The 72,089-nt window shown below is 40.1% G+C and overlaps 1 protein-coding gene and 1 pseudogene across 3 annotated transcripts; both read right to left on the bottom strand.

Annotated features, from left to right (window-relative positions):
- Nucleotides 1-20,977: 20,977 nt before the first annotated feature.
- Nucleotides 20,978-41,404, bottom strand: LOC110584547 (annotated as a pseudogene).
- An 11,936-nt stretch (nucleotides 41,405-53,340) lies between these two features.
- Nucleotides 53,341-69,778, bottom strand: ZNF286A (zinc finger protein 286A). Of its 3 annotated transcripts, none has more exons than XM_044921647.1 (5): nucleotides 69,720-69,726; nucleotides 68,018-68,106; nucleotides 64,205-64,319; nucleotides 62,907-62,999; nucleotides 53,341-54,598 (listed from the first exon to the last, which is right to left on the bottom strand). In XM_044921647.1, the coding sequence occupies exons 1-5, from the start codon at nucleotides 69,724-69,726 to the stop codon at nucleotides 53,367-53,369; spliced, it is 1,536 nt and encodes a 511-aa protein (XP_044777582.1). In that variant the 3' UTR covers nucleotides 53,341-53,366. The 3 variants fall into 3 exon arrangements, with proteins under 3 accessions (XP_044777582.1, XP_021550305.1, XP_044777583.1); XM_021694630.1 differs by lacking the exon at nucleotides 69,720-69,726 and adding an exon at nucleotides 69,071-69,152; XM_044921648.1 differs by lacking the exon at nucleotides 64,205-64,319 and having other exon boundaries at nucleotides 69,720-69,778.
- Nucleotides 69,779-72,089: the final 2,311 nt, after the last annotated feature.

Genomic DNA, 72,089 nt, shown 5'->3' with positions numbered 1-72,089 from the left:
TTTTTTTTCTTTATTTTATTATCTTATGGTTTTTCCCCCCCTTTTTTATTGTTATGTTAATCCCCATACATTACATCATTAGTTTTAGATGTAGTGTTCCATGATTCATTGTTTTCATATAACACCCAGTGCTCCATGCAGAACATGCCCTCCTCAATACCCATCACCAGGCTAACCCATCCTCCCACCCCCTCCCCTCTAGAACCCTCAGTTTGTTTTTCAGAGTCCATCGTCTCTCATAGTTCGTCTACCCCTCCGATTTCCCCCCCTTCATTCTTCCCCTCCTGCTATCTTCTTCTTCTTCTTTTTTTTTCCTTAACATATATTGCATTATTTGTTTCAGAGGTACAGATCTGAGATTCAACAGTCTTGCAAAATTCACAGCACTTACCAGCGCACATACCCTCCCCAGTGTCTATCACCCAGTCACCCCATCCCTCCCACCCCAACCCCCACTCCAGCAACCCTCAGTTTGTTTCCTGAGATTAAGAAGTCCTCATATCAGTGAGGTCATATGATACATGTCTTTCTCTGTTTGACTTATTTCGCTCAGCATAATACCCTCCAGTTCCATCCATGTCGTTGCAAATGGCAAGATCTCATTCCTTTTGATGGCTGCATAATATTCCATTGTATATATATACCACATCTTCTTTAGCCATTCATCTGTTGATGGACATCTTGGCTCTTTCCACAGTTTGGTTATTGTGGACATTGCTGCTATAAACATCGGGGTGCACGTACCCTTTTGGATCCCTACTTTTGTATCTTTGGGGTAAATACCCAGTAGTGCAATTGCTGGATCATATGGTAAGCTTGGTCACTTCTTAATGGGTAGAAAAGAGGAGATCACTGACAGTGGGCACAAGGGGAATGGTCCCTCTTAATTAAGAGGGTGTGTGGGTCTGTCTGTGTGTATATATATTTTTCCCAAAATTTCCAATTTAAAATATTCCATTCTTGGGCGCCTGGGTGGCTCAGTCATTAAGCATCTGCCTTCGGCTCAGGTCATGATCCCAGGGTCCTGGGATCGAGTCCCACATCGGGCTCCCTGCTCAGCGGGGAGCCTGCTTCTCCCTCTGCCTCTCTCTCTCTGTCTCTTATGAATAAATAAAATCTTTAAAAAAAAAAAATTCCATTCTTCTACCCCATAAATAACTGAAATTTCCTGGGGACAATACAAATTTAACATCAAAAGTAAATTTCCTAGGCTGCCTATCTATCAAAAACAGCAAAAAGTATTTTTTGAAAGATCATGTGTCTTGATATTTGCTTCAATATGTATAATGAATCTTTTTATAGATTACAAGCTTGACTATGATGAACCCAATTTTCATGGATGAAACAATTTGATTCAGTTACCAGAAGGGGTGTGGGTAAGGTAGGGAAGTCATGGGCTTCAGGAAAAATAGACATGCTCTGAAACCAAGAGGCAGGTCAGGACCAGAGGAAACCCCAACTTACCAGAGGTCCAACTGAAAAAACCACAGCAGCCATAATCTCTTCCTCTGGGTTCCTCTCTATGGCAAGAGTGGAGTCTTGCAATGGCATATCTGAGAGTAAGAGAAAGAAATAAGCTGTGAACACCCATCCTGCCTTGGAAATCTCAGACTTATCTAGTTGGAATCCTGACATTACAAGTAAGCATGACTTCCCTAAAGAACACAAGATTAACTCCCAAGATCAGTGAGGAAAAAAGATCCTTCCTCCTGGAGATCTTGACATTTTAATACCATTAAACGTAGTCATGGCTAGCAGGCCAGACATTGTACAAGGTGCTTTTAATTTGAACTTCACATCAATCCAATGGGAATTATATTCCCCTTCCACTGATCAGGAAAAGGAAGCTTAGAGAAATTACACTATTTACCCAAGGCCATGCACGACCCCAAGTCGGTCTAATTCCAATGCCCACAACTTTTCCATTAAATCAACTTGCTATATGATGTGAAAGGAAATAATTCAATCGTTTTTTGCCACAAGCACCCACTCATCTAAAAATGAAACATTCTAAGAATCTCTTCCTCCTGCCTTTCACGTGACGATCAATTTGCTAACATTTTCAGAGATTTCAGCTTCATGTAAAGAGAACACCACAACTTCCAAACTTAAAAGAAGTCCTGACATGCCTCTCTCAATCTCATATTCAAATAGATCTTTATCTACTCATTCCGTATCAGGCAAACCCAAATAAAAAGGAAGCAGGGGGAAAAAAAAAAAGAGCCTGATGTTTGTAAACATTCTCTTAATAAGTGCATAGTTGCAGAATGATGCTGCAAGACATAAAAGAGCAATGGCGCAGTAAGAATTAAGCTTTCCAGATTTTGTGAAATTCTTTTAAATGACAGTTTCCTAGGAAGTTTGATGCTCTCACCATGCAGTAGGGCTTTTGGGGCCCAAAAGAATCTACACAGGATTATGCTGAATCTGTCCCTGCCTTACGTAGACAATTTGTCTCCATTAAGAATTCACAACCAAGAGCTTTGTATTCAAAAGTGTAGTCTGAAGAACAACAGCATAAACATTACTGGAGAGCTTGTGAAAAATGCAAAATTTGAGGCCTAACTCCAGAACCTATTGAATCAGAATCAGCTTTTTATTTTTATTTTATTTATTTATCTATTTATTTATTTATTTTTAAAAAGATTTTATTTATTTATTTGACAGAGAGAGCAAGAGAGCACAAGCAGGGGAACAGTAGAGGGAGAGGGAGAAGCAGGCTCCCTGCCAAGCAGGGAGCCCAATGCGGGGCTCAATCCCAGGACCCTGAGATCATGACCTGAGCCGAAGGCAGACACTTAACCATCTGAGCCACCCAGGCACCCCAGAATCAGCTTTTTAATAAGATCCCTAGCTGATTCATATGCACACATTAAAGTGTAAGACAATATGGGTCTAAAAAGATCATGCCAACAAATGGACAACCTAGAAGAAATGAGTAAATTCCTAATATATACAACCTACCAAGACTGAATCATGAAGAAAGAGAAAAATCTGACACACTGATTACTAGTAAGGAGATTGACTCAATAATAAAAAGTCTCTCAAAAAACAAAGTCCAGGACTAGGTAGTTTCATTGGTGAATTCCATCAAACATTTAAGAAGAATCAATACAAAACCTTCTCAAACTCTTCCAAAAAACATAGAGGAAGGAACACTTCCAAACTCATTTTACGAGGCCAGCATTATTGCGGTATCAAAACCAGGCAAAGACACCATAAGAAAAGAAAATTAGAAGTCAATAACCCTCTTAAACATAGATGCAAAATTCCTCAATAAAATATTAGTATACTGAATTCAACAATACATCAAAAGGATCATACACAATGATCAAGTAAAATTTATTCCAGGGATGCAAGAATGATTCAACATCTGCAAGTCAATCAATGTGATACATCACATTAACAAAATGAAGAATAAAAATCATATGATCATCTCAATAGATGCAGAAAAAGCACCTGGCAAAATCATCATCCATTTACGATAAAAACTCTCAACAGGGCGCCTGGGTGGCTCAGTTGGTTAGGCGACTGCCTTCGGCTCAGGTCATGATCCTGGAGTCCCGGGATCGAGTCCCGCATCGGGCTTCCTGCTCAGCAGGGAGTCTGCTTCTCCTTCTGACCCTCCCCCCCTCATGCTCTTTCTCTATCTCATTCTCTCTCTCAAATAAATAAATAAAATCTTTAAAAAAAACAAAAAACAAAAAACAAAAAACTCTCCACAAAGGCCATATATGACAAGACCAGTTAACATACTCAATGTGAAATGATAAAAACTTTTTTTCTAAAATCAGGAACAGAACAAGACAAGGATGCCCTTTCTCATCATTTATAGTCAGCATAATACTGGAAGTCCTAGCCAGAGCAATTAGGCAAGAAAAAGAAATAAAAGGCATCCAAATTGGAAAACAACTGTTACTATTTGCAGATGACATACTATTATATGTAGAAACCCCTAAAGACTCTGCCAAAAAACTGTTAGGATAAACAAATTCAGTAAAGTTGCAGGATACAAAATCAACTTATAAAAATCAGTTGTGTTTCTATATACTAATAATGAACTGTAAGAAAGAGAAATTAAGAAAATAATCCCATCAGGGCACCTGGGTGGCTCAGTTGGTTAAGCGACTGCCTTCGGCTCAGGTCATGATCCGGAGTCCTGGGATCGAGTCCCACATTCGGCTCCCTGCTCGGCAGGGGGTCTGCTTCTCCCTCTGCCCTCTTCCCTCTCGTGCTCTCTGTCTCTTATTCTCTCTCTCTCAAATAAATAAATAAAATCTTTAAAAAAAAAAAAAAGAAAACCTCATTAAAAAAAAAAAAAAAGAAAAGAAAAGAATCCCATTTACAATTGCATCAGAAAGAATAAAATACCTAGGGATAAATTTAACCAAGGAGGTGAAAGACCTGTACATTCAAACCAGAAGACATTAAATGGAAAGATATTCTGTGCTCATGGATTGGAAGAACCATATTGTTAAAATGTCCATACTACCCAAAGCAATTTACAGATTTAATAAAATCCCTATAAAGTACCAACAACATTTTTCACAAAACTAGAACAAATCATACTAAAATATCCTCAAAGTTTCCTCAAAAAATTAAAAATAGTACTACATTTTCCAGCAATTCCACTTCTGGGCATTTATCCGATGGAAACAAAAACACTAACTCAGAAAGATATCCACACCCATATGTTCACTGTAACATTAATTACAATAGCCAAGAAATGGAAGTGTTTGTTGACAGATGAATAGATAATGTGACACACACACAGGAATATTATTCAGACATAAAAAAGAAGGAAATCCTGCCATTTGTGAAAACATGGATGGAACAAGAGGGCATTTTGCTAGGTGAAACAAGTCAGACAGATATAGACAAGTATCATCTCACTGTTATGTGGAATCTAAAAAAATAAACCAAACAACCCCCACCCCTGCAGCCCCAAACTTGAACTCATAGATACAGAGAACAGATTGCCAGAGATGGGGTGAGCAGTGCACGAGATGGGCAAAGGTGGTCAAAAGCTATAAACTTTGTTATAAAATAAATAAGTCCTAGAGATGTAATGTACAGAATGGTGACTATAGTTAATAATACTGTATTATATTTTTAAGTTGATAAGCATAAATCCTAGAAGTTCTCATCACAAGAAAAAAATTTGTAACTATGTGTGGTGCTGGATATTAACCAGATTTGTGATGATCACTTTGCAGTATATATAGAATCATTATGATGTATGCCTGAAACTAATATAATGTTATATGTCAATTATATTTCAATTAAAAAATGAAGTAGTATCTCTGTGGATGAAAAAAAGAAAGAAAGCTCTTACTATAACACACATACACACCCTAAAATAAATCATCATGCCAGGGGGTGGGGAGGGCACCCGGGTGGCTCAGTTGGTTAAGTGTCCAACTCTTGATTTTGGCTCAGGTCATGATCTCAGGGTGATGGGACTGAACCCCACGTGGGGCTTTGTGCTCAGTGGGGAGTCTGCTTGAGGTTCTCTCTCTTCCTCTCCTTCTGTCCTTCTCCCCGACTCTCATGTGATCTCTCTCTAAAATAAAATAAATAAAATCTTAAAAAAAAAAGGAAATTGAATACATGACACTCTAACCATGATGTAGATTTACAAATGTTAAGTCTGGAGTGAGGGGGGAAAACCCAGTCACCAGGGAATTAAAATAGACCCTCCTGAGTACCTATTAAGTCAAAGAGAGAGCTTTAATTGCCAGTGAATTAGAAAATAAAAACTCATGGGTCGCCAAAACTTTTTAAAAAAGATAAAATTTATATCCCTAAATGCATGCAACTAACATTTTTTAAAAGAATAAAAATATTAAACATTCAACTAAATAAGAAAAATAACAAGCAAACCATAAAGAGAAATAATAAAGAAACTAGTAAATAACAAAGCAGTTGACATAGGCAGGACCTGATTCTCTAAATAATGAAATATATATGCCACTGGCCAAAGAAGAAAATATACCAATAAACTAAAAATAGAAACAAGAAAGGGGCTATAACAGGGTGGTTGGGTGATGGACACTGGAGAGAGTATGTGCTATGGTGAGTGAGGTGAATTGTGTAAGACTGATAAAATCACAGACCTGTACCCCTGAAACAAATAATACATTATATGTTAATAAAAATAATTAATCAGGGCGCCTGGGTGGCTCAGTTGGTTAAGCAACTGCCTTCGGCTCAGGTCATGATCCTGGAGTCCCGGGATCGAGTCCCACATCGGGCTCCCTGCTCGGCGGGGAGTCTGCTTCTCCCTCTGACCCTCCTCCCTCTCATGCTCTCTGTCTCTCATTCTCTCTCTCGCAAATAAATAAAATCTTTAAAAAAAAAAAATTAAAAAAAAAAAATTAATTAAAAAAGGAAAGGGGGGGCACCTGGGTGGCTCAGTGGGTTAAGCGGCTGCCTTCGGCTCAGGTCATCATCCCAGGGTCCTGGGATCGAGCCCCGCACTGGGCTCCCAGCTCTGCGGTAAGCCTGCTTCTCCCTCTCCCACTCCCCCTGCTTGTGTTCCCTCTCTCACTGTCTCTCTCTCTGTCAAATAAATAAATAAAATCTTAGAGAAAAAAAAAAAAGAAAGGGGCTATAACATATAAATCATCTTAAAACTGTATGCCAATAAAAATAAAGTTTCCCGAAGAACAATTTTTGTTTAAAAATTTTCTAAGACTGACTCAAGCAGCAGGAAACTTACGTAGGCCAATGTAGCAGAGACTGCTAATTGCCTTCCAACATCCAGTCTCCCCTTCTGTATTGACAAAGGCTTGAAATCTCAGCTGGACATAAGGTCATCCAGCTAGAGACATTTCCCAGCCACCATGTAGGCAGGTGTGCCCATGTGACTAAATTACAGCAAATGGGATTTGAATAATAGAGCTGATGTCACATCTTTAAAAGGGAGCTGCTTGGCCTCCAGTTCTTCGTTTCCCCTTCCAAAGGCCTGGAATGCAACGGGATGAGAGTGAGTCAGCTGCTACCATAGGAAAGATAATGCCCCAAGGTGGTGGTGAAGCAAAAAGATGACTGGAACCTGGGTTTCCAGATGACCTAATGGATGAGAGCTGCCTACCCTTATCACTGCCTGCCACCTAACAACTCAGACTTTTATATGAGAAAGAAATAGGCTTACTTGTTCAAACCACATAGACTTGGTTAAAGCTGAAAAATTAATTTCCTAATTAGTAGAATGAATGGTCATGAAAGAAAAATGTAAAGTTCTCGGGTAAGCCTGGGAGAGTAGGGTTTAGTTAAATCAAGAAAACATGTGCTTGTCAGGGCACCTGGGTGGCTCAGTAGGTTAAGCATCTAACTCTTGGTTTCAGCTCAGGTCATGATCTCAGGGTCATGAGATTGAGCCCCGGAGTAGGGCTCTGCACTCGGGGCGGAGTCTACTTCAGATTCTCTCTCCCTCCCCTTCTTCCTCTGCTCCCCGCCTTCCCCGCTCATGCTCTCTCTCTCAAATAAGTAAAATCTTTTTAAAAAAAGAAAAAGAAAATGTGATTCTCTTAAGACTGTAGTGTAGAGGTTGCTTTTGGGCAACCAACTTGAACAATGGAATCTGGAGTGAGGTAGAAGGGCCCACAGTGACCACCAGGCTGAATACAAACACACCCATTAGGCGACCCACCTCAAAACATCCATAAGCCCTGGCTGACCAATGGGTTACTTACACCTGGATACAGGCACCAAAAAGGGAAAATTCCATATGTTCCCATACCTCCTCACCTTCCCCCTTAACTCCAGCCCCCCACCACTGCCTCCTTGCAGACAGTCTCTCCCTTGCCGTCCCGCCTGCCATTCCTTTGTAGTGTGTTTAGTAAACTCCTTTGTTCTGCCTTGGGTGAATTTTACCACCCTCGCCACCAAACTCTACCTGATCAGGTCACCCCACATTTGGTGCCCCCCCATCTGATCAGAATACCCCTACATGCAGTTTGTTCCATGACCCTGGGGCTTCGCTATGCCCAATGAAAAGATTTTGGTGAAAGAGAAATAAGAAGTTGAGGGAGGAAAAACACAGTGGAGTGTGAAGATAAGACTTGGATAAAGAATGAATAATCTGGGGACGCCTGGGTGGCTCAGTTGATTAAGTGGCTGCCTTTGGCCCGGGTTATGATCCCAGAGTCCTGGGATCGAGTCCCACATCAGGCTCCTTGCTCAGCAGGGAGCCTGCTTCTCCCTCTCTCTCCTTCTGCTTGTGCTCTGTCAAATAAATAAAATCTTTAAAAACAATAAAAGAATGAATAATTTGAGAGGATTCTTATACTGAAGTCTCAAAAGTTACTAATAAAAGTGCTTTTCCCCTACACCAGTATTTCTCTACCTTGTTTTAGGTCATGGATTCCTCTGCAAATCTAATGAAAATGACTCTTCCCCCAGAAAACTCCTAAGTATAATTAGAAAACTCCCACATCTGGGATGCCTGGGTGGCTCAGTCGGTTAAGCGTCTGCCTTCCACTCAGGTCATGATCTCAAGGTCCTGGGATCAAGTCCTGCATTGGGCTCCTTGCCCAGTGGGGAGCCTGCTTCTCCCTGTGCCTGCCGCTCCCCCTTCTTGTACTCTCTCTGACAAATAAAATCTTTAAAAAAATAGAAAAATAAAAACTCCCACATCTTAAAACAAGATGCAAAAAGCTCACTAGGCATGATTTTCATTTATTTTATTTTATTATTTTTTTAGAGAGGGAAAGAGGGCATATGAGTGACAGGAGTAGTGGGGATGGAGGGCGGAGGGGGAGAGGGAGAGGGAGAGAATTTTTTTTTAAAGATTTTATTTATTTATTTGATAGAGAGAGAGTGCAAGCAGGGGCAACAGCAGAGGGAGAGGGAGAAGCAGGCTCCCCGCTGAGCAGGGAGCCCGACGTGGGGCTCGATCCCAGGACCCTGGGATCATGACCTGAGCCGAAGGCAGACACTTAACCAACTGAGCCACCCAGGCACCCTGAGGGAGAGAATCTTAAGCAGGCTCCATGCCCAATGCAGAGCCCAAGGCGGGGCTTCATCTCATGACCCTGAGATCATGACTTGAGCGGAAATCAAAGGTCAGCCGCTTAACCAACTGAGCCACGGAGGCACCCCCTAGGCATGCGTTTTAGAAAGGAAATTCTTTGGCTCCTTCCAAGATCTAAATCAGAATCTCTAAGCGTGAAACACAAAAGTCTACATTGTCAACAAGTACCTCAAGTTCACACCTTAGAAATATTGTTCTAAAGCTAACTCCTAAACCCCAAATTAAAGACTCTTCTTTTCACATGGGAAAATCCAATTGAAATACATTTTACCAAGATCATTCTAGAGCCTGAGTTTCTGCTTCAAGCCTGGTGCTTCTTGAATCACTCTTCATTTCAGTTTAGAAACAACACTTGTGGCAAGTTCAAACACAACTTAAGACAAAAACTGAAACTGTTCTGGGGGGCCTGGGTGGCTTAGTTGGTTAAGCGTCTGACTCTTAATTTTGGCTCAGGTTATGATCTCAGGGTCGTGAGATCAAGTCCCGCCTCGGGCTCTGCACTGGGCGTGGAGCCTGCTTAAAATTCTCTCTCTCCGTCTCATCCCACCGCCCCACCTCTTAAAAAAAAAAAAGGAAGAAGAAAAAGAAACTATTCTAACAAATAGTAACAAGACTGCATGTGGATGCCAGTAGGAGTTACAGATCTATTTCAGAATCTGACCTTGTCCACAGAATAATGCACATACATATGATGTTGCATATTATTTCAGGGAGTTTGAAGATTGACTTCAACTCCCCCCCAAAGCATATACTCACCCTCAATTCAAGAAATCCAGTTTTACAAGGTTTGAAAGAAAAAAAAAATGGGCTAAAAGAATAAATAAAACCATTTTTTTCCAAATACAAAAGTGGACCTACAAAGAGTGACTTAAGACATTTTCAATTCCAAAGAACTACAGTAATGGTTTTCTGCATCTTTAAAAACTTATTAAGAATGACATGAGGGGCACCTGGGTGACTTAGTGGGTTGAGTATCTGCCTTCTGCTCAGGTCATGATTCTGGGATCCTGGGAAAGAGCCTAGGTCGCGCTCCCTGCTCAGCGGGGAATCTGCTTCTCCCTGTCCCTGTACCTTTCAGCCCTGCTTGTGTTTTCTCTCTAGCCCTGTTCTCTCTCAAATAAACAAAATCTTTAAAAAAAAAAAAAAAAAGGAATGACCTGAGTTATCATTTCTTTTTGTAAAGATTAATAAACTCCTCCCTGGCAATATGCCATATAGATAATGCTAGCCAAATATGTTTAATACCAAACTGTGCCATAAACATTTTAAAATTTTATAATCAGAATAACCAACACTATTTAAAATTCAAGATATTCAGCTTGATCTCAGTTACGTAAAAATAATGCATAGAGACAAAGACAGCAAGTGAATAAGCCAAAACTCCCCTGTGACCTCTGAGCGCCGGACCTGTGATGTTTTACACTTCCTTCTACTTTTCTACACTTTCCAAGTAGACAATAAGAAGGACCTCTACATACACAGGAGTTTGGTGTAGGGATAAAATGCCACAGTGGCTGTCCACACCCCCAGGTTCTAACTTTGGTTTGGCTACTGTGGAAATACGTCCACAGGCAAAATCACTTGATCAGTTTCTCCTTTCACCTCTGACATTACACAGAAGATTATCTAGGCCAATACTTCTCCAAAGTCATAACTTCCTAGATTTTTTTTTCTGGATATTGTGACTTCACCCAAGCCCTGTCTTCCCAAGCACTGCGGAAGTACCAAGGACTTGAGGACTTTCTCTTGCTGTGGATCCTAAGCCAGCTTTGTTATTTTATTTTATTTTTTTTAAAGGTTTTATTTATTTATTTGATAGAGACACAGAGAGAGAGGGAACACAAGCAGGGGGACTGGGAGAGGGAGAAGCAAGCTTCCTGCCGAGCAGGGAGCCCGATGCGGGGCTCGATCCCAGGACGCTGGGATCATGACCTGAGCCGAAGGCAGACGCTTAACGACTGAGCCACCCAGGCGCCCCCAGCTTTGTTATTTTAAAATAATGAAGGGGACCATGTTCTTCTTGAGAACTTCAGCGCCACGGACGAGTCCAGCATGTCCCAACCAAAGCAATGATGCCATTACCACGTCAGGGAGAGACAAGTGATTTAAAGTGATTAACTGGAGGGGCGCCTGGGTGGCTCAGTCGTTAGGCGTCTGCCTTCGGCTCGGGTCATGATCCCAGGGTCCTGGGATCGAGTCCCGCATCGGGCTCCCTGCTCCACGGGAAGCCTGCTTCTCCCTCTCCCACTCCCCCTGCTTGTGGTCTCTCTCTGTCAAAATAAATAAATCTTAAAAAAAAAAAAAAAAATTAAAAAAAAAAAATTTATAAAGTGATTAACTGGAAAAACTGCCTCGGGTACCGAAAGACAGGAGTTCATCCACCTGTCAGGTCACCAGGTGTGAAACCGTTCCATCCGCGCCGGTTCAGAAGCCGGGAGGGAGCCTCTCCTTCCTCCAGTCTCGACCCCTTTCCCTAAGAGCGCATCGGGGGTCCCCCTCCTCCCTCCGTCAAAGGCGCGGGACTGGGAAGAGGCGGCCCGCCCCAGTCGAACCCTACTAGCCGGGGCCCCGCGCCCGGCGCTCCCCGACCCCAGCGCCGCGCCCGCCGCCGACGGCACCGACGGCCCCCCAGCCAGGCCAGGGGGGGACCGAGCCAACAGCCAGGGAGGAGGCCCAGCCGCAGTCCCCTCTCGGGTGGGCGTGTCCGCTCAGGGACCCGGGCTCTGGAGGGACCGGCCACGCCCCGGACGCCGCCAGGAGCCAAGCGCCGAGAGAGGGGCGGCGGGGAACCGCGGCCTGGCGCCGGGGGCAACGAGTACCTGGCTGCCGAACTGAGGACAACTGAGGGCACTCGCAGAGCAGGGCGGGAACACTTCCAGCAATGGCGCCGGCTTGGCGGGGCCGGCCTCCAGGCAAGCCAGTGCGCCTGCGCAGCCGGGGCTCCCGAACTACAGTGCCCAGAATCCTCAGCGCGGAGCTTTTTTTTTTCTTTTTTCTTTTTCTTCTTCCCCTCTTTTGTCTGCATTTAAGAGGGAATTGGCTGTGTTTATCGACAATTTGGGTGACCTAAAGAATCCAGTTAAATTCAACAAACTTGTATTGAGAGGCCACAACTATATGTCAAGCATTAGCATGAGCGACGCAAAAAAGAATGACACCACCCCTTGACACTGAACATTTCAGTGGGACTAAAGAAATTAAGTCAATGCCAGAAGATACAGGGCTTCTGTAAATTAGCTAAAACCTCAGATGCCGGTAGAGTTGGTAAGTGCGTGTGAACACTTTTGCCTGTCTTTCAAGTTCTTGACTGAAAAATCGATAATGCCTTCATTATAATTTCTGGGCTTTTGAACTAGAGCTTCCTTCTCAGCTCATCCAAACAAAAAATAATAATATTTATGTTAATTTATATTGATATGTATTTTTATATCTTATTTATATTGATATTTATTATCTTATTATATATTATAAAGCATGTTTTCCTTTGCCTCAGTTTCATGGTTTAAATACCCAGAGGCCATATTTTCCATAGTGAAACAGACTCCGTAAGAGCTCTAAGCAGCTTCCTTCAAAGAAACCCTTTCCTCCCTAACCCACTCCTATTCTGTGTGCCTTGGATTGTCTGCTGCTGTGACTGTGTATGAGGCCCACACAGGGTGAGACCCCTGCATATGGGGATCTGCAGGGAAATACAAAGCTCAGTGAAACTGAACACTGTAAAACTGGTCTCTTGGGATCTCAAAGAGCCAGTGGATACCTCTGGAGAAAGTATGGAATAACCCAGTGACTCTTGAACTATGAGAGGAAAAAATATAAGTGGGAAATCAAACTACTAGAGATAATAAATATACCTGAAATGAAAATGAAAAAAAACCCCACTAGATTAGATGAAGAGCAGATTAGACACCGCAAAAGGGAAGAATCATGAATTCAAAGACACAGAAACTGTCCAAAATGAGACACAGGGAGAAAAAAGAGGGTGAATGAACAGAGCACCAGTGAGTTCTAGAACAACATGAAGTAGCCTAACTATGTGTAATTAGAATCCTAGAAGGAGGGGCGCCTGGGGTGGCTCAGTCGTTAAGTGTCTGCCTTCGGCTCAGGTCGTGGTCCCTGGGTCCTGGGATCGAGCCCCACATCGGGCTCCCTGCTCAGCAGGAAGCCTGCTTCTCCCTCTCCCACTCCTCCGATTGTGTTTTCTCTCTCGCTGTGTCTCTCTCTGTCAAATAAATAAAATCTTTAAAAAAAAAAAATCTTTAAAAAAAAAAAAGAATCCTAGGAGGAGGGGAGAGAGTGAGGGAGTAGAAAAACATTTGGAGAAATAACGACTAAATACTTTCAACATTTGATGAAAATTATAAACCCACAGATCCAAGAAGCTCAGTGAAAATCAAAGAAAACACATGAAGAAAATCACACCAAGGCACATCATGATCAAACTGCTACAAACCAGTAATAAAGGAAAAGCTTAAAAACAGCTAGAGGAACAAAGATATGTGTTTATTGGGTTCAAAGATAATTACTTTTCATCAAGAAAAAAAAGGCAAGCAGAGAACAATGGAGCACTTTTAAAGTACTGAGAGGAAAAAAAAAAAACCTGTCAGCCCATAAATTTATACCCATCAAAATATTGTCATAATGAAGGTGAACTGATAGTAGGATGAGATGGACTAGGAACACTTCTCTCTGTATCTCCCACTAGTTATAGCTAAAAACCCTTGATATTATATATATAAAACATATAAGAAAACTCTGAAAGTTGGACAGAAGGCAGGCCAGCTAGGGATCTTGCAACCTGGGGAAAGACACAGTGGTTTAAGTTTTCTACATTTTTGTTTTGCCTCATATACCCTGATCTGGGTGCTGGAGAAGCTGGTGACCCATTATTCCAATGGGCACAGATACAAAAATAGAAATAAAAATAAAAATAAAAGCTCCAAGGAAAGCCTGTCTCTTTCCAGCAATGGACCAAGAAAAGGGCAGCCTAGAATGACAGAAAATCTTTAGGAAAATAACCACTCTGCTTTAGCCGAACACCACAGAAAAAAACTGTGGTCCCACCTCATCCCCAGCAGCAAAGACTGAGATGGGGGGTGCCCTTCTGTCCTTGCCAGGCAGTCTGGGCAGCTGTGACTTTCCTTCCCACCCACCTACTAGTAGTATTGAGCGTCCCCATGTACAATGTCAGTGACAACTATATGGAAGTAGTAAGAGAATGCCTCTCCCCTCCTAGACAAGGTGTTGTTAATGGTGATGTTCTAGTGGGGAGCCTGAAATTCTACCCCTGCCCAGTAGGAACAAGAAATTCCCCTCCCCAGAGCTGTCAATAGAAGCTGAGTCACTTGGACTTGAATTCCCACCAAACAATAATAGTACAGTGGTGAACTTCCTTCTCCCAGCAGAGTGGTGTCAGGGGAGGCCTGCTAAAACACAAGATTCAAATAAAAATCCAGGGGGTGCCTGGGTGGCTCAGTTGTTAGGCGTCTGCCTTCGGCTCAGGTCATGATCCCAGGGTCCTGGGATCGAGCCCCGCATCAGGCTCCCTGTTCCTTGGGGAGCTTGCGTCTCCTTCTCCCACTCCCCCTGCTTGTGTTCCCTCTCTCGCTGTGTCTCTCTCTGTCAAATAAATAAAATCTTAAAAAAAAAAATCCAGAGATACAGGTACTCAAAAGTGTCTCCAAATTTGACCAAAGACATAAATCTTCAGATTCAAGACGCTAAGAAAATGCCAACCAGGATAAACACAAAGATGTATAGTCTAAGACAGATCATAATCAAACTCCTGAGAACTGAAGATGAAGAATAATCCTGGAAGCAGCAAGAGAAAAAGGACACCATACCCGTAACAGAAAAACAATTCAAATGACAGTGGACTTCTCATCAGAAACCGTGGGGGCCAGAAGGAGCTGAAACAACATTTTTCAAGTGCTGAAAGAAAGTAACTGTAAGCCCAGAATCTGAGTTTATTTTTTTTTTAAGATTTTATTTATTTATTTGAGAGAGAGAGAATGAGAGAGAGCATGGAAGGGGGGAGGGTCAGAGGGAGAAGCAGACTCCCTGCTGAGCAGGGAGCTCGATGCGGGACTCAATCCCGGGACTCCAGGATCATGACCAGAGCCCAAGGCAGTCGCTTAACCAACTGAGCCACCCAGGCGTCCCAAGAATCTGAGTTTAATCAGTGACAACGCAGCAAAAATTCTTCCCATCATGTTTCCACCCTTGTACTGCAATTTAAAGGTACATTGGAACAAGAAAATACATTGTTTCATATAACATGTGCTAAAATTCTTCCTGAAGATGAACCAAAAACTATTTGATGGTAACACTCAATAATTTAAAGCAGAGAAATTGGAAGACAAGCTAAAAGTGAAAGAATGAGAAGCAGCATGGGTTAAAACAGATGCTCTAGAAAAACAAAATCCCCAGTATGTAGTATATAGTCAAACAAGTGCCTTCAGATTGCATTGGCGACAGATGGTCTTTATTTGAAGATGTGCAGATGCTAAGATAGTGCGTGAAGAGGTTTGCCAGGCACGGAAGGGTCAGAAGGGTTTCCTCTCTTGCACCCTGGCAGTCAGAGCTGGCTCAGAATAATGCATAGCCAAGAAAACCTTGGATGCTTACTGCAGAGATGCTGAGCTGGTTTTCCAGATGGGCATTAGCTTTTCATGGTGGAATGTGTCAGGGCATGGGGATGCATTTTTTTCTGGATTCTATAGAAAATACATACTTTTTTTGTACCATACAAATCAGTTACACTTAAAAATCAAAGTTTTCTCTATCCCAGTTTCATAGGAATAACAAATTTCTGCATTACCTCAAGATTTGGTGTTCAAACAGTAGTGAATTACCAGATTTCATTTTCATAAATATTTCACCACATATGTGATGAAATCACATCACAGCATATTCTTAGGTAAGGATATTTCACATAATCAGAGCTATAGAAAAGCAACTTGGTCATCGTCTTCATGTTCCCCCAAAATGAAATATTTGACAACTTAAAATACATGGTTCTATGATAGCTATAATATCAGTATTTTTCAAAGGTAACACTTTAAAAAGTACTACATATTTAAGTATTTACAACCCTGCAAATTCTTTCCACATGATTGTTACCAGCATTAAAAAATCATAGAAATTTTTCTTTGCTTTTGTGTTCTAAAGAACTCATTGGAAAAAGTAACGTTGCAATCCTCAGCCACTGTTCTTTTCTAGAGATTTCCTTACTTTTGTTAATGACGTACATGTATGTATACCATGTCCAACTTCTTTTATGCATATCAAAAGCCTTATTCCCAACTCTTTTGTATAACACCAGGATTTCAGGAGTAAGAGAGTAGGAGAAATTTATTTTAAAAAGATCTTTCTGTACTTTGCCTGAAATTGTAATTAAAAATTGTTTTTGTATTTTTATTTGCAGAATTTTTTTCTTACTCAGCCTCACTTGCTGTTGAACTTAAATGAACAGGACTCTTGAACATAATAAAAATAGTCTCTAAGAATTCCATATTTTCCTAGAAGGTTAGAATGAGATCATTTTAAGTTACATTAGTTCTTGGCCTAATGCAAACTGCAGCTGCCTTTAGGCATAATGTAACAACAACAACAACAAATCTCCTGAGCTGGGCATTACTATGATGTTCAGTTATTGACTTAATAAGGATCTAAGAGCTTAGAGGAGGCAATACTGAGGATGATTTTAAATGTATCATATGACCTCAATGATATGAGGAATTCTTAATCTCAGGAAACAAACTGAAGGTTGCTGGAGTGGTGGGGGGTGGGAGGGATGGGTGGCTGGGTGATAGACATTGGGGAGGGTAGGTGCTATGGTGAGCGCTGTGAATTGTGCAAGACTGTTGAATCACAGATCTGTACCTCTGAAACAAGTAATACAATATATGTTAAAAAAAAAAGAAGAAGAAGAAGATAGCAGGAGGGGAAGAATGAAGGGGGGGAAATCGGAGGGGGAGACGAACCATGAGAGACGATGGACTCTGAAAAACAAACTGAGGGTTCTAGAAGGGAGGGAGTGGGAGGATGGGTTAGCCTGGTGATGGGTATTAAAGAGGGCACGTACTGAATGGCGCACTGGGTGTTATATGCAAACAATGAATCATGGAACACTACATCAAAAACTAATGATGTAATGTATGGTGATTAACATAACAATAAAAAATTTAAAAAATAAATCTTTTTTTTTAAAAAGTACACCCATCATAAACATTCATAAATGAAATACAAGTTTTCAGGGGCGCCTGGGTGGCTCAGTCGTTAAGCGTCTGCCTTCGGCTTGGGTCATGATCCTAGGGTCCTGGGATCAAGCCCCGCATCAGGCTCCCTGCTCAGTGGGAAGCCTGCTTCTCCTTCTCCCACTCCCCGTTTGTGTTCCTTCTCTCGCTGTGTCTCTCTCTGTCAAATAAATAAAATCTTTAAAAAAAAAAAAAGAAATACAAGTTTTCATCTTCAAATGTTGTCTATATATTTAATAAATTTATTTTTGTGTATTGAGCTTTTGTTTTAGATGGAAGAGCATGAAAAAAATCTTTAAATTTAGTGCTTTGTCTAGTCTTTATCTTCCTCAGGGTGGACATTATTTTGACTTATTTATTTTTGCCTGAAAGCTATTTGAGATGTCACTGTTATTTATTTTTTATTTTTTCAAAGATCTTATTTATTTGAGAAAGAGAGAGCATGAGTGGAGGGAAGGGCAGAGGGAGAGGGAGAAATAGACCCTCTGCTGAGTGCAGAGCCTGATGCAGGCCAATCCCAGGACCCTGACATCATGACCTGAGTGAGCCAGAGTCAGATGCTTAACCAACTGAGCTACCCAGGTGCCTGCCCCTATTCTTTTTTTTTTTTTTAAGATTTTTTTATTTTTAAGTAATCTCTACATCCAATATGGAGCTCAAACTCACAACCTCGAGATCCAGAGTCACGTGTTCTACCAACTGAGCCAGCCAGGTACCTTAAGATGCCACTGTTTCTTTTTCTTTAAGATTTATTCATTTTAGAGAGGGAGTGAATGGGGGTAGGGGCAGAGGGGGATGGAGAGACACAAGCAAATTCCGTGTAGAGTGTGGAGCCCGATGGGGGAATTGATCTCATGACCCTGAGGTCATGACCTGAGCCCAAATCAAGAATCAGATGCTCAACTGACTGGCCCACTCAGGCACCTCTGTCACTGTTATTCTAAACAAGGGGTTCTAATTTCTTACTTCTGGCACAATATTATATAATTTAGTGTTAAATGTCTTGATGCATGAAAGATAAAATATGTCTTTTATAATTTTTTTTTTTTTTTTGAGAGAGCATGTGTGAAAGCACAGAGTGGGGGTGGGGGGTAGAGAGAATCTTAAGCGGGCTCCAAATGGAGCCTGACCCTGGTGGGGCTGGATCTCTCAAGACCTTGAGATCATGACCTGAGCCAAAACCAGAAGTTAGATACTTAACCGACTGAGCCAATCAGGTGCCCCACACTTCTTACTTATTAGAAAGATTTCTTTTCTTTCTTTTTTAAAAAAGATTTTGGGGCACCTGGGTGGCTCAGACAGTTAAGTGTCTGCCTTTGGCTCAGGTCATGATCCCAGGGTCCTGGGATCGAGCACCACATCGGGCTCCTTTCTCCCTCTCCCTCTGCCTGCTGCTTCCCCTGCTTGTACACTCTCTGTCAAAAATAAATAAAATCTTAAAAAAAATTTTTTTTTAAATAAAAGATTTTATTTATTTGAGAGAGTGGGAGAACACAAGAGGGGTGAGGGGCAAGGGAAGAAGCAGGCTCTCTGAAGAGCAGGGAGCCAGATGTGGGATTTGATCCCAGGACTCCAGGATGATGACCTGAGCTAAAGGCAGACACTTAACCGACTGAGCCACCCAGGCACCCCTTACTTATTCAAAAGATTTCTGAAGATAATAGATTCTGGAAAAAAAAAAAAACACCACAAAATCTTCTGAAGAGTAACTAGAGCAGAATGTTAAAATGAAAATATTGGTGAAAACCCCAAGATGACAGACCTCAAAAAAATGCCCGATGAGATATATATTTTAAAAGTAGGTGGCTGAGAATAAATTAGATGGCTTCTAAATTTTTTCTCTCCGTTAAGGGCATAATCTAGAGAATATGAAAGGCTTTTGAAGATCTCTTGGCAGTATTTGATATGCATTCTCTGCAGCTGGTCTGACCACTGAAGAAATCCGAAGGGTAAGAAATGAGGTATCTAACTGCTGATACGTATGAGAGAAGTGGTTGCGTGAGTGCCTTGCACTTGCAGAGTTCTTTAAGACAAAGTGTGCATACCATGAACATGGACCAAATGAGGGCCATGTGAGAGATGACAATAGGGTCATCTGGAATCCTATCTCTGAGATGAGAGGTAGAGTAGATGGGCTTTTAGCAGAAGCAGCTGAAGTTACTACCAGCTTCCTAAGAACTGACGAAGGTATAAGCAATTAGTGCTCAGATGCATTAGCACAGACTAGAATTCCAGAAAGATGGAAGATTGCTTAAGAACCCATGGAAGTGTTGAGGCACCTTTATACCTCTGCAAAGTCCAAAAAGCGCAAGACCAGCCTACAACAGTACCAGCCAAGGGCTTTTCTTACCCCACTTCCCTCTCCTAGCTCCAACCCTGGAGGAGTTCTAGCAGTTTTTATTAAGATAAGAGGAAGGAGTCAATCATGCCCTCCTCCTGCACATACCGGTATGCAACCCTGTATGAAACACAGAGCAGAAGAAGGGGAGTTTAACTTTAAAATCAAGTTCACATTGGACGGGCGCCTGGGTGTCGTAGTTGGTTAAGTGTCTGACTCTTGGTTTTGGCTCAGGTCGTGATCTCAGGGTTCTGAGCTCAGGGTCATGAGATTGAGCCGCAGCCTGCTTAGGACTCTCTCTCCCTTTACCCCTCCCCCGTGCATGCTCTCTAAAATAAATCTTTAAAAAATCAAGTTCACATTGGTTCTTAGATTATTATATGGAACCAGGCATTTTAATTTCTAAGTCGTGACTACATTTTTATAAATACAATCACAAGATTTCTTTTTCCCCAAATGTTATGAGGCTTCTTTTTCCCAAATTGTGGACAGGATTCAAGATGACTCCATTGCCATTCCTCTCACATGTGACCCTCATTTTGTTCATATTCATGTGATGCCAACTTTGCCTGAATTTTCAGCCAAAGGAAGAGCCAGTCCTCTATGAAATTTAAAGTGAAAGTGACACATAAAAATAAAGCTGCTCGTTCCTTCTTCTCACGATTTATGTTTAACACCCTGGTTACACTTCACACAAAAAAGGGGAAATATATTTATGATGAAATGTTAAGTGAAAACGTCCGTGTAATGAGATTTTTTTTAAGTTCATTTATTCTTTTTTAGTAACCATTACAGCCAATGTGGGGCTCAAACTCATGACCCTGAGATCAAGAATCACATGCTCTTCTGACTGAGCGAGCCAGGTGTCCCCCATCTGTGTAATAAGATTAAAACTATGAGATATGTATATAAAAATAAAGCCCAGAATAAACATGTCATACTACTTATTTCTGGGTGGCAAGATTTAGGTTGTTTACTTAAAATTTTCTCTATTTTTACACTTATTACAATAAGAATGTTATTTCTACAATAGAACACAAGGCTATTTTAATTTTAAAAAAGACTTGAAATAAGCAAAAATCATGAAGTGATTACTAGGATGGTTGGGTAATAGGGAATGTTCATCTATTAACTCTAAATTTTCTGATAAGCCACAAAACTTGATAATTAAATAATTTCCCATGTTTGATATAGTTGTTAAGTTTTCACTGTCCAGAATTTTTTTGATGAATGAGTTGTAAATAATTGCTGAAGATTTTCCCTCCCATACTCATTAAATGCATAAAATTTATTTCAGCACGTATTCTCTGGGAACTGACATTCTATGACATCTTGTATTCTTTACATTCACATTCTTTGCTGCGTTCTCTGATGTACAGTAAGGCTTGGGGTCCATCTGAAAGCTTTTACACATTCATTTATAAGGTTTTTCTCTAGTATGTACTCTGTAATGTACAGTAAAGTCAGAATTACTCCTGAAGATGTTCCTACATTCCTTCCATGCTTCTCACGGGTATGAACTCTCCAACGAAGGGTAAGCTGTGATACACTGATAAAGCTTTCCTGTCATTCCTTCTCTCCAGTATGTGTTCTCAGATGCACAGCAAGGTAAGAACCTCTTCTGAAGGCCTTTCCACATTCATCACATTTATGGGGTTTCTCCCCAGTTTTAATTCTCTGATGTTCTATAACATATATCAGCTGGCTGAATGCACGTCCCATAGTCATTACTTATAAGTGGTTTCTCCCCCGTATGTATTCATTGATGGGCATTGGAGGCCTGCATTACTGTGTGAAGACTTTTTCACATTTATTACATTTGTAAGGTTTCTCACCAGTAGGAGATAATTTATGCAGTCTGAGTTGTGACATGTTAGCAAAAAACTTCCTACATTCATTACATTTATGTTTTTTCTTCATTATGGGTCTTCTGATCTACAATTACTCCTGAAAGACTTCCCCCAATGGGTACATTTACATGGCTTCAATCCAATGTGAATTTCTCATGTTCTGTGAGACTTACCATTTGAGTGAATACTTTCTCACATTCAGTATTTTGGTATGGTTTCTCCTCAGTACGGATTCTGTGGTGAACAATTAGGTGTGATTTTAGCCTGAATGATTCCTTGCATTCATTACTCCCATAAGGTTTCTCCTCTGTATGAATTTGTTGATGAATAATAAGAGATGAGGAATGCAAGAAGGCCTTTCCACATTCACTGCATGTATATGGTTTTTCTCTAGTATGAATTCTTTGATGTACAGTAAGGCTTGATTTATTTCTAAAGGCTCTCCCACATTTGTTACATGTATGCGGCTTCTCCCTTGTATGAATTCTCTGATGTGCTATGAGGTTTTGTGTACGAATAATGATTTTACACATTTATTACATTCATAGGGTTTCTCTCCAGTACACACTTTAACATGCAGAGTAAGGATTGAGTTACTTCTGAAGGCTTTCCCACATCATTACATCTATAGGGTTTCTCTCCAGTATGAATTCTCTGATGTATTGCAAAATCTGGGATACTCCTGAATGCCTTCTCACATTCATTGCATTTATATGGCCTTTCTTCAGAATGGGTCCTCATGTACAGTAAGGTATGAATTATTACTAAAAGCTTTCCCATAATTGCTACATTTGTAGGACTTCTTTCCAGTGTGACTTCCTTGATGTTTGGCAAGTTTTGATGTCTGACTGAAGGCTTTACCCCGTTCATGACATACATAAGGTTTCTTCCAGTATGAATTCTCAGAAGTTGGGTATGGTGTGCACATTACCTGAAGGCTTTTCCACAGACAGTGTACTCATAAGGCTTATCTTCAGCATGAATTTGCTGATGTGCAATTAAAGTTGAAGAAACAGTGAAGGCTTTCCCACATTCATTACATTTATAGGGTTTTCTCTGCTGTGAATTTTCCTATGTTGATTAAGGTATGCAGGTTGACTGAAAACTTTCCCACATTTATCACATTCAGATCCATATGGTTTCTCTTTAGTATGAATTCTCTGGTGTTGTGTAAGTGATGACCTAAAACTAAAAGCTTTTCCACATGTATTACATTTATAAGGTTTCTCTTTACCATTAACTATCTTATCTATTTTAAGTTGGGAGGCCTGCCTCACATCTCGGTTGCCTTTAGTAGTTTTGAAAATTGTCTTGCCCAAGTTGGTTCCTGATTGAAGAATTAGCTCAGAGTTTTCTTGACAACTTTGTCCATATAGATCACTTTGGCGATGACTGTCTTCTATGAGAATTCTCTGTTCTTTAAAAAGAATAGACTTCAACCAGAAGTAATTTTCTCCAGTGAGTTTTTTCATGGGTAATTATTCTTCCATTCAAATTTTCCCAGTTATTATGTCTCAATAACCTGTTATCTCTTTTCTGGGATTCTCTTAAACTAGGGTCCTGTGGGTCATTTTTAATGAATCTTCCTATTATGGTCCCCTGACAAGTTTCTTCCTCAGAAATATCTGTTGTAGGAGCAGGTTGCTTAGTTTCAGGTTTGATCTTCTAGTCTGAAAAAGATGGAAAAAGCAGAAGATTATTTCCAATGCAAAGGGGAAAGTTAACTGCTCTAGTGTAAACATGATAGTGAAAGTGAAAAGGAACAGCTTTCTACTACACAATTATTACTAAAATGATTTCCAATCATTTGTTTAAAGCATGCAAACATCACAATGAATTTTTATTTTATTAGCTTTTCTTCCCATTTCCATCTACACATAGAATATTATATAGCCACAAAGTATTTTTATTTTATTTTTTTAAAAGATTTTATTTATTTATTTGAGAGAGAGAGAATGAGAGAGAGAGAACACATGAGAGGGGATAGGGTCAGAGGACCAAGCAGACTCCCTGCCGAGCAGGGAGCCCAATGCAGGACTCGATCCCGGGACTCCAGGATCATGACCTGAGCCGAAGGCAGTCGCTCAACCAACTGAGCCACCCAGGCGCCCCCACAAAGTATTTTTAAAAGACAAAAGTATTATACTAGATATTTTAAGGTTTTAAAAAATAAGATAAAAGCAATATATGAAGGTATATAAAATATAATCTCATTTCTGTAAAAACAATGACCAATGTCCCCAAATGTGAATATTTATGTACATATATATGTGTGCATTTGACTACAGAGAAAAATATGTGAAGATATATGTTTGTTAACATGGGTCACCTGAGGTGGGGAGGAAGGAGTACGAGAAGGAGGGCCTATGAAAAGAGAAAAAGAAAATGAAAGACTCTATTAAATATAAATAGTGAGTGGCGCCTGGGTGGCTCAGTCGGTTAAGCATCTGCCTTCGGCTCAGGTCATGATCCCAGGGTCCTGGAATCGAGCCCTGCATTGGGCTCCCTGCTCCGTGGGAAGCCTGCTTCTCCCTTTCCCACTCCCTCTGCTTGTGTTCCCTCTCTCGCTGTCTCTCTCTGTCAAATAAATAAATAAAATCTTTAAAAAAATATATATATAAATAGTGAATGATTCATGAATTTATTTAAAATTAAATATATTTATGGAAAAAAGTGTTTAAAAAAACTAAATTTATTTTCAGTGAATGAAACTTATTTTCCAATATATCTATTTAAGCCATATTTTGACAACATATTTATTTTACATTTTAGCAGCTTTTATTAACTTTAAGCATAAAATCCCCTGCTTTACTCATATTTGATACAACTTATATACCAAAATTACAGCTACAATGAAAAGTATTTATAACTATGATATAGATTTAGGATACAAGGGAAAGAAAATGATATTTTAAAATTATCCAACTTAGAAAAGAAAAAAATTTAATGCATGAAAGGTTTTAAAGTTAACTAGAGCCCATAAAAGTTATCATATATGAACTAATGATTGGAAACGTCTTTTTCTAAATAATTTGCTTTATGACAATTCCCTCAAAGTTGAAAGAGACAAAAATTCATGATCATAGTGCCAATTAAGCAGAACATATATAAATGCTTGAAAATAAATAGGAAATTTTAAAAAGCAAAAATTCTTCAAAATGCAAAAAAAAAAACCCAGTTTTTTAAAGACTGATAAAAAGCTACAGAAATTCTCCACAATGCATACAAAATGATAGTTCTTAAAATACAATGACTGAAAGTATTCATTTACAACAAATCTTTTTATTTATTCAAGGGCTGTTCATCTACAAGCTGTAGTAGGATTTATTTACTTTCTGTTTTTCCTACCAGAGAGGAAATCTTGAGAACAGACACTATGTGTCATGGAGTTTATTATCCATGCTGACTACTTGGCAAAGGGCTTGTATAATAAATAATAAGAATGAATTATTTTAACCCCTCTTCCCAATATATTCCCACATATAGAAATGCACAGGGAATGAGGCAGACCCTCAAAGGAGAGTGGTATCAGAGAGTCAGAGAGTAATTAAACAACAGATTTTACACACAAGAATGGAATAAAAAAGGGTTTGCAGTGAAAAAGGTTGTTTAAAAATATTTCTTTAAGACAGTCTGAGATTATGGGCGCCTGGGTGGCTCAGTTGGTTAAGCAACTGCCTTCGGCTCAGGTCATGATCCTGGAGTCCCGGGATCGAGTCCCGCATCGGGCTCCCTGCTCAGCGGGGAGTCTGCTTCTCCCTCTGACCCTCCTCCCTCTCATGCTCTCTCTCATTCTCTCTCTCGCAAATAAATAAAAAATCTTTAAAAAAAAAAAAAAGACATTCTGAGATTAGAAACTGAGCAAATGCAAATCAGTGGAGATCTCAGTTCTCTTGTTTCCTGGAGACAGATAAATACAAGCCCAGGATTTAAAAAATTACAGAACAAACAAGGAAACAAGCCACTGTGAGTGAAAGGCAGAAACACTAACCTACAGAAAATATATCCTCCAAAACTTCAGACCTAGAGCTTATCTGATACAAAATTTAAAATAACTTTGTTGAAAATGTTTAAAATATAAAAGATGGGATGAAAAACATTAGCAAGAAACAACAGGATATTAAAAACCACCAAGAATATTTTAAATAGAATAATATAGGGGTGCCTGGGTGGCTCAGTCAGTTGAGCATCCAACTTTTGATCTCAGCTCAGGTCTTGATCTTGAGGTCGTGAGTTCAAGCCCTGCATTGGGCATGGAGTCTACTTTAAAAAAAAAGGAATCATATAGATCTTTTAGAAATCACATAATTAAGAGAGAACATTAAATGTCATAGATGAGTCACATACACAGTAATATTAAGTACCGCATGAGGAAATTATATACTTACTTAAAAAATTTTTTTAAAGATTTGCTGTCGGGCGCCTGGGTGGCTCAGTTGGTTAAGCAACTGCCTTCGGCTCAGGTCATGATCCTGGAGTCCCTGGATCAAGTCCCGCATCGGGCTCCCTGCTCGGCAGGGAGTCTGCTTGGTCCTCTGACCCTCCCCCCCTCATGTGCTCTCTCTCATTCTCTCTCTCTCCAATAAATAAATAAAATCTTAAAAAAAAAAAAAAGATTTGCTGTCATTTAGATTTCTAGTGGAAATCACCTGGTATGTTCTATAGGAGCAAGGTGTCATATATCTTACTATTTCTTTTAATCAAGAAAGCCAGGGTTTCAAATACAGTTTCCTATTATGAGGAAGACAAGGAATTCAAATCAATAGGTTAAAAGATGGTTCAGCAGGAACAGGAAAGGTGTAATTTAGAGACCTCAGAAACTCTGTACATGTAGGTGACTTCCACTAGCAATTTTTGGAAGTCCTAGACCAAATAAAATTTGGGAAAAAAGTCCCTCAGAATGTGTAAACTGCATGGAGAAAGATCAGAGGAATACAGAAATGTATGTGGCTGAAATAATTTTGAAGGAAAAGTTAATCATGTGGTATAGGATGGGTAGGAAAGCAGAAAAATATTTAGTTACTCAGGAAACTGTATATATTATATAATGTGAAAAAAAAATTTCAAAAATGAAAGGTGTGCTCCCATACTTCATATCAGGATTCTGCTGGGAGTCAAAGACCCAGAGAAAGCAGCATGGGATGAAATGAGATACAGAAAACAAGCAAAGCATGTCAAAGATCAAAAGATGGTCCTTTTCCTGTGAAACAGCTCTGACAAGAGTTAACTTAAAATTTTTGGGCGCCTGGGTGGCTCAGATGGTTAAGCGTCTGCCTTCGGCTCAGGTCATGATCCCAGCGTCCTGGGATCGAGTTCCGCATCGGGCTCCCTGCTCCTTGGGAGCCTGCTTCTCCCTCTGCCTCTCTCTCTCTCTCTCTCATGAATAAATAAATAAAATCTTAAAAAAAAAAAAAAGAGTTAACTTAAAATTTTTTTTTTCAAAAGATAATTTTTAAACACTAACTGAGGTTGTCACTTGCAATGAAATTTAACATCCTGGTTCTTATTTATTTACCTGGATAGGGGTTTCTTGAAATCTGTCTCATCACCATCCAAGGCTCTTTTCCTGATTCCAACTAGGAAATCATGTCTGGTTTGGAAACTGCAAGCCCTGTTCAGGAAACAGGAAATGGGAATTGACCATGTTCGTGACAAAAAGCCATTCTAGAATTCGGTGAGGTCATCAATCCTTTGGAAGGTGTGGCCAGTATAAGGAGTTCCATTTCATTACAAAAGTACCTGGGGAGGACTCAAATCTATGCTCCCAAGGATGCTGAAATACACTGTCACAGAATGAATATAGGTCGACTCCCCCTACTCCCTAAAAAAGGCAGAATGGAAGTATCTTAAAAGAGATTCTAGAAGAGGTAGTCCTAAGTCTTGGGATGTTCAGGTGTTGCTTTCAAGGTAAGTCACTGAAAATATAAATTTTTTCCTCTATGAAGAACAGAGTTTTTACTTAGAAATGGGGATAGAATTACTCCATAAAGGGTCCATAAGAAATCATAAAGCCCTGGACCCTAAGCTCCATTTGGTCCGGTAGAAAGATGGAGAGTCATGGAGGAGAAACTGTTCTTACCCAGAGAGATCAGGTTCCTGTAGTTCTCCAGCATTAATCTCTGTGTAGATTCCTTTGTGTGGGGTCCATTAACTTCCATCCTTCCCAGGTGAAGTCTACTGGCACATCCCTGAATGTCATTGATTCCTAAACATCAAGTACAGTATAATAATACAAAATTATCCATTACATAACCTATTGTGAAGAAAAATACATAGAATATTGATAGGGAGATTCATGTAAATAGAACATCCTTAATTTGGAAGGGAGCTTGCAGGTCATTTAGTCCAATTCCTAAGAGGATATTTGAATATCTTCAGCAAGTAGTCACCTAATCTCTGTCTGGACTGCTCCAAGGATTAAAACTAATTATTTTACAAGGCAGCCTACTCCATTCTCAGAAGCTTTTCATGGTTAGCATAAATTTTTATAATTTGAATAAAAATCTGCCTTCAAGTAACATTTAACCACTGGCTTATGATTTGAAACCGGAAAGCATAAGTTTCTTCCTTAGAAGAAACTTTAAGAAACTAGAGGTTTCTTAAATAGTTTAAAATTTTGTTAAATATAGACTACACACAAGAGTGTCTACAAAAATCACTATAAACTGAACAACAGTGTGCCCCTACCCAGCTTAAAAAATAAAACATTACCAATACATTTGAACTCACCTGTGTGTCCTTCCTGGATTTTATCCTTGTAGGAGTAATAACCTATCCTAAATGTTGTGTTAAACATTTCCTTGCTTTTCTTTATACACTGATTAACTTCGCTTCTATTTGCTTCTATTTGAATATTACATAAATCAATTGTATATATCAAACTTAAGTGACCATCAACTTAATATACACTACTATATACATAAAATGTTATATATAAACCTAGTGATAACCATAAATCAAAAAGCAGTAACAGATATGCAAAAAATAAAGAGAAAGGAATCCAAGTATATCACTAATGAAAGCCAGCAAACCATGAGAGAAGAGAGCAAGAGAAGAAAGGAACAGAGAAGAACTACAAAAACAATCATAACAAGTTACAAAATGTACATATCTATCAATAATTACTTTGAATGTAAATGAACTAACTGCTCCAATCAAAAGACACAGGGTGACAGAGTGGATAAAAAAACAGGACCCATCTATATGCTGCCTAAAAGAGACTCATTTCAGACTTAAAGACACATGCAGATTGATAGTGAAGGGATGGAAAAGCATTTATCATGCAAATGGATGTGAAAAGAAAGCCAGGGTTTCTGGCCAATATTTATATTGGACAAAATAGACTTTATAACAAAGACTATAACAAGAGACAAAGAAGGACACTTCATAATCATAAAGGGAACAACACAACAAGAAGATAAAACAATTGTAAATATTTATGCACCCAACATGGGAGCACCTAAATATATAAAGTAGCTATTAATAAACATAAAGGAAGTAATTGACAGTAATACAATAATAGTAGGGGACTTTAAAATCACACATCAATGGATCATCCAAACTGAAAATCAACCAGGAAACAATAGCTTTGAATGACACACTGGACCAGATGAATCTAACAAATATACTTAGAACATTCCATCCTAAAACAGCAGAATACACATTCTTTTCAAGAGCACATGGAACATTCTCCAGAACAGATCACATGTTAGGCCACAAAACAGATCTCAACAAGTAAAAAAGGCTGAAGTCATACCATGCATCTTTTCTGACCACAACGCTATGAAACTAGAAATCAACCACCAGAAAAAAATCTGGAAAGAACACAAAAAACACACGGAGGTTAAATAACATGGTACTGCACAATAAATGGGTCAGCCAAGAAATCAAAGAGGAAATAAAAAAATACATGGAGACAAATGAAAATGAAAATGCTATGGTCCAAAATCTTTAGGATGCAGCAAAAACTGTACTAAGAGGAAGTTTATTGCAATATGGGCCTACCTCAAGAAGCAAGAAACATCTCAAATAAACAACCTAACCTTATACATAAAGGAGCTAGAAAAAGAAGAACAAACAAAACCCAAAACCAGTAGAAGGAAGGAAATAATAAAGATTAGAGCAGAAATAAATGAAATAGAAACTAAAAGAACAATAGAACAGGTCTTTGGAACTAGGAGCTGGTTCTTTGAAAAGATCAACAAAATTGAAAAATGGTTTAGCCAGACTCATGAAAAAAGAGAGGACTCAAACAAAATCACAAATGAAAGAGGAGAAATAACCCAAACAGCAGAAATATAAATGATTATAAGAGAATATTATGAAAAATTATATGCCAACAAATTTGACAACCTAGAAGAAATGGAGAAATCCCTAAAAACATATAATCTCCCAAAATGAATCAGAAAGAAATAGGAAATTTTAAAAGACTGATTACCAGCAATGACATTGAATCAGTAATTTTAAAACTCCCAACAAACAAAAGACCAGGACCAATGGCTTTACAGGTGAATTCTACCAAATATTCACAGAAGAGATAATACCTATTCTTCTCAAAGTATTCCAAAAAATAGAAGAGGAAGGAAAACTTCCAAATTCATTCTTTGGGGCCAGCATCACCTTGATACCAAAATCAGATAAAAACACTAGAAAAAGGGGCTCCTGGGTGGCTCAGTCGTTGGGTGTCTGCCTTTGGCTCAGGTCATGATCTCAGGGTCCTGGGATCGAGTTCGGCTTCTGGATCCCTGCTCCGCGGGAAGCCTGCTTCTCCCTCTCCCACTCCCCCTGCTGTGTTCCCTCTCTCGCTGTGTCTCTCTCTGTCAAATAAATAAATAAAATCTTTAAAAAAACACACACACACACTAGAAAAAGGAGAACTACGGGCCAATATCTCTAATGAACGAACACAGATGCAAAAATCTTCAACAAAATATTAGCAAACCAAATTCAACAATACATTAAAAAAACGATTCACCACAATTAAGTGGGATTTATTCCTGGGATGCAAGCTGGTTCCATATTCACAAATAAATCAACATGATGCATCACATCAACAAGAGAAAGGATAAAAACCACATGATCATTTCAATAGATGCAGATAAAGCATGTGACAAAGTATAATACCCATTCATGATAAAAACCCTCAACAAAGTAGGTTTAGAGGGAACACACCTCCACATAATAAAGCCATATATAAAACACCCACAGATAACATCATACTCCTTGGTGAAAAACTGAGAGATTTTCCCCTAACATCAGGAACAAGACAAGGATGTCTACTTTCACCACTTATTCAACACAGTATTGGAAGCCCTAGCCACAGAACTCAGACAACAAAAAGAAATAAAATGCATCCAAATTGGTAAGGAAGGAGTAAAACTTTCACTATTTGCAGATGACATGATATTATATATAGAAAACCCTAAAGATTCCACCAAAAAAACTACTAGAATTGATAAATGAATTTGGTAAGGTCCTAGGATACAAAATCAATATACAGAAATCCATTGCATTTTCATACACTAATAATGAAATAACAGAGAAATTAAGAAAACAATCCTCTTTTCAATTACACCACAAATTAAAAATATCTAGGAGTAAACTTAACCAAGTAGATAAAAGATCTGTACGCTAAAAACTATAATACACTGATTGAGAAAATTAAAGATGACACAAACAAATGGAAAGATATTCCCTGCTCATGAAGAGGGAGAACAAATATTGTTAAAATGTCCATACTGTCCATAGCAATCTATAGATTCCTGCAATCCTTATCAAAATACCAACAGCATTTTTCACAGAACTAGAACAAATCATCTTTTTTTTTTTAAAGATTTTATTTATTTATTTGACAGAGAGATAGAGAGACAGCACAAGTAGGCAGAGTGGCAGGCAGAGGGAGAGGGAGAAGCAGGCTTCCCGCTGAGCAGGGAGCCCAATGCGGGGCTCGATCCCAGGACCCTGGGATCATGACCTGAGCCAAAGGCAGCCGCTTAGCCGACTGAGCCACCCAGGCGCCCCTAGAACAAATCATCTTAAAATCTGTATGGAACCACAAAGACTGTGAATGGCTAAAGCAATCTTGAAAAAGAACAAAACGATCCCAGATTTCAAGATATATTACAAAGCTGGAGTAATCAAAACAGTATGGTACTGGTTAAAAACAGACACATAGATCAATGGAATAGAGTAGAAAGCCCAGAAATAAACTCACGATTATATGGCCAATTAATCTTTGACAAAGGAGGCAAGAATATGCAATGGGAAAAAGAGACTTTAATAAATAGTGTTGGGAAAACTGGGCAGCTATTGCAAAAGAATGGAACTGGACCACTTTCTTTCACCATACACAAAAATAAACTCAAAACGGATTAAAGACCTAAATGTGAAACCATAAGAATCCTAGAAGACAGCATAGGCAGTAATTTCTCTGACATTGGCCATAGCAATACTTTTCTAGATAGGTCTCCTAAGGCAAGGGAAACAAAATAAAATATAAACTATTGAGACTACATCAAAATAAAAAGCTTCTGCACAGCAAAGGTAACAATCAACAAAACTAAAAGACAACCTACTGATTGGGAGAAGATACTTGCAAATGATGTATCTGATAAGGAGTATCCAAAATATATAAAGAACTGATACATCTCAATACCCAAAAAACCCACATAATTCTATTTAAAATGGGCAGAAGACACGAGCAGACATTTCTCCAACAAAGACATTCAAATGGCCAACAGACACACAAAAAGATGCTCAACATCACTAATCATCAGGGACTGCAAATCAAAACCACAATGAGATATCACCTCACACCTGTCTGAATGGCTAAAATAAAAAACACAAGAAACAACAAGTGTTGGCAAGGATGTGGGGGAAAAAGGAACCCTACTGCACAGTTGGTGGGAATGCAAACTGGTGCATCCACTGTGGAAAACAGTATGGAAGTTCCTCAAAAAAATTAAAAACAGGATTACCATTGATCCTGTAATTCCACTATGGATATTTACTCAAAAAATATGAAAACCAACTTGCATCCCAGGAATAAATCCCACTATTTGGGATTTCAAATAAATCCCAACTTGAAAAGATATATGCACCCCTATGTTTATTGTAGCATTATTTACAATAACCAAATTATGGAAGCAACCCAAGTGTCCATCAACAGATGAATGGATAAATGTGTGGTATATATAATGGAATCTTCTGCCATACAAAAATGAAATCTTGCCATTAACAACAATCAGGACATATCTAGAGAATACTATGCTAAGTGAAATAAGTCAGTCAGCAAAAGACAAAGGGATGGTTACCAGAGGGGAGGTTGGTGGGAGGATGGGTGAAATAGGTGAAGAGGATTAAGAGCACACTTATCTTGATGAGCACTGAGTAACGAATAGACTTGTTGAGTCACTATATTGTATAGCTGAAATTAATGTAATACAGTATGTTAATTATACTGGAATTTAAAATTTTTTTTTTTTAAGATTTTATTTATTTATTTGACAGAGAGAGAGACACAGCAAGAGAGGGAACACAAGCAGGGGGAGTGGGAGAGGGAGAAGCAGGCTTCCCGCGGAGCAGGGAGCCCGATGCGGGGCTCGATCCCAGGACCTGGAATCATGACCTGAGCCGAAGGCAGACGCTTAACGACTGAGCCACCCAGGCGCCCCTGGAATTTTAAAAATTTTTAAAAATTAAAAAATGTATCTACTTTATAACTCTTCCCGAAGAGGCCTAGATGCAGGTGCAACCCAATAGCAATGAATACTCCTGGCACCCAGGAGAGCAGTAAGATATATATAAAATTTGTGATTTATATTAGCAATAACCATTCTCAAAATGAGCTTTTAGAAAGATCCAATTTCTACAGGTACAAAAACTATGAAAAAACTACAACACTTTTTTAAAGGACATTAAAAACTTGAGCTCTCTCTTTCCTTTTCTCTGCCATTGTGGTGTGTGTGGTTGACTGTTCCTTGCCATGTCTTCTCAAAAGACTTTCAGGATCAAGCATTTCCTGATCAAGAAACAAAAGCAGAACTCTCCCATTCCACAGTGGATTCAGATGAAAACTGGTAATAAAATCAGGTACAACTCCAAGAGGAGGCGTTGGAGAGCCAAACTGGATCTATAAGGATGGCACATAAGACCGCACACGTATTTATGCTATTTGAAGGTCACGTGCTCCTATCACTCTGTAAACATCCCTATTACCTAAAAATAGACACGTTTTATTCGGGAAGTGATTTTTCTCTGTTACTATGCTTCTGTACCAGTAGGTTGGTTCAGTAATAAATATGTGAGAGCTTTTGGCTGAAAAAAAAAAAAAGGACATTAAAAACTTGAAAAATGGAAACCCATACCATGTTTCCTAGATGGACAGACTTAGACTTAATGTCTATCAATTGTCTCCAAACTAATCTATAAATCCAATCCAATTCCAATTATAATGGCATATTTGCTAAAACTTGGTAAGTTGATTATAAAGTTCTGGTAAAGTCAATGTTCTAGAGTAGTCAAGAAACTTACAAAAAAGGAAAATATCGGAAGCATATTCTACCAGATATCTGCCAGTGCTTTAAATCTCTATTAATCAGGACAATCCTGGTGCACAAATGTATAAATACATCAGTCAAACAGATTAAGGAATAAAGAAACTGTACCAGGTACAGAGATCAGTTTGGTTTATAATAAAGACAGCATTTCAGATAACTGAGGAAAACATGACTCATTCAGAAAATATTGCATAGGCATTTGGCTACTCACGTGGAAAAACAGATCTTTACCTCATTGATCCCTAAAAATAAATTTCATAATGCGATACTTTTTCTCATCAATATATGCCTGACAAAAATGTTAAAGCTTGACGGCACCTAACGTTGATATTTACACGTACTGGAAATTGGTATTCTCATTCTTATTCACTAATGATGAGAATCTTTCAAAAGGCATTTTTGAAGGCTCTATCAAAATCTTTAACGTGGGGGCGCTTGGGTGGCTCAGTTGGTTAAGCGACTGCCTTCGGCTCAGGTCATGATCCTGGAGTCCCGGGATCGAGTCCCGCATCGGGCTCCCTGCTCGGTGGGGAGTCTGCTTCTCCCTCTGACCCTCCTCCCTCTCATGCTCTCTGTCTCTCATTCTCTCTGTCTCAAATAAATAAATAAAATCTTTAAAAAAAAAAAATCTTTAACGTGAAAATCTTATGATCTATACCACATTAACACAAGTTTGTAAACTATTTGTGCAAGAATTCTTGCCATAGCACAGAGTGTAAAATCAAGGCAGTCAGCCACCAAAAGGGGAATAGATGAATAAATTATGGTACAACCATATGATGCCATATACAATCATTTAAAAGAAGAAGGGTGCATCTTGGGGCACCTGGGTGGCTCAGACGGTTAAGCATCTGCCTTTGGCTCAGGTCAGGATCCCAGGGTCCTGGGATCGAGCCCCGCATTAGGTTCCCTGCTGGGCGGGGAGCCTGCTTCTCCCTCTCCCTCTGCCTGCTGCTTCCCCTGCTTGTACACTCTCTCTGTCAAAAATAAAATCTTAAAAAAAAAAAAGAAGAAGGGTGCATCTAGACACATTTGCACACACACACTCAAACAAGCAAGACAAAATCCCAATGGTCATATGCCAAACTTGCTAACACTTAAGACTTCACTCTTTAGTTTATAAACTTATTTGTTATTTAATGAAAACCAAAACAGCTGTTTAGAAACAGAAGAAGGCACATCCTACCTCAGACAAAACTGCTAAACGCAGAGCAGCCATAACATCTTCCTATGGGATGCTCCTCTTTGAATGGCAGAGTCCTGGGAAGATATTTACCTGAAGATGAGATAAAAGACATGAAAGTCAAGCCTACCTTGAAAGTCCCCGACACTTTGGCCTGGAAATCCTTACATACCAATTTATATGAGTGCGATGTCCTCACCCAGGAGCACCCATCAGGACCCTCACCATGTCCCTCCCACCTCAGAAGGGTCACAAGAGTTGCTACATTTCCTCACAGATCACAGATAGGGGCATCCGTGGTCCTTGTTGCCAGGGTCCTGACATTGTCACTTTTTCCCCTAGAGGCCAGCAATAACCACAAAACAGAGTAGTTCTGGATATGAGAACACACATACAAGAAAGAGGAGGAAATGTTTGTTGAGTGCTTTCCTTGTTCCAGGGAACTGTATTAAGATTTACATGTATCACCACATTTAATCTTTATCTCAACCTCATACAGAAGCTATAATTTTGCACATTTTCAAGACAAGAAAACTGAGGCTGACAGAGATAATGTCCCCAATCTCTGGAAGTAATATAGCAAATAATTTGTGGTGACAGGATGTGAAATGAGATCTAATCCCAATACCCACGCTTTTACCACACCACACTCATCTCTGTCTACAACTATGAAGAAGACCATATATTTCACTTCTTTTTTGCCCTATCATTTAGTGGAGAAATAAGTTTTTTCCTTTTGGGAAGCATATGAAGAATCAATTTATTAAATACTTAGAAAATTTTGGCTTCACACATAGAACACCTAGCTTAGTCTTATTCTCTTAAACAGTTTGTATAACATAATTTTTACCTGTAACTTGAATTAGATTTGTTTGAACTAGCTTGTAAAACCATGCGTCATCCTTTCCGTTTCTAATGTTTGTAATTTACTAAGGTTTTGGGGGGCTAAATATATAATAAATTTTGTTTATGTTCCATGAATGCTCAAAAAAAAAGGTGTATTCTCTCCATGTATTACAAAAATATTTAAATTTAAGGTTTGGCCTTATTAAATATGTTATTTAAGGCCACCTGGTGGCTCAGTAGGCTCATACCTATTTTTAAAATAGGTATATAGAGGGCTTAAATAACATATTTTTTAAAGATTTTATTTATTTGTCAGAGAGAGCACAAGTATCTGCCTTTGGCTCGGGTCATGATCTCAGGGTCCTGGGATGGAGTCCCGCATTGGGCTTCTTGCTCAGCAAGCAGACTGCTTCTACTTCTGCCTGCCACTCCCCCTGCTTGATTATTGATTATATATTCTATTAATAGGGATCTTTAAATTTAGTATATAGGTACTTTTTATTGTGCTTCACTTTATTGCACTTGGCAGATACTGCGTTTTTTTAACAGATGGAAGGTTTGCAGCAACCCTGTGTTGAGCACGTGTCCTGGCACCATTTTTCCAATAGCGGTTGCTCACTTCATGTCTCCGTGTCACATTTTGGTAATTCTCACAATATTTCAAACTTGATTATTATTAGGGACACCTGGGTGGCTCAGTCAGTTAAGTGTCTGCCTTCGGCTCAGGTCACAATCCAGGGGTCCTGGGATTGAGCCCAACATCTAGCTCCCTACTCAGTGGGGAGCCAGCTTCTCCCTCTCCCCTGCTGCTCCCCCTGCTTGTGCTCGCTCTCTCTGTCAAATAAATGGAATCTTTTTAAAAAACATTATTATTTATTTTGGTGATCTGTGAACAGTGGTCTTTGATGTTATGACTGTAATTCCTTTAGGGTGCCTCAAACCCTGCCGATTTAAGACAGCAAACTTAATTGATACATGTTGTGTGTTCTGCTCCACTGAACAGCCATTCCTCTGTCTTTCTCCCTCTCTTTAGGTCTCCCTAGTCCCTGAGACACAACAATATTGAAATGAGGCCAATTAATAATCCTACAATGGCCTGTAAGTGTTCAAGTGAAAGGAAGATTTGCATGTCCCTCACTTGAAATAAAAAACTGGAAATGATTATGCTTAGTGAGGAAGGCATGTTGAAAGCCAAGAGAGGTCAAAATCTAAGTCTCTTGAACCAAACAGCTGTGTTGTAAATACAAAGGAAAAATTCTTAAAGGAAATGTAAGGTGCTTCTCCAGTGAACCTACAGATGATAAGAAAGCAAAACCACCTTATTGCTGATGTGGAGAAAGTTTCAGTGGTCCAGACAGAAGGTTAAACCAGCCCCAACATTCCTGGAAGCCAAAGCCTAATGCAGAGCAAGGCCCTAACTCCCTTCAATTCTATGAAGGCTGAGAGAGGCGAGGAAGCTGTAGAAGAGAAGAAAAGTTTTAAGTTAGCAGGGGTTGTTTCATGAAGTTTAAGGAAAGAAGCCATCTCCATAACATAAAAGTGCAGGGCAAAGCTGCAAGTGCTGATTTAGAAGCTGCAGCAAGTTATCTAGAAGATCTAGCTAAGATAATTAATGAAAGCGGCTGCACTAAATAACAGATTTTCAATGTAGACAAAACAGCCATCTATTGGAAGAAGATGACATCTAGGGCTTTCAGAGCTAGAGAGAAGTCAATGCCTGGTTTCAAAGCTTCAAAGAAGAGGCTGACACTCTTGCTAGGGGCTAACGCAGCTGGCGATTTAAGTTGAAGCCAATGCTCATTTACCATTTTGAAAATCCTAAGGCCCTTAAAAATGATGATAAATCTACTCTGCCTGTGCTCTATCAGTGGAACAACAAAGCCTGGATGAGAGCACATCTGTTTACAACATAGTTTACTGAATATTTTAAGCCCACTGTAGAGACCTACTGCTCAGGAAAAAAGATTCCTTTCAAAATATTATTGCTTATTGACAATGCACCTGGTCACCCAAGAGCTCTGATGGAGATGGACAGTGAGATTTATGTTGTGTTTATGCCTGCTAACACAACGTCCACTCTGCAGCACATGGATCAATGAATTTCCACTGTTGAGTTTTCTTATTAAGAGATACATTTTGTAAGGTTATAGCTGCCATAGGTAGTGATTGCTCTGATGGGTCTGGGCAAAGTAAACTGAAAACCTTCTGGAAAGGATTCACCATTCTAGATGTTGTTAAGAACATTCGTCATTCATGGGAAGAGATCAAAATTTCAACATGAACAGGAGTTTGGAAGAAGTTGATTCCAATCCTATGGATGACTTTGAGGGACTTCTGTGGAGGAAGTAACTGAAGAAGAGGTAGAAATGGCAAGAGAACTAGAATTAGAAGTGGAACGTGAACATGTGACTGAATTGTTGCATCTCATGATAAAACTTTTATTTATTTTTTTTTAGCAAGAGCCAGAGTGAGAGAAAGTGGGGGTGGGGGGCAGAGGGAGAGGAAGGGAGAAAGAATGTTAAGCAGGCTCCACACCCAGTGTGGAGGCTGACTTGGGGCTCCATCTCATGACCCCTAGATCATGATAAAACTTTAACAAATGAGAAGTTGCTTCCTATGGATAAACAAAGAAAGTTGTTCCTTGAGATGGAATCTAGCCTGATGAAGATGCTCCGAAGATTGTTGAAATGACACCAAAGGATTTAGAATATTACATGAAGTTGATAAAGCAGATGCAGGGTTTGAGAAGATTGACTCCAATTCTGATAGAAGTTCTACTGTGGGTAAAATGCTATCAAATAAGTATCATATGTCACAAAGAATTTGTGAAAGGAAGAGTCAACCCATGTGGTCAACTTCACTGTTGTCTTATTTTGAGAAATTGCCTCAGCCTTCCCAACCTTCAGCAACCACCACCCTGACCAGTCAACAGTCCTCAGCACCGAGGGAAGACCCTCCACCAGCAAAAAGGTTAAGACTTGTTGAAAGTTCAGATGATGGTTATGTGCATTGCTTTTTTAGACAATGCTATTGTACACTTAATAGACTACAGTATAGTGTAAACATAAATTTTATATGTACTCATAAGGCTCATTTCTAATTGTCTTTTCTCAGTGCTATTGATTTATCAGTAGGTTCAGGTTGTAAAACTATTTTGGAAAATTCTAAAAATATATACTCTAGTGACAACAGTGGTTCCACTGAGGAAGATGAGGAAATGATCTTAAGGGTGGTGATCAAAGGAGTCTTTATTTTTTTTTTTTTTAAGATTTTATTTATTTGCGAGAGAGAGAATGAGAGACAGAGAGCATGAGAGGGAGGAGGGTCAGAGGGAGAAGCAGACTCCCCGCTGAGCAGGGAGCCCAATGCGGAACTCGATCCCAGGACTCCAGGACCATGACCTGAGCCGAAGGCAGTCGCTTAACCAACTGAGCCACCCAGGCGCCCCAAAGGAGTCTTTAGATTTACCTGTGACGCTTGGGGTTTTGTTTTTATTTAATTGGAAATTGATTTATATTTTATTTGTATCTTTATAAAAGTTAATGATTAAAGAAAAAATGGGCAAAAAAATAGGCAATTTCATGGCAGGAAATGCAATGTCCAATAAACATGAAAAGGCAGTATCAGCAATCATTAGTGAAATAAAAATGAATCCATTTCATTAATTCATTCAATAAAAAAAGTGATACAATAAAAAATTCTGACAATACCAAACGTGGCAGAATGTGGGGAAACGTTGCCAGTGAGTGTAGGCAGTAATAAAGAAAAAAACCGTAAAATGGTATAACCACTGTAAGGACAATTTTGGTGGTAAATATTTATGTAAAGTAGAAGTTTAAAATCTTTTGATCTTTAATTTGGTGTCTTGATTGTGCCAATGCCTGGAAGGGTGATTTGGGCAACTATTTCCTTCAGCTTCCGGGCTTTGGTTAACTTATTATTTTTTTTTAAGATTTTATTTATTTATTTGAGACAGAGAGAATGAGAGAGAGAGAGAGAGCACATGAGAGGGGGGAGGGTCAGAGGGAGAAGCAGGCTCCCTGCTGAGCAGAGAGCCCAATGCGGGACTCCATCCAGGGACTCCAGGATCATGACCTGAGCCGAAGGCAGTCGCTCAACCAACTGAGCCACCCAGGCGCCCGGTTAACTTATTTTAAAAAGGGAAAACCATTCTATGTTTTTCTTTCTCCAACAGGAAGAATCCTCTGCCAGTCACCAGCTAAGTGACCAGTTACTTCCTGCCCCTTGTGTCAGATCCTTTTCCCAGAATATTTTAGGGTGTTGTAACTTCACAAGTCTTGATCTCCCAAAGCAAGATGACCAAGATTAGGTGATGTATGAGCAGCTTGGGTATTTTATCAGGAAGAAATTTCCTACGCCGTGATTCCTAAACCTGAATTGCTATGTAAAATACAAGAGATCATCCCTTGTGTGATCTTCATGGCCACAGCCCAATCCAGCAACCCCCAATTTATGCAATCATAATATGTGCAGGAATAGAGATTTAAAACGGATTTTCTGAACTGCCTGTGCATTCAAATGAGCTTACAAAAAAGTGACTGGATTCAGGCCAGCGAGGAGAACGCCCATCTGTTAGGTAGGACAGCTCTGGACGTGTGAAACTCCGAGGGCAACCACTCACACCACCCTCTGCAGTTTTCAGGGGACCCTGTGAGATTCTCCTATCAGCTTCCTCCTCCTTCTCGGGTCTAGGAGGGGACCTGGGGGCGAGGGGTCCATACAGTCAAGGACCCGCACGCCAGGCCCTCGGGGTCTAGACTCCTGGCCCAGGACTCGAACGCAGAGACTCACGAAGTCTTCGGGCTTTTGACGCCCCCCACGGGAGTCGGTGATACTCCCGCAGTAGTACCTCAGCCCCGCTGGCATTTCAGGGGCCGGCCAAACAAGTGGAAGAGGCCCACCGGTGTCCCCGCGTGGGTCTGTGTCTGTGCCCAAGGGTATCAAAGGCGGCAGGGAACGTCAAGTTCGTCACAATGGCGGGAGGCAGGGACGCTCAGTGCGCGTGCGCAGCTCGGCACCACACTCGCGCATGCGCGCGGGGCTTGGCTTTGCTTGCAGTTAGGTGAACCGCGCCGGTCTGCTGGTCCCCCAACCCTGTGTGGCGCTGGATACTGCTGGGCGTGGCAAGCGCCGAGGAAACCGACATAGGCTTCCAAGAGCGACTATAAAGGTATGACTGAAAAGCATAAGGGAGTCTGTGGTCCACGGGCAGGACAGGCGGGCCTTCGTAACTTCGATTCCGGGCAGGGATGGCATGTGGTGGCCAGACCTCAGCTCTTCCTTCCTGCAGATCCTGGAATGAAAACCCTGCCCTCATCCCGTGCTCTGCAACGGGACTTCCCTTTCTTGGCTGTTGGGCCACATGTTGGGCCAAAACTGATGCTGCCCCAATTTCGTTCTCAGTAGCCAGAAGAGTATTTTCCAGCTCCTTGGTTAAGTTGAAGACATTCGGGTTCTTTGAAGCTGTTCCCCTTAAGCAGATGGTTTTCTCTGTAGACTGTTCCTGCACCAGCCTGGGAGGCTCCAGGTTCTCCTTCTGCCTTCATGGTAGCTCGTGTCCGACGCGTCTTTTGGATCCACTTCTTGCGGTGTTAAAGCAGTCTCTTTGGTGTTCTCTTTTGCTCTGTTCCTTGCATGTCATCAACAGCCATTAACTTGTAGATAACTGCCTTGTTGCTATGTGCCGTTCACACGAGAGAGCTCTAGATACATCATAATGATTAACGTGTATAGAATTTATTATGGACCAGGCCGTTCTAAGCAGTTTACATACACTAATTCATTGAATTCTCACAACAGCCTGTCAAGAATGTATGTTATTCCATTTTTCAGATAAGGTAGTACAGAGAGGTTACCTGCCCTGCCCAGGGCCTCTCTAAACACCTCAAACTGAACCTGGTTGTCCCACGTTGAACTTACTGTCTTCTGCTGTCACACAGGCTACCCCCATTTTGTTCGTTTTAATATTAGCGTCTTTGGGGTTGGAGGAAACTTGTTTTTATATGGTTGTACCTACTAGACCCTGCATTCTGAGATACTCTACAAACGTTGTTTGCAGGCTAGGGTTCTGGAGTCACAGAAAAGTTTTTCACATTATTAAATTTGCAACTATTTTCTTCTCTGTTTTCTTTATAAATCAACTATTTTCTTACTTTATACATAGAAAAAAATTCTATGTCGTCTATATAGTTTCTGTATTAGGGTTTTCCAGAGAAACAGAACCAATAGGATGTGAAACAATTCCAATAGGAATACAAAGAGGGGGTGCCTGGCTGGCTCAGTTGGTAGAGCATGTGACTCTTATTCTCAGAGTTGTGAGTTCGAGCCATGTTTGGTGTGGAGATTACTTAAAAATCCATTTTAAAAAAGGAATAGAGGGGCGCCTGGGTGGCTCAGTTGGTTACGCGACTGCCTTCGGCTCAGGTCATGATCCTGGAGTCCCTGGATCGAGTCCCACATCGGGCTCCCTGCTCGGCGGGGAGCCTGCTTCTCCCTCTAACCCTACCCCCTCTCATGTACTCTCTCTCTCTCATTCTCGCTCTCTCAAATAAATAAATAAATCTTAAAAAAAAAAAAAAAAGGAATAGAGAGATTGATTATAAAAAATTGGCTCACACAACTATGGAAGCTGGTAAGTCCCAAGATCTGGAGTTGGCAAGCTAGAGTCCCAGTCTGAGTCTGAAGGCCTGAGAACCAGGACAGCCAATGGTTTAAGTTCCTGTCTGAAAATTGGCAGGCTTGAGACCCAAAGAGAGCTGATGTTTCCATCCAAGTGTGAAGGCCAGCAAAGACCAATGTTCCAGCTCAAGAGTCAGGGAGGAGGAGTTCCTGCTTACTCAGCCTTTTTGTTCAATTCAGATCTTCAATGGATTGAATGGGTCCCACCCACTCTAGAGAGGGCAATCTCTACTTAGTCTGTAGATTCAAGTGTTCATCTCATCCAGAAACACCCTCATGGACACACCCAGAATAATGTTTGACCAAAAGTCTGGACACCCATGACCCAGTAAGGTGACATATAAAATTAACTGTCACATTTTCTCTCTAGTGCAAATGTTCTTATATAAAAAAAGTGTTAGTGCTGGTCTGTGGGTTTTTTTAAATTATGTTAATCACCATACATTACATCATTAGTTTTTGATGTAGTGTTCCATGATTCATTGTTTGCATATAACACCCAGTGCTCCATTCAGAATGTGCTCTCTTGGTCTGTGGTTCTTTAACATTAATTAAAACTATCTTTCTGAAATAACTTTTCAATGGATGATTAAGTCAGAATTCTTTGTGATCTTCATTTCATGTGCATTCATATGTGCATTCATATGTGGACTCTTTCCTGAAGGCTCTGTAGTGAAATAAAGATAAACTTCAATCTGAAACCCCTTTTCCAGTTTGAGGTATCTTGTAAAAAAAACGTCAACTTGCCATCAGATGACACACCTTGTTATCTTGTTCCTTTTTTTTTTTAAAGATTTTATTTATTTGACAGAGAGACAGCGAGAGAGGGAACACAAGCAGGGGGAGTGGGGGAGGAAGAAGCAGACTCCCGAGTGAGCGGGGAGCCTGATGCGGGGCTTGATCCCAAGACCCTGGGATCATGACCTGAGCCAAAGGCAGACATTTTAACAATTGAGCCACCCAGGCGCCCCTATCTTGCTGCCTTTTTAACAAGTCTTAATGTTCCTAGGATTTTTCCACAGTGGACTGTTGACAGCATTATAAATCTTTCTGTTCTTGCCCCCTAGGTTTTTTTCTGCTTTAAAAAATTCTTCAGATCAGGGGCGCTTGGGAGGCTCAGTAGGTTAAGTGGCTGCCTTCAGCTCAGGTCAGGGTCCCGGGGTCCTGGGATCGAGCCCTACATTGGGATCCCCACTCTGCAGAGGGTCTGCTTCTCCCTCTCCCTCTACCTGCTGCTCCCCCTGCTTGTCCTGTCAAATAAATAAAATCTTAAAAAAAAAAAAAAAAAAAATTCCTCAAATTGGATCTCTGTTGGGCAGGTGATGGCGGATGAACCTATTCTCTGATGTGTGGGAGAAGACAGAAACTCTGGTTTGTTTGTATGTGACTTCATACAACTCCAGAAAATGTCTTCTGTCTACCAAAAAGGAGAACAGTCCCGTGAGACCCGCACGGGTGAGCTTTTGTATTGTTTACTTTTGACTTGTGGTTAAGGTTGGTCAAATGAAGCTGCAAGCTGTGTGTCTGTGTCTGTAAATGAGACACATTTACCTTTCTCTTACTGTGTGTTTTTCAAATATTTCCCTACAATTGGAAGGGATTAACAAATTAGGTTATAAAGACTCAAGGTAAAGGAATTCTGATAAATTTATAGAGAATAGGGACACCTGGGTGGCTCAGTCGGTTAAGCGTCTGCCTTCAGCTCAGGTCATGATCCCAGGGTCCTGGGATCGAGTTCCGCATTGGGCTCCCCGCTCTACGGGGAGCCTGCTTCTCCCTCTGCCTCTCTCTCTCTCTATCTCTCATGAATAAATAAATAAAATCTTAAAAAAAAAATTTATAGAGAATAGTTTTTTTTTTTTAATATATAAATCTAATATAAGGAAACTCTAGGGTTCCCAGAGAAGAAACCAAACTTCTAATTCTCTGAATGTGGCCTTTTTAGGAAAACAAAAATAAAGCTTCTCATAGAAACACTAGTTTAGAGGGATTTTTACATAAGAACCCAAGTGCCCATAATCAAGGTGACTCTGTAAATAAATCAGACTAGCTTGATGATTTTGGTTTAAAAAGAAGCAAATGGGGCGCCTGGGTGGCTCAGTTGGTTAAGCAACTGCCTTCGGCTCAGGTCATGATCCTGGAGTCCCGGGATTGAGTCCCGCATCGGGCTCCCTGCTCAGCAGGGAGTCTGCTTCTCCCTCTGACCCTCCACCCTCTCATGCTCTCTCTCTATCATTCTCTCTCTCTCAATAAATAAATAAATAAAATCTTAAAAAAAATAAAATAAAAAGAACCAAATGTTTCTTCCTGAGCTTTATCATTATGGAATATACTGTAAGCATGCATTCTCTGTTTTGTAAGATATGGTATGTTTCTGATCACCAATTCTAGTGCGTGGGGGTTTTTTTGTTTTTGTTTTTTGTATACATCCAAACAATTCTCAGACACCAGGTGGGTGTCCTATAATTTAACTCAATTCTGATACAATTACCTGGAGATAGCCTCAGATTCCAGAGGCTAAGGGCTCAGTCCTATAAGACTGCTCCTAGCTTCAGTTGCCAATCACAAATCCAGGTTGTCACCTGTGCTTAGATTGGAGGTTCCAATGACCCTCTCCTTGGGTTCAATTACTTTGCTAGAGCCACTCACAGAACTCAGCCATTTCACTCATTAGATCACCAGTTTATTATAAAAGGATATAACTCAGGAACAGCCAGATGGAAGAGATGCACAGGGCAAGGGGTAGGGGAAAGGGCGTAGAGCTTCTATATCCCGTCCAAGCATACCACCTTCCCCAAAACTTCCCATTTCCACCAAACTGGGTTTGGGTTTTTATGGAGGCTTTGTTACATAGGCACAATTGATTAAATCATTGGCCGCTGATGACTGATTCAACCTCTAGCCTTTGTCCTTCCCAAGGTCAAGGGGGGTGGGGCCAACAGTTCCAATCTGTGAACCTCCTTAGGTGCTGTCCAAAAGTCATTAACACAACAAAAGACTGTTATCACTCTCATCACTTAGGAAATTCCAAGGGTTTGAGGAACTCTGCCAGAAATGAGGACAAAGACCAAAAATATATATTTCTTATTATAAATCACAGTATCACACTTGGGTTTGCTTTCTCACCGAGGGCTTAGTTAATCTAAACTTACGGTTTTACTTATCTGCTAAGTTATATTACTTCCACATGTTTAAGATTATGAAAAACTTAACACTGGTGTTCAATTCCCTTGAATTATACTTGTGACAGACTTTTTGATATCAACAGTAAATGTGTTGCTCTGTAGTTAGCTTATATATAATTTCCAAAGGACCTTAACCTTAGTTAACTTTAAAGCCTAGAACTGATAATAAAATGAATGAATTGGATTTTGTAGCATGTGTCTACACACATACACGCACATTGTTGCTGAACCAACTGACTCACCTCACTGGCAGGAAGCAGAAGCTGGACCTGCACTTGCTTTGTCTTCCTTTGCGTTTTTCCTTCAGTTTCTCTGATTCGTGGGATGCAGGTGTGTGTTGAGCTCCAGGATGAAGGGCCCTGCCTTCTGCAGGACACCCTGATCACCGAGGTCAGAGGCAGGAAGAAAGGACACAGGTTTCAGTCTGTTGGTATGAGGTCCTAGCTCATGCTCACGGGATTCCAGCCTATCTGTGATCTTCCCCTGTTTACTGCCTGTGGACTTTAAGCATCAGACACAGATACTGTGACTGTATTCAGCCTCCACAATTCCCAGTGCAGGTCTCTTTTCAGATACCAATCAGTGCTCCCCAGGAGAGGATCCATGACTTTCTGGCTGACAGCAGATTTCCCATTACATTCAGGAAGGGTCATTGCTGGGATCCAGGGAATACACATGGGCCTTGTCTTGATGGCCACCGTGGCAACCACAGTAGTCTTTATTATGCCCTCTCTGTGATACTGGAACATAAAAATTCTTTTCTGATACTAAGATCACATAAAATAATGAAAGAAAAACCTGAAATGAGAGTTTTGATGGCCTGTGCTTCTAAGAAATCGAATGTTCTACAGAGATAATGAAGAAACAACTTTTCTGATGTCTCCACTAATTGTCACAGGTTGGACTCTTCTGTGAAAGCAGTTTCACTGATGGGTGTGGATAGCTAGCTCAACTTTCAACTAAAAGATTACAGATTCAGCAAACTGTAAACATAATTGTCCTTCTACACTCAAATGACATTATATCAGATAGTTGTGGATGTTCAAAAAATATATATCTATATATTTGTAAATGTAAGCTGAATAATTGAAATGCTTCAGCTTGGAATCCTTTGGGTGACTATTTTTCATAAAATGGAAATGATATTAAGATTGCAAAGTCTCATAATTTACCTTATTTGTCCTAATAGTAAAAATGTATTCAAATGCATTTATTGAAGAATAACACGCATACCAAAAAGCACAGGCATAAAGCACAACTCTAATACTCAGTGATGTATCACAAAGTGAATACGCCCTTGTAACTACAACATAGTTCAAGGAAATAAAACTAGCAACCCAGAAGCCCATCTCCTGATAGTCCTCAACCACTATCCATTCTATCTTGCCAGAGCTAACAGTCATCTAGTTTTTAACACCAGAGGTTAGTATTGCCTGTTTTTATAAATTTGCGTATTTAGAACCATACAGCAGGAATTATTCTGTGTGTGAGTTCTTTTGCTCAGCATTATATTTGTGACGCTCATCCATGTGGTCTCATGGAGCAATTCATTCATTCTCACTGCGGTGTGGTCTTTTTATGAATATACCAGTTATCAGTTCTGCTGTTGATGGACATCTGGTTTGTTTACAGGTTGGGGCTATTAGCAATGATGCAACCATGAGCATTCTTGTTGGGTTTCTTTTGTTGCACATGCAATCAATATCTTAGTTAAGTACGGACCAACATGTGAAATTACTTGGTCTGAGTCACTGCATATATTCAAATTACATGTCACTAAACAGTTTTCCAAAGGCGTTTGACCAATACGCAACTCAATGACTAGTGTAAGAGAGTTCTAATTATTACACATCTTCTTGTTTTGATGGCCACAGTAGAAATCATGATAGGCATAGCTATTCCTTCTACACAATAGTGGAAATTACTTGTGTCGGTTTTTCTCATTTTAGCTATTCTGGTTAGTAAGTATGGTATTTCATCTTTATTTATTTTGATCATTTAATTATTAAAAGACCTGAGTATGTTTTTTATGTTTCTTAAAAATTTATATATACTGTTTTTAAGGGTCTGTGCAAATTTTCTGCACAATTTGTGTGCTATTCATCTTTCTAAATGATTTTAAAGAATTAAAAACATAAATTATTGAGTTTTTTTTTTTTCAGTTAAATATGAAAGTGTCTTCTCCCATTCAAAAATTTATTAATGGAAAATCTTTGGATACTTAGATAGGTTTTAAGTAAGACAGAAAAAAGTCTTTTAACATAGTTGCATTGTCTGTACTTTTGCCTTTTATTTATATATATGTTATAGCATGGGTCTGATTTTGGGTCCTGTTAGTGTATCTGTCTACTTAAAATGTTTTTACTTGGAAATAATCTGAAACTGACAGAAGTTGTATTATAAGGACAAAGGATATCTATGTTCCCTTCAGATTCACTTATAAACATTTTATCCTATTTGTCTTATCATTTAGTCTCTCTATATATACATATTTTTTCTGAATCATTTGAGAGTAAAGTGCATGCATTATGCTTCATCCCCTTACGTACTTCAATGTGCATTTCCCAATAATAAGGATATCATTTTACATAACCATGGTATAGTTATCAGCTTCAATAAATTTAACATGGACGTAATACTTTTATCCACTCTACTGCTTGTATTCCAGTTTGAAAAATTGAACCAATAATGTTCAGTGATCAATCAGCATGATCTCCAGCAAAGCTGAGAAATAGCCTTGGGGATTTTGCTGGAGCTATTTAGAAAGAAGTATTCTCCTTGGGATTGTAAATGCTTAGAGCCATACTAACTTGGAATTGCCAGTAGATGTATTTGTCATCACTGGAAAAGACTGATGAGAATACAGCCCATACAGAAAAAAACAGAGCAGAGATGGAGGTAAATAGTCCTTGATCAAGGAATGCCTGAGTCTCTAGTTTCACTCCTGATTCCTCAGACACATGAACTTTTCTGACACCATAGTAATGTTTATGGGTGAATTAGGGGGAGTGGGGAGGAGAGTGAAGTATGCACATTTTATGTATAGTCACCTCAATCTAAGGGCAGATTATCTGGTTTATGGACGAACAGAGGTTAAAAAATTTAAAGAACAATTCAGTGAAAACATCTGATCTTTTGAGTGCATCAGTTGGAACTACAAGGTAATCCACAGATGTCGTGTTATATGTATTACTACAGGGGCACACCCTTCCCTTTTGCCACTAAAACCTATGGTGAGGGACAGCTCATGTGGTTCTGGATCCAAGATTGCCCCATTGGGACCTAAAAAGATAGGTAAGGAAAGGGAGAAAGCAGGGACGAAGAGCTTCCAACTTGAGTCCTGTTGTGATATTAAAAAGTGAAAACTCATGGGGCACCTGGGTGGCTCAGCCGGTTAAGCGTCTGCCTTCGGCTCAGGTCATGATCTCAGAGTCCTGGGATCGAGCCCTGCGTTGGGCTCCCTGCTCTGCGGGAAGCCTGCTTCTCCCTCTCCCACTCCCCCTGCTTGTGTTCCCTCTCTCCTGTTTCTCTGCAAATATATAAATAAAATCTCTAAAAAAAATAAAAAGTGAAAACTCATCTAGGAAAATAGTTATTAGAAACTTTTGATAGACAATTGACTAGTCAGTTGCTGACTAATTTGAGTACTGTTTGGTGTTCTTATACAGTACTATTGCTTTAATACTTTGGGTGATGTAACATTGTCCTCCCAAAAGCCAGATGTAATTTAAAATTTACACTAAATCAGTCTACCTGATCTTGTCTAGTTTTAACGGTACTTTTTACAGTTACCCCTGCTAAATGAGTGGTGTCTTTTTCCCCATTACCCCCTCTTAAGTGAGTGGCGCCTGCACTTGGCCTGAGGACTCAACACCATTTGGTAGACACAACCTTCCTCTACTCTTTAACCTTTTTGCAGAGACATGGGCTATGGAGGGAATTCCCCAACCCATGTCTTCTGAAGTTGTGAAGCCCAGATGAACAATTAGAAATGTGACTGGTTTCCCGAATGCTACAGAGATAGTTTATGGTTGGTCTATCTTTGCCTCTTAAACTATGCTTAAATTAGGAAACTTTAGAAATGATTTACAAAAGTTTCTGACAAATATATAAACATCTTTATTGACAGTGGACCAATAAGAGCAGTCAAATTTAGTTTATAGGTAACCAAAAACATTTGAAAAGTAGAACATTAAAACTTCCAAAATTCATGTTGGAGTACAAATAGTCACATTGAACGTCAAACATAAACAGAACAAATATGGAAATGTTAAGGGCCAGGGTTCCCAGTAACACTAACTCAGAGCAAGTCTCTTAACGCTATTTAAACTGCAATTAAATTACAAACTTGAGTCTCTGCAACTATCAGATAGTTCCTGGTTAAGGGAACTCAGAAGGGGGAAAAAAAAGCCGATTTCCCAGGGTCTCAAGGAGGCTGTGTAGGGAGCAGCACCAGATGGAAGCAAGAGCAGAAAGAGAAGCCCTTTCTCTATGACACGCTGGACAGGAGGATGGTGACAGTTCTTCATTGGTAAACAAAAGGTGTGGAAGACACATTCATTCTTTTTTTCTTTTCTTTTTTTTTTTTAAGATTTTATTTATTTGACAGGGAGAGATAGTGAGAGCAGGAACACAAGCAGGGGGAGTGGGAGAGGGAGAAGCAGGCTTCCCGCGGAGCAGGGAGCCCGATGCGGGACTCGATCCCAGGACCCTGGGATCGTGACCTGAGCCGAAGGCAGATGCTTAACGACTGAGCCACCCAGGCGCCCGACACATTCATTCTTAATTTCTACCTGATTGATGCTTAGCCACTATTGCAGACTGAGTTTGTATCTCCCCAAATTGATCTTGAAACCTAATCCCCAGTGTGATGGGACTAGGAGGTGGGTCCTCTTGGAAGGTGAATAGGTCATGAGGGCAGAATTCTCAGGAAAAGGGTTAGTTGCCCTTGAAAAAGAGGCCCCAGAGCCCCCTTACCCTTTCACCATGTGACGACCTAACAAAAAGATGGTGGTCCCTGAACCAGAAAACAGGCCCTCGCCACACACTGAACCTGGTGGTGCCTTGATCTTGGGACTCTCCAGTCTCCAGAACTGTGAGAATGTTTATAAAGCCACTCAGTCTGTGGTGAGTTGTTTCGTTGTAGCAGTCCAAATGGACTGATGTTTCATTAAAATACATATATATGTATATATTTACAAACATATACAGGCTAGCTGTTTAATTTATTGTGAGGTCTTTGACATGCATTGTCTTATTTAATCCTCACAACCTTGTAAGAGAGGGATGATTTATTCCCATCTTACAGATGAAGACCCTGAGACTTAGAGACAGCAAGTAGTAAGATCAAATAAATGCTAATTGGAGGTGGTAGAATTCAAACTCAGCTCTGAAAAGTCTAAGTGATCTTATTTTGTGAGTCAAATTTTGGCCCCCAAATGATGAATTTATTTTCACTCAAGTGTTTGGCACATAGAGAAATATCAAGTATTTTAGGCTTTGGAGGACATAACGTCTGCTGCAACTACTCGACTCTGACGTTGTAGCACAAATAAATGTAAATGAACGAGTGTGGTCAAGATCCAACTAAACATCATTTAGAGATAAAGGCAGGAGGCCGGACTTGGTCATGGGTCCAGGTCATAGTCTGTTGGTTCCTACTTTTGAACATGAATATGGAGTATTAAGGTGAAGAGAGCTGAGTGAGCACCTTTCCCTTTACGTTGTTCCTGTGTCACCCTCCTACCCTGACCCCTCAGTCCCTGAGCCTTCCCACCCACCTCCACCCCCGACATGTTTTTTGTTCTTTCCAAAACCTCTCCCCAGTCCTTTCAGCCCCATTTCCTATTGTTTTAATTTCCATCATGGCTGGATTTAACCCATTCATCCTTAATGATCTTGCTCTAAACTCTATTCCTCTACTTCTCAGTAATACAACTAAGGTTTACAGAGAAGGAATTATAAAAAATAACAGAGATAATATGGAGAAGGCAAGAGCATGGACTGGTTGTTGAATGTTCATAAAGGATAGAACTTAGAAGAGAAAGAAGAAACCTGTAACTATTTTCCTTCTATCTTTTCTATACTCTTCTTTTCATAGAGTAACAATAAAAACTGACATTTGTATACTGTTTTGCTAAATATTTATTTGAACTTTTGCTTCTGTGTTTCTAATCCCATCACTGGTTTTTGGTCACCCATGTAACTTATCATGTGGTTTCATGCCTTTTCTACCTTTTTTAGGGCTCTGGGATATAGCCCAACAAACATATAGGGAGAACAGTAACAACAACAAAAAATGTGGGTAGACATGAAAGCCAGAGAAACGGCAACCTCTTCTTCATAGAGGGAAGCTGTTATCCTCCAGTGAGTTACTGTCCTGTGAACTATTTTCCATATTTGACAGGAAAGTGTGTCCTTGGGTCTCAGAGTTGCTTCAGTTCTCCTTCTTGACTAGGACCCTAAATATAATAACACATTGAACTCATCAACTTTTCAGACCCTCAACATCCTAGGGGCTTTTTCTCAAAGTGACAAAGCATAGTTTACAGAAAGCAGAATAACTGTAAATGAATGAGTTGGAAATGAAATATTCCTAATACCTGATTATAGAAAAACCAAGGACTCATTCAATGCCAAGGATAAGAAAAGAGGCATTTGATTGAAAACTGCAGTTAAGATTTTGACCCATTCTTAACTTCAGGGAAATTCCAAGGAAGTAGAAAATGAAAATCTACATAGCAGAGGGATAACAATGATCTAAACTTATGACCAGCAGAATCCAAGTGAACACAACTTAGAACCTGCAATACAGTCTATTTCTGTTCATCAAATTAGACAGTAGCCTTTGGGGGAGGGAGGGAATCCAAAGCATATTTCAACTCTTAATCTTCACATTTTACAGCTAATGTAAAAGAATTAACCCTTCCTGGAGAAATGACAGTAGCTGTGCATCTGGAGCTCTCCTTTGGATCCAAAGAGGAACAACTCTGTGTCTTCCTGAAGATAGAGATAGGAGTCCTCTACCTACGTTTACAAATAAGAATTTCCTTACCGAGTGAGATGCTATAACAAGGCTTTCATGTGACAAAAAGAGGGAGAAACCAGATTTCACAAGGATCAGATTGCTATCCACTCCCAAGGATTTCTTGAATTTCCATGAAAGGGTTATTTGGTAGTGGTGGTGGGGGATGGGGATCAAAATTTGAGATCCCTGACCAGAAGTTTTCGTAATGATCAAATCAATGGATATAAGGAACTTTCTGTCTATGGCTCAAAACTACGTGTTATGCAAGTAAAAGCAGACGCATAAAGAATTGGTCCTCGAGCAGCATTTTACGGGTGTTCCACCTAAACACTCAGGTAATTTAACACAGTGATAAAGCCAACTTACATTTCTTCACATTCAGTAGTTTTTCAGAGTTGCTCTTCAGTATGAATTCTTTGATGTCTGATGAGGGATGAACTGCACTTAAAGCTTTTCCCACATTCATCACATCTGTAGGGCTTCTCCCCAGTATGAGTTCTCTGGTGTTGAATAAGAGCTGATGAATGAATGAAGGCTTTCCCACATTCATTACATTTGTATGGTTTCTTTCCAATATGAATTCTTTGATGTTTAGCAAAATTTGAGCTCCGGCTGAAGGTTTTCCCACATTCGTTACACTCGTAGGGTTTCTCTCCAGTATGAATTCTCTGATGCTGAACAAGATGTGTGCTCTGACTAAAGGTTTTTCCACATTCGCTACATTCATATGGCTTTTCTCCAGTATGAACTCTCTGATGTTTAGTAAGGGATGAGCAATGGCTGAAGGCTTTCCCGCATTCCTGACATTTATAGGGTTTCTCTCCAGTATGAGTTCGTTGATGTTTAATGAGAGCTGATGAATGAATGAAAGCTTTATCACATTCATTACATTCATAAGGCTTCACTCCAGTATGAATCAACTGATGCTGCACAAGATGTGTACTTCGATTAAAACCTTTTCCACATTCATTGCATTCATAGGGTCTCTCTCCAATGTGAATTCGCTGATGTATCGCAAGGGATGAGCTTTCTGTGAAGGCTTTCTTGCATTCACTGCATTCAAAGAGAATTCTAGTATGAGTTCTCTGATGTTTAGTTAAATTAGCTCTGTGGCTAAAAGATTTCCCACATTCACTGCAGCTATAGGGCTTCTCTCCAGTATGCACTCTCTGGTGTCGAATAAGCACTGAATGGTACGTGAAGAGTTCACCACAATCGTTGCATTTATGAGGTTTTTTTTCTTTACAGGTTCTTTGCTTTTTCATTAAGTTTGATTTCTGTTTCAACCTTTTTTCAAGTGTATGGAAGGCATAGGATCCTTTGGGAGCTCTGTCTTGAGTGAGAAGAACAGATTTCTGACTCAAGTTTTTCCAATATACATCATGCTCATGAGCTCTTCCTTCAGGGAGTGAATTCACATGAGTGAACATTTCTCTCAAGTGTCTCTCCTGATTTCCTTGCTGATTCTCTAACCAATTTTCACATTCAAGAGTTGTTTCCAAGTTGGAGTCACAGACACTATTCCTTGTCAGTCTGTCTATTATTGCAGCCTGGCATGATTCTTCTTTGGAAATATCTTGCACTGAAGTTGAATCTTTGCCCTCAGGTTTAGTCTCCAGATCTGAAAGAAATTGGAAATGGAAATTTCCTTTGTTTTCAGTGCTCAACAGAAGACAGTTCTGTAACAGCTATTAAAGATGAAAGGCATGCTTCCGAAGAGTAAGTGGGTCTGACTTTTTAAGATGACTTGCGAAGAGAAGCAAATGGAAGGAAAGAAATGCACAGTATATGTGGAGAAAATGAGTAGACCTTATCCAGGATAGTCAAAAGGGGGGAAAAGATGACCAGAAATACAGGAGAAGGAGAGATACAGATGAAGCAATATATCACTGGATGAGCAGGAAAAGAGCACACTAGATCAGAAGAGGGAAGGAACAAATTCTTACTGAATACCTACTGCTGTAATAAATATAGTTATCACTTTAGTGTATAGGACATTATGACTTCTAGGTTTCCAGCCATCCAGTCCTACTCATGTCCAAATATGCATTCCATTTCCAGTTTAATCTTCCCTAACAATGTTTTTATAATACATCTCTGATCAAAAATCTCCTATGATCTCCCAAAGATATAATGGCAAATATGATATTATATGTACACAAGGCTACTCATTGTTAACACTGAGATAGCAAAAGACTGGTAACATCTCAATATCGATTTTAGAGAGCTGATTAAATACACTATGATGTAGACATAAAATGCAACTTTTATTAAAACATCAGAAAGATCTCCATATATAGATATGAAGTTATTGCCAGGATACATAAAATAATTTTTTAAAAAATGAGCAAGCTGAAAGTGTGTATGGTTTGCTACTCTTTATGTAGAAAAAATGGGGGGGGAGATACAAATATATGTACATATTTGGTTATATTTTCAAAAACCAAGGACGGACAAATGAAATAGTAATAAAAATGGTTGCCTATAGGGAAAGTATCAGAATAGAGGAGAGAGAGCAGGGATGGAAGCTAGACCTCTCTAAATATATCTAATATATTAGAATTTTTATATCTAATATAAAACTACTTTATAAAGCTAAAATAATTTAAAGAGTGTGGTGGGTCAAAGGAATAGATAGATCAATGAAACAGAAGAGCAACTTCAGAAATAGTTGCGCATATACAATTAAAAACAATACAAAGGTGATATTTCAGTCAGTCAACAAAAGATAATTTGTTTTCCAACAAATGGTGCTACGACAACTGATTACACATTTAGAAGAAAATTAAGTTAGATCTGTCCCTCATTCTATACAGCCAAATGAATTCTATTACTTCACCAAGCTACTCTTCTATCCATTTATTCAATAGTTATCCACTGAATATCTACCATATGCTCGGCTCTGTGCTAGGCACTAGGGAAAGACACATGCACACGAGGGGAGAGAGAATTCAGTCTAACATTCACAAATGCATATAAAAATGCACCTGTCATAATTAAGGCAAAGTATGGAGGAATAAACGGCAAATGACCCTATGAAAAAATGTAAGAGGGGAAATCTAGGGAAATGAGGGGAGACTTACTCTGAGGAAGTAAATCACTGAGCTGAAATGAAAGTGGGGTTGGAGTTCAGGTGAGTGTTGCAGATAATTGGCACAAAAGCACAGAGGTGAGCATTCCAGGGAGAGGAAATGATATGAACCAAAGCGCCAAGGTGAGAGGAACATACAAGGGAAGCAGTGGTTGAGAGCATGGACTCTGGAATCTGAATGCATGAAGATAATCCCAGCTCTGCTACTTACAAGCTGTGTGACCTAGGGCAAATTATTTAATCTCTTTCAGTTTCTTTATGCGTAAGATGGGCAGTAACAGTACCTACTTCATGAGAAATAATGACAATACCTACCTTAAAAAGCATTAAAGGAGTGTAAACCACTAAAATTTCTGACACAGTGTAAGTGCTAATAGTCTGACGTAATAAGGCTGGTATAGGGATGTAGGTAGAAATCCTAAAGTATGGTCCATAAACCCCCGGGAAGCCAGAAGTTCAAAATTATCTTCAATATGATGTTTAGATGTTCTTTGCCTCTTTCAATGTCTTGTCATTGGCACTGTTGCAAAAGTAATCATGGTAAAACTGCTTACGACTTAGCACAAATCAGGACAATGACAACAAACTTACTAGCAGCTGTATTCTTCCCCTGCCATGTATGCTCAGTTAAGAAAAAAAGGTGCCAGTTTCACTTAAAAATGTCTCAGGAAACAGTAAACACTACTGATTTCATTAAATTTCAAGCCTTGAGTATATGTCCTCTTAAAATTCGGAATTGATGAAATAGAAAATATTCATAAAGCAATTCTGTTCATATCAAAGTATGCTGGTGTCTTGAAGAAAACCACTTGTGGGATCATTTGACCTGTGAGCTGAACTAGCCACTTTCTTCATGGACCACAATTTTTACTTGGAAGAATGACTGACAGACAAAATATGTTATCCAAGTTGAGTATTTGACATTTTCTCAGAAATGAACAAAGTGAGCTTGTCACTTCAAGGAAAACAACAGTATTCAATAAAATTGCAGCTTTTGGGCAGAAATAAGAATTTTGGAAAACTTGTATCTGCTCTGGAGAGCTTGGTAGCTTCTGAATCCTTAAAGACTTTTCTGATAAGGTCAGTGGTGATATTAAAAGTTGTGATTTAAAAAACACTACATAATCTAATGTGTCAATACTTAGGAGATCTGCATAACTCAGTGCACCAGTATTTTCCAGAAGATCAGTAGATTTTAACAAGAGTACGAAAAATTCATGGATCTGGTTCCAGATGCCACATTATATCTGATCTTTAAGAAAGTAACACTTGCCCAGGGGCACCTGGGTGGCTCAACTGGTTAAGTGTCCAACTCTTGATTTTGGCTCAGGTCATGATCTCAGGGTCCTGGGACTGAGCCCCATGTTGGGCTCCACACTCAGTGGGGAGTCTGCTTGAGGATTCTCTCCCTCTGCCCCTCCCCCTGCTCACAGGCACGCACGTGCACGCTCTCTCAAATAAATCTTAAAAAAAAAAAAAAGAATTTAATACTCGCCCAGTTTTGCTGTAGTATCACAGTAGCCACACTTATCTGAAAAAGCTATGAAATACCTCTCCCTTTTCCAACTATATATTGGTGTGAGGCTGGATTTCCTTCATACAAGTCAACCAAAACAACACATCACAGCAAACTGCATTCAGAAGCAGGAGTGAGAATATAGATTTGCAAAAATGTAAAACAATGCATTCTCGTCAATGAATTTTTTTTGTAGCAAATAGGTGTTTTTATAAAAATTGTATTATTTGTGTTAACATGAAATGGGTTTTGTTATTTTTAAATGACTTAATAGTTTAATTTTTTTAAATTTTCATTTCTAATACAGTAAGTGTTGGTAAATATAACCAAAACATAAAATATAAGTACATAAAAAAAAGCTCTTTAGGATCCTCAGTAATTTGAAACGTGTGATGCCAAAGTACTTAAGAACCGCTATGCTAGAGTACAAAAACAGGGAGAGTAGGTGTGAGATTAGGATGGAATAATGAGTAAAAGCCAGATTTTATAAGACTGTGTAGGCCTCAAGGGTTTTGGTTGTTATCCTAAGAGCAATGGGAAGACACTGGAATGTTTTAAGCAAAAGGATGACACCACCAGATTTGTATTTTGAAACCATCACTCTCATTGTGATATAAAAGACTGGTGTACTTCATCTAAAACGAATGATGTAATGTATGGGGATTAACATAAGAATAAAAAAAATTAAAAAAAATAAAAAAATAAAAAAATAAAAGACTGGTGTAAATCTATGTGGACAAAGGTAGAATCGAAATTATCACAGTGGTCCAGGCAAACAAGAGAGAGATGGAGGGATGCTAACAATGAAAAAAATATTTACAGTATGATTGGATAAATGCAAAGTTGAACTGGATTAAGAAAGAGAGGAGAGTGTAAAAACTGTTCACAGATTTCTGGCTTCTGCAATTTGATAAGACAGAGTGTCATTAAGACAATAACTGGAAAAGGACCCTACTGGGAGGATGGAGAATTTGGGCCTATATCAGGCACTCAGTTATTTATTTATTTATTTATTTATTTATTTATTTATTTATTTAAGAGAGAGCACACATGAGTGGCAGGAGGCGGAGAGGGAGAGGAAGAATCCACGCTGGGCTGGATCTCACAACTGTGAGATCATGACCTGAGCAGAAATCAAGAGTCGTAGGCTTAACCAAGAGCCACCCAGATGCCCCCAAGCAATCAGTTTTAAACATGCTCTATTGAGGCATCTTTAACATAAGCACATGGAGACATCAAATAGTTACACAAATGTTTAGAACAGGAGGCCAGAGGAGATATGTAGGCTGGAAATACAAATTTGGGATTCATCTAGATAAAGCTGATAATTTGGTTGTGGGAGAAAACAGCGGCTGCAAACAGGTGACCAGCGGGACAAATCTGACCCTCAGACATGTTTTGTTTGGCCCACACTATTTATAGAAATTTTTGAGATTGGTGACAACATTTAACAATGGGGAGATTTCACATAGAAATTCAAATTTCGGGTTTCTCTTGGAAAAAACTAGAAGCATACTGCATGACAATAACCAACTGGAGCAAAGACTGGCAATTATAGCTTGCTGCTATTTTTCTAAATAAAGTTTTATTGCAACACAACCATACCCATTCATTTATGAACTAAGACTGCTTTCCATACTACCATGGCAGACTGAGGAGTTGCAGCAGAGGCCATATGTCTCACAAGATAAATTATTCACTATCTAGCCCTTTGCATAAAAAAATTTGCCAGCTTTTGAGCTAGAGCTATTGGAAGAATGGCCACTCCTTTCGGTTGAGGTGTGTGTTCTTCCAGTTTATCAGTGCCACCCTGCTTACCTTGCTTGCTTCACTCTGATAGGTTACCTGCTGTCCCATGTAGACACTCAAGTTTATGATTCCAAGTATACAGAGGGATGAGAGATTAAAACGAAGCCTTGAGCAATTCAAACATTCAATTGTTCAGAAAAGAAAGCTAAGAAGATACGACCAGAGAAGAGGCGATTCCAAATGGATTAAGGATTTAAAAGAAAAATTAAAGGACAAATATAAGAGAACAGAAGCAAATATTTCTTTGATCTTGGAGGGAGAACTTTTGAAGCACTAATCAAAAATCAGAAAACTTAGAAGATTGTAATGCATTAAATTTGTACATTAAAAAGCACAGCAAAACCGAAGAGTAAAAATTAGAAAAAATGTCTGACAAGGAATATATGCCTCATGTATGAAGAGTTCTAGATCATTCAGAAAATGGCAATATCTCCCACATAAAAAGGGAGAAGGGTGGTGAATAGGCAAGTCACAAAAACTGACAGGCCTACAAGGGGAAACAGACATAATCGATAATCACAGGGGAAGATTTTAAAACTCAGTATTCCAAAGAACAAGAAGATTTTAAAAAGCAGAATATTAAAGCAAGATTTCCTTTTAGAGACATACATACTATAAAGTATAATAATTCAAACAACATGTTAGTGCAGCACAGATAGACAAATAAACCAGAGAGCCTAGAAACAGACCGAAGTATAAATAGGACAGGAGTTACCAGAATTGGTGTTACAAATCTGTGACAAAATGTAGATTTTTCAATAAACAATGCTGGACTATCAGCTTTAAGCATGGAAAAAAGATAAAAGTAGTTCCTTATTCACACAATAAGCAAAAAAGCCCCAAGAGGACCTACCTGTAAGACAAAACTTGAACATTTTATTTTTATTTTATTTTTTTAAAGATTTTATTTACTCATTTGAGAGAGAGACAGAGAGAGTACAAGCAAGGGGAGAGGCTGAGAGGGGGGGAGAAGCAGGCTCCCCACTGAGCCGGGAGCCCAACACAGGGCTTGATCCCAGGACCTGGAGATCACAACCCGAGCCGAAGGCAGATGCCCAACCATCTGAGCCACCCAGGCGCCCCAAAACTTGAACGTTTTAGAATAAAGTACAGATTGTCTTCCTGACACTGGAATAAGGAAGACAATTCAGGAAAAAAGGTAAACCATTAAAAAAAGGAGAGAAATCTGATAACATTAAAATTTTTAAATTATTTTTTTTAAAGATTTTATTTATTTATTTGAGAGAGAGAGCACAAGCAGGGGAAGTGGCAGGCAGAGGGAGAGGGAGAAGCAGGCTTCCCGCTGAGCAGGGAGCCTGATGCGGGGCTCAATCCCAGGACCCCGGGATTATGACCTGAGCCAAAGGCAGCCACTTAACCGAGTGAGCCACCCAGGCGCCTCTAAAGTTTTTAAATTCTGTATGCATAAGACACCTTAAAATAGAATAAGCCACAGATAAAAACAACCATTTTTTTCTCACCAGTTTGTAATGGTACCTCTGTCATATAGTACTATTTAAAATGTATAAAGAACTCCCAACAAATCAAGAGAAAGATGTGAATGGCCCAATTTCAAAAAACAAGACAAAGGATATGAACAGGTAATTTACAAAAGAGGAAGCCTGAATAACTAACAAGCATATGAAGTACTCAAACTCATTCATAACCAGAGAAATGTAAATTAAAAAACATGAAATTTCATTTCATACCCAATAGACTGCTGCAAATTACTAAATCTGATAGCATCAACTGTTTACCAGGATGGTGGAAGGACCTTGGCAGGTCCTAATAAAGCTCAACATGAGATGATACTTTAAGATCCAGAGTTATTCTGATTATGTACCTAAACCAACTCTCAAGATGAATACAAAGAGCCAACAAAACGATGATCGTTGCGACTCTTATTAACGGCAAAGGTAAAACAAGCCATTTAATTTATTCACACAATGGACTTACTCCACAGCAGTTAAAATAAATGCAATTCATCTGTTTTAACATGGATTACTATCAAAATACAAGGTGAAGTTTAAAAAAAAAAAACTGGATCACAAAATAAAAAGTATAACATAATACTATATATACGTAATTGTTTTTTGATATGCGTGTATGTATATGTACACACGCACATTAGAATGATGTGCCCCAACTAGTTACTTCTAGGGAGAAAGCAAGTAAAAGGTCTTTAACTAAATCTGTAAATTTTTTCTTTCTTTTTTCTTTTTAAGAAACTTTGTTTTTTTAAAGATTTTATTTATTTATTTATTTATTTATTTTAGAGGGCACAAGTTAGGGGAGGGGCACAGGGAGAAGGAGAGAATCTCAAGCAGACTCTGCACTCGCAGACACGGGGCTCGATCTCATGACCCTGAGATCATGACCTCAACTGAAATCAAGAGTCCGATGCTTAACTGACTATACCACTCAGGCACCCCAACGGTTAGCGGTTTTTAACAGTCTTTTTTTTTTTTTTTTAAAGATTTTATTTATTTATTTGAGAGAGAGAATGAAACAGAGAGCATGAGAGGGGGGAGGGTCAGAGAGAGAGGCAGACTCCCTGCTGAGCAGGGAGCCCAACGTGGGACTCGATCCCGGGACTCCAGGATCATGACCTGAGCCGAAGGCAGTCGCTTAACCAACTGAGCCACCCAGGCGCCCCTAACAATCTTTTAATTAAGGTATGTACATTTTTTAAAAAATTTAATGGGATTACACACTTAATAGGCTATAGCATCGTATAAACCTAATTTTCACAGGCAATGGGAAATTAAAAAATTAATTTGAATTCCTTTATTGCAATACTTGCTTTACTCTGGTGGTCTGGAACCAAACCCACACTATCTCCAAGGTATGCCTGTTTGTGTTCGCCAGAAGACATATAAAAGAATATACACAGCAGCACTATTCATATAGCCCCAAACTGGAAACCTCCCTGATGCCCATCTTAAGAGAATGGATAAACTGGTATACTGACATAATAAAAGTCTGCACAACAAAAAGAATGAACTACAACTACATGCAATAACATGGCTGTATCTCACAGTAAGGTTCAGTGAAGAAAGCCAGATGCTGGAACATAGTTCAGGAACAGCCAAAACTAATCTATGGTGTTAGAAGTTAGGATAAGGTTACCCTTGGAAGGAATGAAGCGACAAAAGTACTTCTAGGCTGGTAAGGTTGCTTCTTGATCTGGACACTAGTTATATGAATGTGTCCATTTGTGAAAATTCACAGAACTGTACAGTTATATTTTTACTTTATATTGCAAAACAGAGGAAAGAAACAATGGCAAAACAAGCAAATTATTAGCGTATGTTTGATTTTGACAGTGAATACCTGTTACTTTTTCCCCCAACTTTTATACTATTTAAAATGCTCTATCACTTAAAATAAGACAATTAAAAAAATAAATGCACATAGGCATTTCTAATATTCTTTCCTAAGCACTGAAAAGCGCCCCCTTTACACTGTCCTGCAGGGCTATTATTTCTGAAGACTCCCATGTGTCTGACTCACCCGAATAGCTGCTTTTGGGGGCTTTTCTCTCAAGCATCAATGGTTCTTTTCCATTCTCCAAATTGTAGTTCTCAGGTTTGGAAACTGGAAGCCCTGCTCGTTTAAAAAAAGAAAGAGCAAAAAGCAAGAGGACTTAATAACAGGACTTAACTATTTGTGATGGGCACAAAGATCTATTCTATAGCATAGACTCAACTCTCTGATCTATAAAGACAGGTCAGGAATGAGGGAGGATGGGTCTCTGAATGAAGCTTAAAATATTTGCAGCAAGTCTGTGTCTGGTAAGGAGCTTATATGCATTGGAAAAGGCAAATGTTTTTGCCTGTCAAAAAGAAGAGAACTTCTCAGGGCGCCTGGCTGGTTCAGTCCATACAGCACGTGACCCTTGATCTCAGGGTCATGAGTTCAAGCCTTACATTGGGCATAGAGCTTACTTTAAAAAAAAAGAGAGAGAAGATAATTTCTCTTTCTCTATTGAGTAAGTTCCAGGGAGACACTGCAGGTGAGTCCTTAGCTTCAGGAAGAAATGGAGAAAGTGGGACCTCCGTGGCAGCACCCAAAAGTTGTGACCGTGGTGACTAGAGTTTTTGTCTTCTTTCTAATGGTTTTTCCCTTTCTTCCTTCTTCAGTAACCAGAACCCACTTTCTTAGGGAATTTATTACATAAGCACAAAAGTAATTCAAGGCAAAAACATTCAACTGGAAAATAATGGCAACAAACTAAGGGTCCAGATATAATTTATAATGTTCATGTATAAATATCACTGGGAAGAGTTAACACAGTTTCTTCTACCCCCCATATGAACACATATGTGTGCACACGCATGTGCGCACATGCACACCCCCTGGAGAGGTGAGCACAAGATCCACACTGGCCGGAGAGTACTCTCTCTAACTGGAAGAATCATGTAACCTCAGAGCTGCCAAAGTCCATCTTTGCCATATGCGGAGATCCTAAGAATAAAGCTAATACAGGGCAAAGCCAAGCCACGTGTTTAAAAAAATTAAGAAAATTTCTGTCAATACATATGATTCCCTGAATCAAGATTTGTTATCCCCTTTAAGCCAGTGTGAATTAGGTTTCTATCATTCGAATCCAAAGAATTTTGATACAAAACCAGCACAGACATTTCACCAAGAACCTAGGGCAGAAACAGATTTTCTCTGGGCCCAAAGGGATCAATACTTTATGATTTCTGAATGCAAAAGTGAAGGCTTCGTTAAGCTATTTCACTTTCAATAATGTAATGATGTCCCCATACGCGAATTCCAGAGTCACGATGAGAACCCATCCTTACAAAGCGAGACCAGGTTCCTATAGTTCTCCAGCATCACCTCCCTTTGTGCAGGATCCAGCTTCCCCCACTCCTCTGGGGTAAAATCCATGGCCACGTCCTTGAATGTCACTGATGCCTAAGACATAAACATACTTTTGTTCACCATCTCTCACTTGACAGACTCAATTTCACCCCCCCAGTTTCTGCTGGCCCTAGATAGATGCATAAGCTATACACAGGATGGGAAATGACTGCGATAAATGACAAGCATTCTAATGTATTCAGATTTGGAATACTCTATGTATAAGTCACTGGGTATCAATCAAATGCCAGGCACACTGTGCTGGAGTCGGTATGAGAACCCAAAGAAGTAAGACTATGGTTTCTCTGTTGAGACTATCATTTTTCTGGGGAATAAAGAGTTAAAACATGAACCAATGGACCAATGCAATTTGGCAAAGTAAACAGAATTCAGGCAGAGGAAAAAGGCATGTCTGAGTCATTCTCCTTGCGAGTCCTCAACAAAAATGTAAAGAATCAATCTAGCCAATCAGAAGATGAACTGAAATACAGAACCTGCAAATGTGAAGAAGTCATGCAATGAAAAGAACGGCAGCGAGCACCAAATCCAGTCACGCACGGAATTCAAGGCAAAAACCATTAAACTGGAAACCAACAGGAACAAATTAATTGAATGTACAGATATAAATGTTCCTGTGTAAATTTCATAGGATCAAGCTTATATAACACAAAATATAGAAATTAAAATAAGTGAGGTAAATGTTAACTTTCGGAGAATCTGAGTGGAGAGTATATGAAAAATCTTTTTACTATTTACATATTTAAGTCTAAAATTATTTCAAAATAAAGTTCCCAAAGTGGAAAGAATCTGAGATTTAAATAACAAGAATAAAAACAAGACAAAACAAAACCAAGAATCATCCTTGGAAAATAAAATATAAAAATCATTAAGTAGCCACTGAGTAGATATTATGAGGAAAAATGACCTTGATCCTATAATCTGCATATCTATACCTAAAATGACACTCGATAGAAATTAATTTCCAAACCATTAAAAGAAAAAAAACAGAACAAAAATGCAAACGATTGCACAAAAGGCAGGAAATACAAAAGAATAAAGAAAGCATAATAAACAGAATTATAAAAATCACATGGCAAGAAAAATTTGAAACATAAAAGTAGTTAATATGGGGGCACCTGGGTGACTCAGTCGGTTAAGGGCTAAGCGTCTGCCTTCGGCTCAGGTCATGATCCCAGGGTCCTGGGATTGAGCCCCCATATCAGGCTCCTTACTCAGTGGGGAGCCTGCTTCTTTCCCTCCCTCTGCCGCTCCCCCTGTTTGTACTCTCTCTCTGTCAAATAAATAAAATCTTTTTTAAAAAAAATAATTAATATGAATTAGTTCATTTACCTTATAAAATGGGTTTTTTAAAAAAAACACATCCTGTTTACAGAAAGGACACTCAAACAAAAATCCCAAAGCTGGGGATAAGAAGGAAGTGGAAAGAGATATACACCAAACTGTTACCCTCAGTAGGGAGAGGGGGAGGGCTGAATTTGGGGAGGTAAGTAATACTATCTTTACCTTTATATTTATATATGTCTGTGCTGTTCACCTGGTTACAGTGAGCAAGAATTAAAACTTTAATATTTTTAAAAATCTAGTAAGTTAAAGATTAAAAACAAAACAGCCCAGGCAAATTCTAGTAAGAAAGGTAGTTGTTGGGCGCCTGGGTGGCTCAGTTGGTTAAGCGACTGCCTTCGGCTCAGGTCATGATCCTGGAGTTCCTGGATCGAGTCCCGCATCGGGCTCCCTGCTCGGCAGGGAGTCTGCTTCTCCCTCTCCCACTCCCCGTTTGTGTTCCCTCTCTCGCTGTGTCTTTCTCTGTCAAATAAATAAATAAAATCTTAAAAAAAAAAAAAAAGAAAGGTAGTTGTTAACATCAAACAAAATCTAATGCAATGTGGAAAAGTGTTTTTTGTTTTTTTTTTCCATAAAAGATTTAATCCACCCTGAAGCTGTAACAGTCTTGAATTCATTATCAAGGTGCTGAAATATATAAAGCATTCACCCTCCCTCTGTACCTACACCCTGATTCTCCTCTGGCCCCTACGCTTGGCAGGTAGTACCAATTCCAACCCCGACTCATGGGTGGGATATGTGTGTGTATGAGTGTGTGCAGGTATATTCCCTAGGTCTCACCAATTAATTAGAGAGTTACAATTATATGTGGCCCATATGGTGCCAGAATGTACCTAATACCCATTCAAGAGTTAATTCCAGGACTTGAGCTGGAATGACTAGGAGAGAAGATGCTTTTTTCCCTCTGGTCTTCAACACGGGAAGATGTAAGCCTATATTAGTTAGGAACAGGCACTAGGGAAAAAAAGTCTGCTTGAGAGCAAAATCCAATGAGAGGGGGAAAAAAAAAGCTCAATGAAATGGAGAGACTATGTACTAATATTACTGTTTGGGTTCTATTTCTAGCCATACCCGGATTTTTCAGTTATGTTACTCAATAACTCTTTTTGCTTAAGCCAGTTTGAATTTTCATGAGCTGCAACTTAAAACCTCTTGACTGATACAGTCTTCAATACTCATGTAAGGCAGTTGAGAAACCAATGGAAATAAGCAAGTATATAAGGATCCTGAGGAGGGGCTCCTGGCTGGCTTGGTCGGAAGAGCGTATGACTCTTGATCTTGGGGTTGTGAGTTCGAGCCCCATGTTGGGTGTGGAGATTGCTTAAATAAAAAAAAATTAAAAAAAAAAAAAGGGTCCTGAGAAGTCACTTTTCAAACAGTACCAATATGCAATGTCTACTTTTTACACTCTGGATTATAGCAGCAAAAAGAAAGGCTAACAGAGGTATGCCACACACATCATGGAGAGCTCTTTTCTCCTACCCAACTTTTTTTCATAAAAATGTTCAAATATACAAAAAATTGAGAGACTAACACACTATTCACCCATATAGTACAAGCACCACTCAAATCCAACAATTCTTGATATATATTCTCTTGGTGGGGGAGGATTGGAAAGTAAGCTGCAGACATAACACTTCACCTCTAACATACTTTAGCGTTCATCATCTTGGAGGGCTGGGTTCTAACTCTTTAAATTAAACCTTCCACAGGCTTTCCCTTTCTAGCACTTCCTTGAACTATTTGAATACTTGTTTTCATAATTCACTTCAGCATTTAAGGTGCTTTCTTAATTTTCTATTTAATACTCATATGTGTGTTGTTTCCCTTAGACAAACGTATTTTAATAGATACGTGCCACAGTTACTTTTATTTTTTATTTATTTATTTTTTAAAGATTTTATTTATTTATTTGACAGACACAGCAAGACGGGGAACACAAGCAGGGGGAGTGGGAGAGGGAGAAGCAGGCTTCCCGCCAAGCAGGGAGCCTGATGCGGGGCTCAATCCCAGAACTCTGGGATCATGACCTGAGCTGAAGGCAAACGCTTAACAACTGAGCCACCCAGGCGCCCCCCAAATTTACTTTTAAAATAGTTTCCTATGTTATCCAAGCACAGAAATAAGCATAAAAGTTCAAAGAAGGGCAATGCTTTCTACATGCCCATTGAATGACGATAAATACTAGGCCGAGAAGGTACTGTGGGTACGTAGAAGACATTTTCTACCGAGTCCATTAGATACCCAAGTAGTCCCTTAGAACTGGAACCCAACTCTCTATTATATGGGCTCTAGTGGACAAAGAAACTCCACCTCAAAAACAAGGGAGTGCATCTGTACTCCCAGAAATAAGGGGGTATTTTTAATAACCAGTAGAGACTCACACTCACCTGGGATCTGGCTGTGAGGCGCAGAGCTGCCACTTCTCCCTCTTCTGTGCTCTGCTCTTGGGAAAAGGGAGAATCCTGGGAAGACAGAGCTAAGGGCAAGAAAGCAGTAATGATGGGGCCCTAGATCCATCTTGTGACTCAGATTTACAAGTCTAAAATTCCCTCCACCATACTCACCGTGCTCCCTACAAACACTGTAAGGGAAGGGAGCCCCAAACAACCCAGGATCCCAGGATCATGAAGAAATGTCCAGAAGTGTTGCTACTCAGGACTTAAATTCACTCAGTTGCTATGATTCTAACACATTCTGGAAAGATGGCACTCTCTGTTCTAGAAATAAAACTAAGTCAGTTTTCTCCCTGAGCTTAATGTCCATATCAGAAAAACAGGCTCAATAGTTTACAAAAATCACCCTGCAGGCTTATTTAAAACGAAGACTGCTGCATCCCACCTCCAAATAATTATCATTAGTTGAGTCTGCGGCAATCTAGAAATCTAACAGGCGCTCAGGAAGGTAATCCTGATGTAGGTTACAGACCAAACTTCAACAAAGACTGCTCTAGTAAACTGGAAGTCAGTCACCGACTTCTAGGCCCGTTTTCTCCTATATAACACAAAAAATGATTTGCTCATTGAAATCACATGGTAATCGTGCAAAGTGGCATAAAAGGTGTGGAAAATATTTTTGCCAACCAAAAAGCTAAATTCTCAGACCCATGATTGAGGCTTGGTTGGCATAAGCATCTGGGAGGAAGAATGTGTGAGAAAAAGTAATCGAGGCTATGCTCACGCCTTACAAGCTAACCTTCCGCTCGGATTCTGGGGGTGGCTTTGAAGGGTCCATTGTGCGCCCAGCTGGAGAGGAGAGGGGGGGGTGGATCCCACACCAAGCCCTTCGTGCTCCCTCCAAGAGCCCATCGGTCCCCCAGACAAAGGAGACGGACGGCCCTCTCCGCCAAGAGCCACCTCCTGGGAGGCAACTGATTTCCCTTCAGGAGGAAAGAATTTCGCCCTTCCACAACACAAGTTCAACAACACTCCAGCAACTCTTACCTCTCTTCTCGGGCATGTTGGCCAAGTCGGTCTCCATGATCACCACCTGCTCCCGGTTCTGAATATTCCGATCCCCCCCCCTCCCCGCCCCAGTTCAGACTTCTCCAGGCAGAATAGTGAGAAGCCCCCGCGGCCTCGTCGTCCTCCTTCCTGCCTTCCCTCCCGGGGCTCTACTGGAAGGCTTCGTTCGATCAGGTCGGGTCGGACTTCTTCCTCACTCTCGAGCCTGGCTCGGTCCTACGAGGCTGGAACCTGGAAACCCGGGGACAGCATCCCTGAGGCTGGGTGCCAGGTGCCTGTCCCTGCCGCCTGCAGCTGTCCCTGAGGGCACCGAGCGGCTGCGAGGGACCAGCCAGGTACCAGGCGCGCAGACAAATCCCGCCGCGCTCCGGGCTCTCCCCAAAGCCCCGCAACGGCCCCGCGCCCCGCCCCTCGCGCACCCGCCGGCACAGCGCTCGCACCCGCGTCCCGGGGAGGCGGCAGCCGCGGGCGGGATTCGGGCCGGAGCGCGAAGGGATGGGGCTCATGGTCCGCCTTCGAGGCCCCTTCCACAAACGCTCACTCCAGCCCCGACTCGGCACGAACTGATGCCCCCGGGGCCACCATCAGACCTGAGCCGAGAAGAGCGCCATGGGAACGTCCAACTCACCTCCCATCCCGGGCCTGACAAAGGCTACGAACTTCTTGGGCCAGCTCGGAGTCGCGCATGCGTAAGAAGGAGGGGGCAAGGCTGGCAGGCCTCAGCCAGCCCCGGAACTACGAATCCCAGAAGCCCCTGGGGGTGGCCAGACTCCGTTTCTCTGCAGGTGGGAGCACACGTGGCGCGGCTGGGAGAATCGAAGGAGCCGTGGTCTCCTTCCCTCTCGCGAGAGTATCGGACCACATCGCTGGTGTGGGATTCACCCGAGAGAGCGCGAACGCCAGGGAGACGGAGCCGAGTTAGTGGCGGTACCCGAGCTTTGTCTGTTCGTGGGACTGCAGCGCAGTGCTTAGGGCTGCTGAGGAGCTCAACCCTAATGACTCAACTGTAAGCTGTATTACAGTATATGGCTTTTCCCATATTTTTGTCCTCCCCAGACTCATCCTTTGCCTTCCAACAATGTGATAGGTGTATTTTTGGGAACAGCAGATTGTCACTGCTTTGTGATACCGGAAATTAACTTGTGTGAAATAGATGAGTTGAAAAGACTCAGCCAGTTTCAACAACTTGGAGCAACGCATTCTTTGCAGCCATAGAAATTAAATTTATCACAAGAGGTTGTTCAATGGAGCATGGTTAGTCTCTAATTCTGCTCTTGCGGTAACCTACCCACCCAAACTCTAAAACACCTAAACTGCTCTTCCTCTTCTCAGTGAATTGTTTTCACTGTCCACAAACCCACTTGCAATAGCCAGAACCAGAATATCCTCAACTCTTCCTTTTCACTGTCTATTTATCTCCAGGTCCTATTTATTATATTTTTAAACAACCCTCCCATTTGTCCATCTCTCTCTGTTCCCACTGGCATTACCTTATTTCTGGCTACCCCCATTTCACTAGGATTACACTCAGTCTCCTAAGTGATTTCCCTAACTCCAGTTTTCTTTCCCAGTGGTCCATTCTCCACACTTTCTGGCCAGTGATCATTCTAGAGCAAGAACCTAATGTAACTTTACTGCTTAAAACTTTTGAAATGGCTTTCAAAAATTTGGGGGAAAGATGATTTTTAGTCCCCATGAGAAGGCACCCCTTCTCTGGCTCCCATAATCTGATGTGGCTCCCACCCTTGTGTAATCCCCTCTTCTTGAGTATGAATAGGGCCTGTGACTCACTGTTAAACAATTGAACACAACAAAGGTGACATGTCTAATGCTTCTTGGTTGGAGACTCCTTCCTGGCTTTGATGAAGCAAGAGTTGATGTTGGGGGGACTCACATGACAAGGAACTATTGGTGGACTTCAACCAACAGCCAGCAAGAACCTAAACCCTGTCAACAACCTCCTGGTGCTTGGAAGTGGGTCATTGCTGGTAGAGTCCTCACATGAGAACCCGGTCCTGGCTGACACTTAAATAACTGGCTGCAGAGGACCCACTTAAGCTGTGCTCAGACCTCACCCACAGATACTGGGTGATAATAAATGTATGCTGTTTTGAGCCACTAAGTATATAGTAATATTGCTATGCAAAGAAAAGTTTACTAATACAGCATCCTAACATAAGTGGCTAGCTCTTTTCCCAAAACCCAACCCGAATATCCTTTGGAAGGAGGGAAGTTGTTGGATTGAGAAACTTTTGAAAAATTGATTGGAATCCCTCTGGAAGATAGGTGGCTACAGTTGGTCCTAGGAGTGTGTGTGCATGTGTGTGTGTGTGTTGGTGTAGGTAGGGAGGTCATGGCAGCAGCAATGGAAGACAGATGCTACAAGGAGACTGCAGGGAGTGGGGGTGCTTTTTGGTATTTTGTTGTGCTCCTTTCCATCTACTCCCACATTGCCCTGGGTAAGTCTTTGCCCACTCCTTCACCATTGCACAGGGTAGCCCTAGAGCTGGGCTGGGTTTTATTGAGCTTTCTCCTACACTGACACACACACACACACACACACACACTGAGCCAGGCGATTACTGTAAAAAAAAAAGAGGTAGAGATAGAGAGGTTCTCTGAGGGATAAGATCATCTGGTAGGAAGAGAGTGGTAAATGCCATAGGTTCTCTGCTTTTAAAATAACTCAAATCCCCCTAAGTACTCCTTGCCCTCTCTACATACAAACATATGATCTACAGCTTGGGCCCTTCCTGTGTTAACCAGCTTATAACCTGGACTTGGAGAATATGGGTTTACAGGGGGAAAAAAAAATACCAGAAGAACTCTGTTGCTATAAAAAGAAAATAAACTGAAAAATTTATAGAAGATAAAGCAGAATTAGTAGACCATTTAGGATAAGATATATGTATTTTTAAAAAGCTATCCTTAAAGATAAAGGAGGAGATAAGAAATATTTAACAAGAACTTATCATAAAAACAAAACCATGTGTTAAAA

The sequence above is a fragment of the Neomonachus schauinslandi genome, chromosome 15 (genome assembly GCF_002201575.2).
Source record: "Neomonachus schauinslandi chromosome 15, ASM220157v2, whole genome shotgun sequence".
Taxonomy (NCBI): domain Eukaryota; kingdom Metazoa; phylum Chordata; class Mammalia; order Carnivora; family Phocidae; genus Neomonachus; species Neomonachus schauinslandi.
Note: the sequence above shows the minus strand (reverse complement) of the source record. Positions and strands in the feature narration are given on the sequence as shown.

What these genes read in the sequence shown, in the direction of transcription:
- ZNF286A (XM_021694630.1), bottom strand. Translation starts at nt 69,107, where the DNA reads ATGGAGACCGACTTGGCCAACATGCCCGAGAAGAGAG. An exon ending in CAACATGCCCGAGAAGAGAG is followed by an intron (nt 68,107 to 69,070) that starts GTAAGAGTTGCT and finishes TCTTGCCCTTAG; the next exon opens with CTCTGTCTTCCCAGGATTCT. An exon ending in GCCTCACAGCCAGATCCCAG is followed by an intron (nt 64,320 to 68,017) that starts GTGAGTGTGAGT and finishes TTTATGTCTTAG; the next exon opens with GCATCAGTGACATTCAAGGA.